The sequence below is a fragment of the Ranitomeya imitator genome, chromosome 10, assembly GCF_032444005.1.
Source record: "Ranitomeya imitator isolate aRanImi1 chromosome 10, aRanImi1.pri, whole genome shotgun sequence".
Classification (NCBI taxonomy): domain Eukaryota; kingdom Metazoa; phylum Chordata; class Amphibia; order Anura; family Dendrobatidae; genus Ranitomeya; species Ranitomeya imitator.
Window position 1 is genome coordinate 14,798,872 of NC_091291.1, and position 72,089 is coordinate 14,870,960.

Here is a 72,089-nt window from a genome sequence, read left to right on the forward strand (position 1 = left end):
GTGCCCCCATAACGGGGTCCTTCTCCCCTGCTGTGCCCCCATAACGGGGTCCTTCTCCCCTGCTGTGCCCCCATAACGGGGTCCCTTCTCCCCTGCTGTGCCCCCATAACGGGGTCCTTCTCCCCTGCTGTGCCCCCATAACGGGGTCCTTCTCCCCTGCTGTGCCCCCCATAACGGGGTCCTTCTCCCCTGCTGTGCCCCCATAACGGGGTCCTTCTCCCCTGCTGTGCCCCCATAACGGGGTCCCTTCTCCCCTGCTGTGCCCCCCATAACGGGGTCCTTCTCCCCTGCTGTGCCCCCATAACGGGGTCCTTCTCCCCTGCTGTGCCCCCATAACGGGGTCCTTCTCCCCTGCTGTGCCCCCATAACGGGGTCCTTCTCCCCTGCTGTGCCCCCCATAACGGGGTCCTTCTCCCCTGCTGTGCCCCCATAACGGGGTCCTTCTCCCCTGCTGTGCCCCCATAACGGGGTCCTTCTCCCCTGCTGTGCCCCCATAACGGGGTCCTTCTCCCCTGCTGTTGCCCCCATAACGGGGTCCTTCTCCCCTGCTGTGCCCCCATAACGGGGTCCTTCTCCCCTGCTGTGCCCCCATAACGGGGTCCTTCTCCCCTGCTGTGCCCCCATAACGGGGTCCTTCTCCCCTGCTGTGCCCCCATAACGGGGGTCCTTCTCCCCTGCTGTGCCCCCATAACGGGGTCCTTCTCCCCTGCTGTGCCCCCATAACGGGGTCCTTCTCCCCTGCTGTGCCCCACTAACGGGGTCCTTCTCCCCTGCTGTGCCCCCATAACGGGGTCCTTCTCCCCTGCTGTGCCCCCATAACGGGGTCCTTCTCCCCTGCTGTGCCCCCATAACGGGGTCCTTCTCCCCTGCTGTGCCCCCATAACGGGGTCCTTCTCCCCTGCTGTGCCCCCATAACGGGGTCCTTCTCCCCTGCTGTGCCCCCATAACGGGGTCCTTCTCCCCTGCTGTGTGCCCCCATAACGGGGTCCCTTCTCCCCTGCTGTGCCCCCATAACGGGTCCTTCTCCCCTGCTGTGCCCCCATAACGGGGTCCTTCTCCCCTGCTGTGCCCCCATAACGGGGTCCTTCTCCCCCTGCTGTGCCCCCATAACGGGGTCCTTCTCCCCTGCTGTGCCCCCATAACGGGGTCCTTCTCCCCTGCTGTGCCCCCATAACGGGGTCCTTCTCCCCTGCTGTGCCCCCATAACGGGGTCCTTCTCCCCTGCTGTGCCCCCATAACGGGGTCCTTCTCCCCTGCTGTGCCCCCATAACGGGGTCCTTCTCCCCTGCTGTGCCCCCATAACGGGGTCCTTCTCCCCTGCTGTGCCCCCATAACGGGGTCCTTCTCCCCTGCTGTGCCCCCATAACGGGGTCCTTCTCCCCTGCTGTGCCCCCATAACGGGGTCCTTCTCCCCTGCTGTGCCCCCATAACGGGGTCCTTCTCCCCTGCTGTGCCCCCATAACGGGGTCCTTCTCCCCTGCTGTGCCCCCATAACGGGGTCCTTCTCCCCTGCTGTGCCCCCATAACGGGGTCCTTCTCCCCTGCTGTGCCCCCATAACGGGGTCCTTCTCCCCCTGCTGTGCCCCCCATAACGGGGTCCTTCTCCCCTGCTGTGCCCCCATAACGGGGTCCTTCTCCCCCTGCTGTGCCCCCATAACGGGGTCCTTCTCCCCCTGCTGTGCCCCCATAACGGGGTCCTTCTCCCCTGCTGTGCCCCCATAACGGGGTCCTTCTCCCCTGCTGTGCCCCCATAACGGGGTCCTTCTCCCCTGCTGTGCCCCCATAACGGGGTCCTTCTCCCCTGCTGTGCCCCCATAACGGGGTCCTTCTCCCCTGCTGTGCCCCCATAACGGGGTCCTTCTCCCCTGCTGTGCCCCCATAACGGGGTCCTTCTCCCCTGCTGTGCCCCCATAACGGGGTCCTTCTCCCCTGCTGTGCCCCCATAACGGGGTCCTTCTCCCCCTGCTGTGCCCCCATAACGGGGTCCTTCTCCCCTGCTGTGCCCCCATAACGGGGTCCTTCTCCCCTGCTGTGCCCCCATAACGGGGTCCCTTCTCCCCTGCTGTGCCCCCATAACGGGGTCCTTCTCCCCTGCTGTGCCCCCATAACGGGGTCCTTCTCCCCTGCTGTGCCCCCATAACGGGGTCCTTCTCCCCTGCTGTGCCCCCAAACGGGGTCCTTCTCCCCTGCTGTGCCCCCATAACGGGGTCCTTCTCCCTGCTGTGCCCCCATAACGGGGTCCTTCTCCCCTGCTGTGCCCCCATAACGGGGTCCTTCTCCCCTGCTGTGCCCCCATAACGGGGTCCTTCTCCCCTGCTGTGCCCCCATAACGGGGTCCTTCTCCCCTGCTGTGCCCCCATAACGGGGTCCTTCTCCCCTGCTGTGCCCCCATAACGGGGTCCTTCTCCCCTGCTGTGCCCCCATAACGGGGTCCTTCTCCCCTGCTGTGCCCCATAACGGGGTCCTTCTCCCCTGCTGTGCCCCCATAACGGGGTCCTTCTCCCCTGCTGTGCCCCCATAACGGGGTCCTTCTCCCCTGCTGTGCCCCCATAACGGGGTCCTTCTCCCCTGCTGTGCCCCCATAACGGGGTCCTTCTCCCCTGCTGTGCCCCCATAACGGGGTCCTTCTCCCCTGCTGTGCCCCCATAACGGGGTCCCTTCTCCCCTGCTGTGCCCCCATAACGGGGTCCTTCTCCCCTGCTGTGCCCCATAACGGGGTCCTTCTCCCCTGCTGTGCCCCATAACGGGGTCCTTCTCCCCTGCTGTGCCCCCATAACGGGGTCCTTCTCCCCTGCTGTGCCCCCATAACGGGGTCCTTCTCCCCTGCTGTGCCCCCATAACGGGGTCCTTCTCCCCTGCTGTGCCCCCATAACGGGGTCCTTCTCCCCTGCTGTGCCCCCATAACGGGGTCCTTCTCCCCTGCTGTGCCCCCATAACGGGGTCCTTCTCCCCCTGCTGTGCCCCCATAACGGGGTCCTTCTCCCCTGCTGTGCCCCCATAACGGGGTCCTTCTCCCCTGCTGTGCCCCCATAACGGGGTCCTTCTCCCCTGCTGTGCCCCCATAACGGGGTCCTTCTCCCCTGCTGTGCCCCCATAACGGGGTCCTTCTCCCCTGCTGTGCCCCCATAACGGGGTCCTTCTCCCCTGCTGTGCCCCATAACGGGGTCCTTCTCCCCTGCTGTGCCCCCATAACGGGGTCCTTCTCCCCTGCTGTGCCCCCATAACGGGGTCCTTCTCCCCTGCTGTGCCCCATAACGGGGTCCTTCTCCCCTGCTGTGCCCCCATAACGGGGTCCTTCTCCCCTGCTGTGCCCCCATAACGGGGTCCTTCTCCCCTGCTGTGCCCCCATAACGGGGTCCTTCTCCCCTGCTGTGCCCCCCATAACGGGGGTCCTTCTCCCCTGCTGTGCCCCCATAACGGGGTCCTTCTCCCCTGCTGTGCCCCCATAACGGGGTCCTTCTCCCCTGCTGTGCCCCCATAACGGGGTCCTTCTCCCCTGCTGTGCCCCATAACGGGGTCCTTCTCCCCTGCTGTGCCCCCATAACGGGGTCCTTCTCCCCTGCTGTGCCCCCATAACGGGGTCCTTCTCCCCTGCTGTGCCCCCATAACGGGGTCCTTCTCCCCTGCTGTGCCCCCATAACGGGGTCCTTCTCCCCTGCTGTGCCCCCATAACGGGGTCCTTCTCCCCTGCTGTGCCCCCATAACGGGGTCCTTCTCCCCTGCTGTGCCCCCATAACGGGGTCCTTCTCCCCTGCTGTGCCCCCATAACGGGGTCCTTCTCCCCTGCTGTGCCCCCATAACGGGGTCCTTCTCCCCTGCTGTGCCCCCCATAACGGGGTCCTTCTCCCCTGCTGTGCCCCCATAACGGGGTCCTTCTCCCCTGCTGTGCCCCCATAACGGGGTCCTTCTCCCCTGCTGTGCCCCCATAACGGGGTCCTTCTCCCCTGCTGTGCCCCCATAACGGGGTCCTTCTCCCCTGCTGTGCCCCCATAACGGGGTCCTTCTCCCCTGCTGTGCCCCCATAACGGGGTCCTTCTCCCCTGCTGTGCCCCCATAACGGGGTCCTTCTCCCCTGCTGTGCCCCCATAACGGGGTCCTTCTCCCCTGCTGTGCCCCCATAACGGGGTCCTTCTCCCCTGCTGTGCCCCCATAACGGGGTCCTTCTCCCCTGCTGTGCCCCCATAACGGGGTCCTTCTCCCCTGCTGTGCCCCCATAACGGGGTCCTTCTCCCCTGCTGTGCCCCCATAACGGGGTCCTTCTCCCCTGCTGTGCCCCCATAACGGGGTCCTTCTCCCCTGCTGTGCCCCCATAACGGGGTCCTTCTCCCCTGCTGTGCCCCCATAACGGGGTCCTTCTCCCCTGCTGTGCCCCCATAACGGGGGTCCTTCTCCCCCTGCTGTGCCCCCATAACGGGGTCCTTCTCCCCTGCTGTGCCCCCATAACGGGGTCCTTCTCCCCTGCTGTGCCCCCATAACGGGGTCCTTCTCCCCTGCTGTGCCCCCATAACGGGGTCCTTCTCCCCTGCTGTGCCCCCATAACGGGGTCCTTCTCCCCTGCTGTGCCCCCATAACGGGGTCCTTCTCCCCTGCTGTGCCCCCATAACGGGGTCCTTCTCCCCTGCTGTGCCCCCATAACGGGGTCCTTCTCCCCTGCTGTGCCCCCATAACGGGGTCCTTCTCCCCTGCTGTGCCCCCATAACGGGGTCCTTCTCCCCTGCTGTGCCCCCATAACGGGGTCCCTTCTCCCCTGCTGTGCCCCCATAACGGGGTCCTTCTCCCCTGCTGTGCCCCCATAACGGGGTCCTTCTCCCCTGCTGTGCCCCCATAACGGGGTCCTTCTCCCCTGCTGTGCCCCATAACGGGGTCCTTCTCCCCTGCTGTGCCCCCATAACGGGGTCCTTCTCCCCTGCTGTGCCCCCATAACGGGGTCCTTCTCCCCTGCTGTGCCCCCATAACGGGGTCCTTCTCCCCTGCTGTGCCCCCATAACGGGGTCCTTCTCCCCTGCTGTGCCCCCATAACGGGGTCCTTCTCCCCTGCTGTGCCCCCATAACGGGGTCCTTCTCCCCTGCTGTGCCCCCATAACGGGGTCCTTCTCCCCTGCTGTGCCCCCATAACGGGGTCCTTCTCCCCTGCTGTGCCCCCCATAACGGGGTCCTTCTCCCCTGCTGTGCCCCCATAACGGGGTCCTTCTCCCCTGCTGTGCCCCCATAACGGGGTCCTTCTCCCCTGCTGTGCCCCCATAACGGGGTCCTTCTCCCCTGCTGTGCCCCCATAACGGGGTCCTTCTCCCCCTGCTGTGCCCCCATAACGGGGTCCCTTCTCCCCTGCTGTGCCCCCATAACGGGGTCCTTCTCCCCTGCTGTGCCCCCATAACGGGGTCCTTCTCCCCTGCTGTGCCCCCATAACGGGGTCCTTCTCCCCTGCTGTGCCCCCCATAACGGGGTCCTTCTCCCCTGCTGTGCCCCCATAACGGGGTCCTTCTCCCCTGCTGTGCCCCCATAACGGGGGTCCTTCTCCCCTGCTGTGCCCCCATAACGGGGTCCTTCTCCCCTGCTGTGCCCCCATAACGGGGTCCTTCTCCCCTGCTGTGCCCCCCATAACGGGGGTCCTTCTCCCCTGCTGTGCCCCCATAACGGGGTCCTTCTCCCCCTGCTGTGCCCCCATAACGGGGTCCTTCTCCCCTGCTGTGCCCCCATAACGGGGTCCTTCTTCTCCCCATGCTGTGCCCCCCCATAACGGGGTCCTTCTCCCCCTGCTGTGCCCCCATAACGGGGTCCTTCTCCCCTGCTGTGCCCCCATAACGGGGGTCCTTCTCCCCTGCTGTGCCCCCATAACGGGGTCCTTCTCCCCCTGCTGTGCCCCCATAACGGGGTCCTTCTCCCCTGCTGTGCCCCCATAACGGGGTCCTTCTCCCCTGCTGTGCCCCCATAACGGGGTCCTTCTCCCCTGCTGTGCCCCCATAACGGGGTCCTTCTCCCCTGCTGTGCCCCCATAACGGGGTCCTTCTCCCCTGCTGTGCCCCCATAACGGGGTCCTTCTCCCTGCTGTGCCCCCATAACGGGGTCCTTCTCCCCTGCTGTGCCCCCATAACGGGGTCCTTCTCCCCTGCTGTGCCCCCATAACGGGGTCCTTCTCCCCTGCTGTGCCCCCATAACGGGGTCCTTCTCCCCTGCTGTGCCCCAACGGGTCCTTCTCCCCTGCTGTGCCCCATAACGGGGGTTCCTTCTCCCCTGCTGCCCCCATACGGGCCTCCCCCCCCCCATAACGGGGTCCTTCTCCCCTGCTGTGCCCCCATAACGGGGTCCTTCTCCCCTGCTGTGCCCCCATAACGGGGTCCTTCTCCCCTGCTGTGCCCCCATAACGGGGTCCTTCTCCCCTGCTGTGCCCCCATAACGGGGTCCTTCTCCCCTGCTGTGCCCCCATAACGGGGTCCTTCTCCCCTGCTGTGCCCCCATAACGGGGTCCTTCTCCCCTGCTGTGCCCCCATAACGGGGTCCTTCTCCCCTGCTGTGCCCCCATAACGGGGTCCTTCTCCCCTGCTGTGCCCCCCATAACGGGGTCCTTCTCCCCTGCTGTGCCCCCATAACGGGGTCCTTCTCCCCTGCTGTGCCCCCATAACGGGGTCCTTCTCCCCTGCTGTGCCCCCATAACGGGGTCCTTCTCCCCTGCTGTGCCCCATAACGGGGTCCTTCTCCCCTGCTGTGCCCCCATAACGGGTCCTTCTCCCCTGCTGTGCCCCCATAACGGGGTCCTTCTCCCCTGCTGTGCCCCCATAACGGGGTCCTTCTCCCCTGCTGTGCCCCCATAACGGGGTCCTTCTCCCCTGCTGTGCCCCCATAACGGGGTCCTTCTCCCCTGCTGTGCCCCCATAACGGGGTCCTTCTCCCCTGCTGTGCCCCCATAACGGGGTCCTTCTCCCCTGCTGTGCCCCCATAACGGGGTCCTTCTCCCCTGCTGTGCCCCCATAACGGGGTCCTTCTCCCCTGCTGTGCCCCCATAACGGGGTCCTTCTCCCCTGCTGTGCCCCCATAACGGGGTCCTTCTCCCCTGCTGTGCCCCCATAACGGGGTCCTTCTCCCCTGCTGTGCCCCCATAACGGGGTCCTTCTCCCCTGCTGTGCCCCCATAACGGGGTCCCTTCTCCCTGCTGTGCCCCCATAACGGGGTCCTTCTCCCCTGCTGTGCCCCCATAACGGGGTCCTTCTCCCCTGCTGTGCCCCCATAACGGGGTCCTTCTCCCCTGCTGTGCCCCCATAACGGGGTCCTTCTCCCCTGCTGTGCCCCCATAACGGGGTCCTTCTCCCCTGCTGTGCCCCCATAACGGGGTCCTTCTCCCCTGCTGTGCCCCCATAACGGGGTCCTTCTCCCCTGCTGTGCCCCCATAACGGGGTCCTTCTCCCCTGCTGTGCCCCCATAACGGGGGTCCTTCTCCCCTGCTGTGCCCCCATAACGGGGTCCTTCTCCCCTGCTGTGCCCCCATAACGGGGTCCTTCTCCCCTGCTGTGCCCCCATAACGGGGTCCTTCTCCCCTGCTGTGCCCCCATAACGGGGTCCTTCTCCCCTGCTGTGCCCCCATAACGGGGTCCTTCTCCCCTGCTGTGCCCCCATAACGGGGTCCTTCTCCCCTGCTGTGCCCCCATAACGGGGTCCTTCTCCCCTGCTGTGCCCCCATAACGGGGTCCTTCTCCCCTGCTGTGCCCCCATAACGGGGTCCTTCTCCCCTGCTGTGCCCCCATAACGGGGTCCTTCTCCCCTGCTGTGCCCCCATAACGGGGTCCTTCTCCCCTGCTGTGCCCCCATAACGGGGTCCTTCTCCCCTGCTGTGCCCCCATAACGGGGTCCTTCTCCCCTGCTGTGCCCCCATAACGGGGTCCTTCTCCCCTGCTGTGCCCCATAACGGGGTCCTTCTCCCTGCTGTGCCCCCATAACGGGGTCCTTCTCCCTGCTGTGCCCCCATAACGGGGTCCTTCTCCCCTGCTGTGCCCCCATAACGGGGTCCTTCTCCCCTGCTGTGCCCCCATAACGGGGTCCTTCTCCCCTGCTGTGCCCCCATAACGGGGTCCTTCTCCCCTGCTGTGCCCCCATAACGGGGTCCTTCTCCCCTGCTGTGCCCCCATAACGGGGTCCTTCTCCCCTGCTGTGCCCCCATAACGGGGTCCTTCTCCCCTGCTGTGCCCCCATAACGGGGTCCTTCTCCCCTGCTGTGCCCCCATAACGGGGTCCTTCTCCCCTGCTGTGCCCCCATAACGGGGTCCTTCTCCCCTGCTGTGCCCCCATAACGGGGACTTTCTTCTCTGCTGTGCCCCCATAACGGGGACCTTCTCCTCTGCTGTGCCCCCATAACGGGGACCTTCTCCTCTGCTGTGCCCCCATAACGGGGACCTTCTCCTCTGCAGTGCTCCATAACGGGGACCTTCTCTGCTGTGCCCCCATAACGGGGACCTTCTCCTCTGCTGTGCCCCCATAACGGGGACCTTCTCCCCTGCAGCGCCCCATAACAGGGACCTTCTCCTCTGCTGTGCCCCCATAACAGGGACCTTCTCCTCTGCAGTGCTCCATAATAGGGACCTTCTCTGCTGTGCCCCCATAACAGGGACCTTCTCCTCTGCTGTGCCCCCATAACAGGGACCTTCTCCTCTGCTGTGCCCCCATAACAGGGACCTTCTCCTCTGCTGTGCCCCCATAACAGGGACCTTCTCATCTGCTGTGCCCCCATAACAGGGACCTTCTCCTCTGCTGTGCCCCCATAACAGGGACCTTCTCTGCTGTGCCCCTATAACAGGGACCTTCTCCTCTGCAGTGCTCCATAATAGGGACCTTCTCTGCTGTGCCCCCATAACAGGGACCTTCTCCTCTGCTGTGCCCCCATAACAGGGACCTTCTCCTCTGCTGTGCCCCCATAACAGGGACCTTCTCCTCTGCTGTGCCCCCATAACAGGGACCTTCTCCTCTGCTGTGCCCCCATAACAGGGACCTTCTCATCTGCTGTGCCCCCATAACAGGGACCTTCTCCTCTGCTGTGCCCCCATAACAGGGACCTTCTCTGCTGTGCCCCTATAACAGGGACCTTCTCCTCTGCAGTGCTCCATAATAGGGACCTTCTCTGCTGTGCCCCCATAACAGGGACCTTCTCCTCTGCTGTGCCCCCATAACAGGGACCTTCTCCTCTGCTGTGCCCCCATAACAGGGACCTTCTCCTCTGCAGTGCTCCATAATAGGGACCTTCTCTGCTGTGCCCCCATAACAGGGACCTTCTCCTCTGCTGTGCCCCCATAACAGGGACCTTCTCCCCTGCAGCGCCCCATAACAGGGACCTTCTCCTCTGCTGTGCCCCCATAACAGGGACCTTCTCCTCTGCAGTGCTCCATAATAGGGACCTTCTCTGCTGTGCCCCCATAACAGGGACCTTCTCCTCTGCTGTGCCCCCATAACAGGGACCTTCTCCTCTGCTGTGCCCCCATAACAGGGACCTTCTCCTCTGCTGTGCCCCCATAACAGGGACCTTCTCCTCTGCTGTGCCCCCATAACAGGGACCTTCTCATCTGCTGTGCCCCCATAACAGGGACCTTCTCCTCTGCTGTGCCCCCATAACAGGGACCTTCTCTGCTGTGCCCCTATAACAGGGACCTTCTCCCCTGCAGCGCCCCATAACAGGGACCTTCTCCTCTGCTGTGCCCCCATAACAGGGACCTTCTCCTCTGCTGTGCCCCCATAACAGGGACCTTCTCCTCTGCTGTGCCCCCATAATAGGGACCTTCTCTGCTGTGCCCCCATAACAGGGACCTTCTCCCCTGCTGTGCCCCCATAACAGGGACCTTCTCTTCTGCAGTGCTCCATAACAGGGACCTTCTCTGCTGTGCCCCCATAACACCGACCTTCTCCCCTGCTGTGCCCCCATAACAGGGACCTTGTCTGCTGTGCCCCCATAACAGGGACCTTCTCTGCTGTGCCCCCATAACAGGGACCTTCTCCCCTGCTGTGCCCCCATAACAGGGTCCTTCTCTGCTGTGCCCCCATAACAGGGACCTTCTCCCCTGCAGTGCCCCCATAACAGGAACCTTCTCCCCTGCAGTGCCCCCATAACAGGGACCTTCTCCCCTGCTGTGCCCCCATAACAGGGACCTTCTCCCCTGATGTGCCCCCATAACAGGGACCTTCTCCCCTGCTGTGCCCCCATAACAGGGACCTTCTCCCCTGCTGTGCCCCCATAACAGGGACCTTCTCCCCTGCTGTGCCCCCATAACAGGGACCTTCTCCCCTGCTGTGCCCCCATAACAGGGTCCTTCTCCTCTGCTGTGCCCCCATAACAGGGACTTTCTCCTCAGTGCCCCCATAACAGGGACCTTCTCCCCTGCAGTGCCCCCATAACAGGGTCCTTCTCCCCTGCTGTGCCCCCATAACAGGGACTTTCTCCCCTGCTGTGCCCCCATAACAGGGTCCTTCTCCTCAGTGCCCCCATAACAGGGACTTTCTCCTCAGTGCCCCCATAACAGGGACCTTCTCCCCTGCTTTGGCCCCATAACAGGGACCTTCTCTGCTGTGCCCCCATAACAGGGACTTTCTCCTCTGCAGTGCCCCATAACAGGGACCTTCTCTGCTGTGCCCCCATAACAGGGACCTTCTCCCCTGCTGTGCCCCCATAACAGGGTCCTTCTCCTCTGCTGTGCCCCCATAACAGGGACTTTCTCCTCAGTGCCCCCATAACAGGGACCTTCTCCCCTGCAGTGCCCCCATAACAGGGTCCTTCTCCTCTGCTGTGCCCCCATAACAGGGACTTTCTCCTCAGTGCCCCCATAACAGGGACCTTCTCCCCTGCTGTGCCCCCATAACAGGGACCTTCTCCCCTGCTGTGCCCCCATAACAGGGACCTTCTCCCCTGCTGTGCCCCCATAACAGGGACCTTCTCCCCTGCTGTGCCCCCATAACAGGGACCTTCTCCTCTGCTGTGCCCCCATAACAGGGACCTTCTCCCCTGCTGTGCCCCCATAACAGGGACCTTCTCCCCTGCTGTGCCCCCATAACAGGGACCTTCTCCCCTGCTGTGCCCCCATAACAGGGACCTTCTCCCCTGCTGTGCCCCCATAACAGGGACCTTCTCCCCTGCTGTGCCCCCATAACAGGGACTTTCTCCTCTGCTGTGCCCCCATAACAGGGACCTTCTCCCCTGCTGTGCCCCCATAACAGGGACCTTCTCCCCTGCTGTGCCCCCATAACAGGGACCTTCTCCCCTTCTGTGCCCCCATAACAGGGTCCTTCTCCTCTGCTGTGCCCCCATAACAGGGACCTTAGCACATGGTTCCTTTGTGTGTGACCCGCCACTGACCAGTTTATCGCTGTCGTCCGGTCGCGGTGAGTTGCTTTCATGCAGCACTTATATTGATGTTTAAAGAAAAGTTGCTCCGGGGGGTGAATACTTTTGCATCTGTCGCTGTGTGATTGTGTTCTGTCGGGTGTCTCCGCTCTCGGGCGTGAGCAGATTGGGGTCTGGGTCGACTTTGCTCGCTGATTGTGATGAGGATAAGGGTCTGCAGTACCCGGCACGGCGGGAGATCAGAGGGGCTGTGCTGTCTTCTGTCATTGTGCAAATTGTCCACTAGGTGGCGCCATGCCAGAGGGGATCAATCATTCATATTAGTATATGTTATCACCTATCCATGTTAACTACGAAACTGATGGAGATCCAACTGCTGGGACACCCGCCGATCACCGTAACGGGGTGCGACCATTGCTCCATTCATTGCCTATGAGACTTCCTCCGCAGTCCCATAGAGAACGATTGAAGGCGTGGTCGTATCTCCACTCCTAGTCCGGGGCAGCACAGGGCACCTGCGGGGGACTTAAGGTAATGACTGATGTAAAAAAGGCATATTGGCTGTTTATTAAGGGGTTAATGCTCTGGCACACACTGGGTAGCTTGGAATAGTAGGGTGCACGGCTGACATACCGCCACATAGTGCTAGGAAAGCATGGGCACCTCCAGAACAGGTGCGGACAGGACATGTATGGGAAGGTATGCGCCGCCATTCATTGGCTGAGACTCGCTCAGCCCAGATCCACGGACGAGATTACAGCAGATGAATCAGTGCGATATAGCAGAGCCGGGAATGTCGCCACCATGTGCACAGCTGCTGCAAGACTTAAGTGTCTGATCAAGGCTGAATCCCACAGTTTCACAACCGCGGAGATATCCTTCCCGGGAACGTCAGGCTTCTCCTTGGACTTTGGCCATTCTGCAGGATGTCGGGGATCAGCTTTTGTGTTAGTCAGGACATGCTGGGGGTTGTAGTTGCACAGCTGCTGATCAACAATGTGTTGATGTTACCTTGATGGCAGATTCGGGCATACTGGATTTTTACGTGTGTGTGTGTTTGGGGGGGTATGTAGGGGGTAGGAGACTTCCTACGTAGGGGGGGTATGTAGGGGGTAGGAGACTTCCTACGTAGGGGGGGTATGTAGGGGGTAGGAGACTTCCTACGTAGGGGGGGTATGTAGGGGGTAGGAGACTTCCTACGTAGGGGGGGTATGTAGGGGGTAGGAGACTTCCTACGTAGGGGGGGTATGTAGGGGGTAGGAGACTTCCTACGTAGGGGGGGTATGTAGGGGGTAGGAGACTTCCTACGTAGGGGGGGTATGTAGGGGGTAGGAGACTTCCTACGTAGGGGGGGTATGTAGGGGGTAGGAGACATCCTACGTAGGGGGGGTATGTAGGGGGTAGGAGACTTCCTACGTAGGGGGGGTATGTAGGGGGTAGGAGACTTCCTACGTAGGGGGGGTATGTAGGGGGTAGGAGACTTCCTACGTAGGGGGGGTATGTAGGGGGTAGGAGACTTCCTACGTAGGGGGGGTATGTAGGGGGTAGGAGACTTCCTACGTAGGGGGGGTATGTAGGGGGTAGGAGACTTCCTACGTAGGGGGGGTATGTAGGGGGTAGGAGACTTCCTACGTAGGGGGGGTATGTAGGGGGTAGGAGACTTCCTACGTAGGGGGGGTATGTAGGGGGTAGGAGACTTCCTACGTAGGGGGGGTATGTAGGGGGTAGGAGACTTCCTACGTAGGGGGGGGGGGCATGTAGGGGGTAGGAGACTTCCTACGTAGGGGGGGTATGTAGGGGGTAGGAGACTTCCTACGTAGGGGGGGGCATGTAGGGGGTAGGAGACTTCCTACGTAGGGGGGGGGGGCATGTAGGGGGTAGGAGACTTCCTACGTAGGGGGGGGGGCATGTAGGGGGTAGGAGACTTCCTACGTAGGGGGGGGGGCATGTAGGGGGTAGGAGACTTCCTACGTAGGGGGGGGGGGCATGTAGGGGGTAGGAGACTTCCTACGTAGGGGGGGGGGCATGTAGGGGGTAGGAGACTTCCTACGTAGGGGGGGGGGCATGTAGGGGGTAGGAGACTTCCTACGTAGGGGGGGGGGCATGTAGGGGGTAGGAGACTTCCTACGTAGGGGGGGTATGTAGGGGGTAGGAGACTTCCTACGTAGGGGGGGGCATGTAGGGGGTAGGAGACTTCCTACGTAGGGGGGGTATGTAGGGGGTAGGAGACTTCCTACGTAGGGGGGGTATGTAGGGCGTAGGTCGACTGTGTATCGCTCTGATGTCTGACAGCTGAACATTAAGCATAGGATCTGTTCTGCAGGACCCGGCAGCGGCTGCTACACCCTGAACGGAGCGGTTCATATACGTGTGTATATACGGTGGCTCATAATGGCTGATCGCTGGGGTTTCTTGGCCTCTGAGTCCCACCTATCCATATTGATGTGCATAGCATGTCAATATGCCGTGACCGGACAACCCCTTTAAGGATTAGACATCACCTTAGGGTTGACGTGAGAATTGGTTTCCCCTTTATTGCAGCATCAGACCCTTTTACGTAAAGGGGGACGTATGGCGGTATCAGCGCTGTGGCTCCTCCGTTCTCAGGACCGGGCAGGTGTAGGATGTCGGCACGCGGTCACCCGATCCGCCGTCTTCGGTTTCGCCCTTATATACAATATTCATGATCGCTCTCCCGAGAAAATGTCTGGAGCCGCGGACATGGAGCGCCAGGCGGGTAAATGATGCGGGGGGCTTCATGTGCCCCCGTTTCCTATTTGCTCTATTGATTTTATAAACGCCGATTTTGTTTTTTACCGCAAAGTCGGTGATTTCGCCCAGTACCTGCAAAGCCGATGAGGCTTTTTTTCTTGCCCCGTGTGCATGAAGCCTGAGCGAGAGCGTGACCATTGCCAGAATTGGCTGATATTTCGGGATTTGTCTTTGCATTGATCAGCGCGGCGTTATTGATCGCTCCCATCCTCTCATTGTCACTGGTCTTATGACTGCACAGAGCCTCCTGTCCCATCCCCCTCCCATGGAGCGAGCGGCCGGCCCCTCACACCACCCCTGACCCTGCACTCTCCCCGAAAGCATGGAGCCATCAGCCGGGGCCAGACCTCTCCGAGCCTGTAAGTAATCCTGTGTCACCTTCTCTTAGTTCAGCTCCTTTTTCTCTTAAATTTTTTGGTAAATTTTCTTCCTGGATGTATATTATATGCGGAGTTCTCATCAATGGACGCTTGTGACCCTCGGACCATAACGGCATTTGCCATCCTGGTTTTTATAGTATTTTTATTTATTTAATTTTTAATGCAAAAGTTGTCTCCCATTGACATCAATGGGGTAGAAAAAATATTTCGGAAAAAGCAGCATTGCTCTGAAATTATCCAGACTTCCAGGTTCTGCGCACGTCACAATCTGTCAGCCCCTACACTAATCCCCGGCGGACCCCCGTGACGTGTCTGCACATGTCCTGTACTATAGGGGCTAAAAAAAACAATAAAACTATTTTTTTTTTTTTTTTACGTTTTTTAAGCCTCTTTTCACAGTTTCACCTTCAGATTTCAATGTCCAGTTCATTGAGGAGCGCTTTATTTAAAAGAAAAGTGACATTGCTCCTTTTTTTTTTCCATACCCCTCGGTGCAATATTTAGTTTCTAGCTTTTTTTTAAAATTGCCGATTTTAAAAGTCAACATGACAAAACTGTCTGAACACGTCCGTAGCGTATCCGCCCCTGTACCCGTGGGGAGGGTTTGTCTGACGCCGTCGTATTCTTGCGGTATGTTTACACGGGGCGGCTACAAATCAACCGCATTTCTGCAAAGAAAATCACAGGTTTTTCTGCCGCTTTTTTTTTTTTTTTTCCATTTTGGAAACGTCTCAAACAAATCTTCCAGGTGTGAATGTATCCGAAATCTCCTGCAGGTTTGTTACCTGATCCCCACACATCACGGCGCAGTCACATTATAGTGTTATTTTCCCCTTTTGCAGCCTCCATTTCTCGGAGCACATCATGTTACAGGGACGGAAGGGGGAATGGAACAATCGGCAGCAGGACGCCGGGCAGCCTGATATCTGCTGCTAGCGACAGCACCAGTGATTGTGCAGGGCGAAGGCTATGGATGGCCGCCTGCTATTACTAGTACTATGTTATGGGGGCAGCTCACAGCCCCCGGACTCACACACTTGTCACTTGCACCTGCTGGGGGTGATCACATGTACGAGACTTGTCCCCATATTATATATATGTCCCCATCCAGGTCCCCATATTATATATATGTCCCCATCCAGGTCCCCATATTATATATATATATATCCCCATCCAGATCCCCATATTATATATATGTCCCCATCCAGGTCCCCATATTATATATATGTCCCCATCCAGATCCCCATATTATATATAATGTCCCCATCCAGATCCCCATATTATATATAATGTCCCCATCCAGGTCCCCATATTATATATATGTCCCCATCCAGATCCCCATATTATATATAATGTCCCCATCCAGATCCCCATATTATATATAATGTCCCCATCCAGGTCCCCATATTGTATATGTCCCCATCCAGGTCCCCATATTATATATATGTCCCCATCCAGATCCCCATATTATATATAATGTCCCCATCCAGGTCCCCATATTATATATATGTCCCCATCCAGATCCCCATATTATATATATGTCCCCATCCAGGTCCCCATATTGTATATGTCCCCATCCAGGTCCCCATATTATATATATGTCCCCATCCAGATCCCCATATTATATATAATGTCCCCATCCAGGTCCCCATATTATATATATGTCCCCATCCAGGTCCCCATATTATATATAATGTCCCCATCCAGGTCCCCATATTATATATAATGTCCCCATCCAGGTCCCCATATTATATATAATGTCCCCATCCAGGTCCCCATATTATATATATATATATCCCCATCCAGGTCCCCATATTATATATAATGTCCCCATCCAGATCCCCATATTATATATATGTCCCCATCCAGGTCCCCATATTATATATAATGTCCCCATCCAGGTCCCCATATTATATATATATATCCCCATCCAGGTCCCCATATTGTATATGTCCCCATCCAGATCCCCATATTATATATATGTCCCCATCCAGATCCCCATATTATATATAATGTCCCCATCCAGGTCCCCATATTATATATAATGTCCCCATCCAGGTCCCCATATTATATATATATATCCCCATCCAGGTCCCCATATTATATATAATGTCCCCATCCAGATCCCCATATTATATATAATGTCCCCATCCAGATCCCCATATTATATATAATGTCCCCATCCAGATCCCCATATTATATATAATGTCCCCATCCAGATCCCCATATTATATATAATGTCCCCATCCAGGTCCCCATATTATATATAATGTCCCCATCCAGATCCCCATATTATATATAATGTCCCCATCCAGATCCCCATATTATATATAATGTCCCCATCCAGATCCCCATATTATATATAATGTCCCCATCCAGATCCCCATATTATATATAATGTCCCCATCCAGATCCCCATATTATATATAATGTCCCCATCCAGATCCCCATATTATATATAATGTCCCCATCCAGATCCCCATATTATATATATGTCCCCATCCAGATCCCCATATTATATATAATGTCCCCATCCAGATCCCCATATTATATATAATGTCCCCATCCAGATCCCCATATTATATATAATGTCCCCATCCAGATCCCCATATTATATATAATGTCCCCATCCAGATCCCCATATTATATATAATGTCCCCATCCAGATCCCCATATTATATATAATGTCCCCATCCAGATCCCCATATTATATATAATGTCCCCATCCAGATCCCCATATTATATATATGTCCCCATCCAGATCCCCATATTATATATAATGTCCCCATCCAGATCCCCATATTATATATAATGTCCCCATCCAGATCCCCATATTATATATAATGTCCCCATCCAGGTCCCCATATTATATATAATGTCCCCATCCAGATCCCCATATTATATATAATGTCCCCATCCAGATCCCCATATTATATATAATGTCCCCATCCAGATCCCCATATTATATATAATGTCCCCATCCAGATCCCCATATTATATATAATGTCCCCATCCAGATCCCCATATTATATATAATGTCCCCATCCAGGTCCCCATATATCTCCAAAATCCAGGTATTCATGGCCCCCTCATCCCTATCCTGGTATTCATGGCCCCCTCATCCCCATCCTGGTATTCATGGCCCCCTCATCCCTATCCTGGTATACATGGCCCCCTCATCCCTATCCTGGTATTCATGGCCCCCTCATCCCTATCCTGGTATTCATGGCCCCCTCATCCCTATCCTGGTATTCATGGCCCCCTCATCCCTATCCTGGTATTCATGGCCCCTCATCCCTATCCTGGTATTCATGGCCCCTCATCCCCATCCTGGTATTCATGGCCCCCTCATCCCTATCCTGGTATTCATGGCCCCCTCATCCCTATCCTGGTATTCATGGCCCCTCATCCCCATCCTGGTATTCATGGCCCCCTCATCCCTATCCTGGTATTCATGGCCCCCTCATCCCTATCCTGGTATTCATGGCCCCTCATCCCCATCCTGGTATTCATGGCCCCCTCATCCCCATCCTGGTATTCATGGCCCCCTCATCCCCATCCTGGTATGCATGGCCCCCTCATCCCTATCCTGGTATTCATGGCCCCCTCAAACCTATCCTGGTATTCATGGCCCCCTCATCCCTATCCTGGTATACATGGCCCCCTCATCCCTACCCTGGTATATATGGCTCCCTCATCCCTATCCTGGTATTCATGGCCCCCTCATCCCTATCCTGGTATTCATGGCCCCCTCAAACCTATCCTGGTATTCATGGCCCCCTCATCCCTATCCTGGTATGCATGGCCCCCTCATCCCTACCCTGGTATATATGGCTCCCTCATCCCTATCCTGGTATTCATGGCCCCCTCATCCCTATCCTGGTATATATGGCTCCCTCATCCCTATCCTGGTATACATGGCCCCTCATCCCTATCCTGAGATTCATGGCCCCCTCATCCCTATCCTGGTATACATGGCCCTTTTCATCCCTATCCTGGTATATATGGCTCCCTCATCCCTATCCTGGTATGCATGGCCCCCTCATCCCTATCCTGGTATGCATGGCCCCCTCATCCCTATCCTGGTATGCATGGCTCCTCATCCCTATCCTGGTATGCATGGCTCCTCATCCCTATCCTGGTATGCATGGCTCCTCATCCCTATCCTGGTATACATGGCTCCTCATCCCTATCCTGGTATACATGGCTCCTCATCCCTATCCTGGTATTCATGGCCCCCTCATCCCTATCCTGGTAGGTATGGCCCCCTCATCCCTATCCTGGTATTCATGACCCCCTCATCCCTATCCTGGTATGCATGGCCCCCTCATCCCTATCCTGGTATTCATGGCCTCCTCATCCCTATCCTGGTATTCATGGCCTCCTCATCCCTATCCTGGTATGCATGGCTTCTCATCCCTATCCTGGTATTCATGGCCCCCTCATCCCTATCCTGGTATTCATGGCCTCCTCATCCCTATCCTGGTATGCATGGCCCCCTCATCCCTATCCTGGTATTCATGGCCTCCTCATCCCTATCCTGGTATGCATGGCCCCCTCATCCCTATCCTGAGATTCATGGCTCCCTCATCCCTATCCTGGTATTCATGGCCTCCTCATCCCTATCCTGGTATTCATGGCCTCCTCATCCCTATCCTGGTATTCATGGCCTCCTCATCCCTATCCTGGTATGCATGGCTTCTCATCCCTATCCTGGTATTCATGGCCCCCTCATCCCTATCCTGGTAGGTATGGCCCTTTTCATCCCTATCCTGGTATTCATGGTCCCCTCATCTCCATCCTGGTATATGGCCTCCATCAGAAAAACATTAAAAAAAACCATAAACTATTATACTTAAAGGGAACCTGTCACCAGGTTTGGCCGATATAAGATATGGCCATCACCATTCAGGGCTTATATACATCATTCTATAATACTGTATATCTGCCCCCAACCCGACCTGGAAGAACTGAATAATAACTTTTATTATACTCACCTGCGGGGCAATCCTGTCCGATGGGTGTCGCTGGTCTTGGTCCGACGCCTCCCATCTTCTTATGATCGCCGCCCTCCTGCTTGCTTCTTGCGGATGACGCGACCCTGCATCATCCACACAGAAACCCCAGCATCGCGCTCCTGCGCAGGCGTACTTCTCTGCCCTGTTGAGACCAAGCAACATACTGCAGGGCGCAAGTGCCGGAAAAAGGTCAAAAAGCCATGGTGCATGCACACTGCAATATGTTGCTTGGCCTCAACAGGGCAGAGAAGTACGCCTGCGCAGGAGCGCTATGCTGGGGAGCCTGGGTGGATGATGCAGGGTCGCGTCATCCACAAGAAGAAAGCAGGAGGGCGGCGATCATAAGAAGATGAGAGGCGTCGGACCAAGACCAGCGACGCCTATCGGACCGCCCCGCAGGTGAGTATAATAAAACTTATTTTTCATTTCTTCCAGGTTGGGTTGGGGGCAGATATACAGCATTATAGAATGATGTATATCAGCCCTGAATGGTGATGGCCATATCTTATATCGGCCAAACTTGGTGACAGGTTCCCTTTCATTTCCTGCGCTCCCTCGCATCGTCTTGTTCTGATGCCGGCAGCTGATTTGTTTGTCTACAAGCAGAGGACAGCTGCCGGAATACTAGGAATAGTGGAGAGCAGTGAATATTCATTGCTCTTTAATAGCTGGCACAGTTGCTGGATTCCTGTGGCCGGACAATCACGTGTGCCTGCTACTTAAGGGAGTGAATACTCACTGCTCTCCACTCCCATAGGCACGGAGAATAGTGAATGTTAATTCTTTTTAGTAGCAGGCACACGTGATCGCCTGGCCGCTGCAGGAAGCCGGCGACTCCACTTACTGTGACCGCTGCTAAAGAGAAATGAGTATTCACTTCTCTCCACTCCCATGGGCGTGGACAGTCGTGAATATTCATTTCTCTTTAGTAGAGGGCACAGTTAGCCGCGGCAGCCGGCTCCTGCCTCCTGTGATCCGCAGCTAAAATAAAACGCTACTGTCGGCGAATCCCTTGAACCGGGCCTGAAGGTCGCATGAAGCAGCCTCAGGGGCCACGTGTTTGAGACCCCTGGTCTAACGTGTTCCTCAACTCCAGTCCTCAAGAGCCACCAACAGGTCATGCTTTCAGGATTTCCCTCATATTGCCTAGGTAAAAATTCTATTATGCAATGCGAAGAAAATCCGGAAAACGTGACCTGTTGGTAACTGAAGTTGGGGGAACTCTGGTCCAACACGAATAGGTGGCTTTGGTCTCGGTGGTTAGTCTATTGTGACCCTATGTATTCATTAGTCATCTTGTCTTGCGTTCCGTTATCCTAGATCCATCACGAGAACTGTTGTTGTTCTTGTCTTTATGCAGTTCATGTCCATCTTGCCAAGCGATCCCGTGCTGTTATTCCATCTACCGATTCATGGGCTCGGGTTATTCTCTAAGCTCGCACGTGTTTCGCCCATATGGTCTGTCTGTATAGAGGGCACCCCTGTTGTCCTGCTCATTTCGTGGGACAGCTGGAAATAGGAATGTAATGATCGTTCCGGGAGCAGGAGAAGTTCTGTTCAGTCTCGAGGCTTCCTAGTAATAAGGTTTAGTGTCCTGCCAGGGAATGTGTGGTGGAGAACATTACTCTGGAGATCTGTGCGAAACGTTCAACGGCTCTAAGCTAGATATGGCCGGTGAAGGGTAAGGCCATTATTCAGCTGGGAACCGGGCAAAATGATACAGCCTTAAAACACGACTAGAGCTAGATTTTAGTAGGTGGTCATCCACAACCTGGTATAAGACTGTGCGGTCTACAGCTTCAGCCCAAAGGGAAAGCCTCCTTAGATGCACCAAACGTTCTCCTGCCTTGGACTTGTAACTGGTTTCAGAAAGCTCAGCCAGAGAGCGGTCATTTAGTGGTGGCATCACCCGGGCTCCAAAAATATGGTTTATTCTCCCCTCTCTTTGGTTTAGTTCAATACCTGATCTAGACCTGGGAGTAAATGGACTCTCATGACCAACCGAGACTCCAACCTCTGGCAGTCTTCTGGCCATGTTTTAAGTAGGGTGTTTGTGCCCAGCTCACCTACTAACGACCCACACGTCAACACCACGTCTTGTCTAAACAGGTGGTGCCTTTCTCATATTTATCTAAGGAGGCTCCTGGGACGTCCGCCGAGTCTCGCCTTCAAGATCCAGGTCTCTAAGCTGAGTTTTAGGTAAAAACAGAGTCTTCGATTGATCCTTTTTTTTTTTTTACACAATTCTGACGTAAAACTACATGAAATTTTACAAAAATTTTTGTAGTCGTGGACATCTCTTTTCGACAAGTGAACAAGAGCTTGAGTCGGAGAGGACACGGCGAAACGCAACTGGTAAATTCATCCTAATTTTCCGTTCGAAAAGTGGTGGCAATTATGACAGTCCCTGTCTAAAAGACGCGCTAAATTTCAGGGCAATTTTCATCAAAAATTTGTGTAAGAAACATCCGATGAATCGGGGACTGTTATTGGGTTCTCCTTTTGGCCTCCTTGAGTGTCTTTTTTCCGGATTTCGTGGTCCTGAAGAGGGACAATCCCTTGTTATAAAAGGGGACAGGGGGAATGACATACTAGAGGAGCATTACTGGTTGATCCACCACTGCTAAGGCCAGTAATTGGCTGCAGAGATTATTTGTGTCAAAGAGGAGGTAATTTATACTTTTGAGCTCCAGATGAAGCATAATTAGAGGCGAAACCAGCTGTAACTGTAGTAGCATGACCATCGACTGAAAAAGCACAACATAATGCGCCAGTGATGAGTGCCACTTATTCTTCTTTATTATATTTTAATAATTAATACTTCTGTTATGTTATCCCTTCCCTTTTTTTTTTCTGCTCGGCAACCCCTTTAAGGCATATAGATGTTAGAGTGGGCTTCTGCAAGTTGAGATCTCCTTAGCAAAATGTGAATGTAGTTGCGTTGGATTGTGTATAGTCAGAAAAGCTACAAAAAAAACATGCTACGAAAGTATGTGCCCCCCCCCCACATTGTGGTGTTTTGGATGGAAGACAATGCTCCGCTTTTCTCGATAAAAGGGCAGAAATGTCCTGGCCCGAGGCCCGGCCGGGCTGCTGTCGTATTCTGTGCAGAGGGCACTGTGAGCGGAGAGCAGCACCAGCCGGGGACGCTTTCACTTCCAACCATGTGATGGTTCTGTGTCAGGCAGGACCGAGCCAACTAGGGAACGCCGGTGCCGGACACGGGGGTCCCATTGTTCCTAAAGGGGCCAATTTGGGAAAAACTGGTTATCGATCGATTGTTGCACCTTGCCCACGAGCGACATTTAGTTCCAGCTCTCCTCCAGAAGGAAGAGAATAGTCTTTCCTGCGCCACCTATAGGTAGCCACCCTGAAAGCCAATGTCCGACCGATTTAAAGGGATTGTCCAGCTGACACGTGTTTTAAATAGCAAGATATAGCGCGTATATGCTAAAAAAGAGCCCCAATATCTGTCTGGTTCAAAGCATCCCCCCCCCCAGCCTGTGTTCAGGAAACTCTCTGCTGTGTCGTCTCGTCATTGGTGTTTTGCGTGAAGGGGGCTGTCTGGCTGCTCATTTTATTAACTAAGTCTGTCCCCTTCTCGTTCACGGCTGAGACATAGAGAAATTGGGACTGGTCATTTTAATAGCTAAGCCAGCCCCCTTCTCTGCCACAGCTAATTTATAGTGAGAGAAGGAGGTTGGTGGATGATTATTTTAATAGCTTAGCCAGCCCTCATCTCTCGATGTCACAGTCAATGTATATAGAGAGAATGGGGCGGGCTGACTGGTCATTGTAAAAGCTAAGCCAGTCCCCTTTTTTCATCACTGTCAATTTATACCAAGAGAAAGGGGCTGGCTGACTGCTCATTTAAATAGCTAAGTGAGCTCCCTTTTCTGTTATATTTAAGCCAACCCCCTTCAGTGTCCTAACCAACATGTTGAAAAGGGGACTGGCTAACTACTCATTTTAATAAGCCACACCCCCTCTCAATCACAGGCAATATATATATAGGATAGTGGTGGCTTACTGTTCATTTTAGTAGGTAAGCCAGCTCCCTTCTAACAGCCAGATAGGGGGTTGACTAACTATTCATTTCAGTAGCTAAGCCAGCCCCCTTCTCTGTTGAAGACCATGTATATATAGACAAGAGAGCAGGCTGCCTGCTCATTTTAATGTCTAAGCCAGCCCCCATCGCTGTCATGTCCAACGTATAGAATAGGGGGCTGGCTAACTACACATTTTAATAGCTAAGCTCAGCCCCCTTCTGTCACAGCCCATGTATATAGAGAGTAGGGAGCAGGCTTACTTCTCTTTTTTAATAAGTAAGCCATCCCCCTTTTCAATCACAGCCAATATATAGAGAGGGATAGTGGTGACTGACTGCTCAGTTTAGTAGCTAAGCCACCTCCCTTCTCTCTAACAGCCAATGTATAGCAAGATAGGGGTTAACTACACATTTTAATAGCTAAGTCAGCCCCCTTCTCTGTCACAGCCGATGTATAGAGAGAGAAGGCATCAGTCTTACTGCTCATTTTTATAGCTAAACCAGCCCCATTCACTTTTGTTAATGACATACAGAAAAGGGGGCTGGCTAACCACTCTTTTTAGTAGCTAAGCTATCCCCTTTCTCAGCCAATTTATAGAGAGAAGGGGGGTGGCTGACTGTTCATTGTCAAAGCTAAACCAGCCCCCTTTTCCATCACAACCAGTTGAGACACAGAAGGGGGGGCTGGCTTGCTGCTCATTTAAATAGGTAAGCCAGCCCCCTTCACTGTCATAGCCAATATATAGAGAATGATAGGGGTGGCTGACTGTTCATTTTAATATGCAAGCCAGTTCCCTTCTCTCTAACAACCAATGTATAGAAAAATAAGTGGTTGACTTACTATACATTTCAATACCTAAGCCAGCCCCCTTCTCTGTTGAAGCCCATGTGTATATATAGACAAGGGAGCAGACTGTCTTCTAATTTTAATGTCTACGCCAACCTCCTCCGCTTTCATGTCCATCGTATAATATAGGGGGCTTCCTAACTACACATTTTAATAGCTAAGCCTAGCCCCCTTCTCTGTCACATCCCATATATAGGGAGAAGCCCCTTCTCAATCAGGGAAAGGGGTGGCTGACTGCTCATTTTAGTAGCTAAGCCACCTCCCTTCTCTCTAACAGCCAATGTATACAAAGATAAGGGGGTTATCTGCACATTTTAATAGCTAAGCCAGCCCCCTTCTCTGTCACAGCCCATGTATATAGAGAGAAGGGAGCAAGCTGAGCGATCATTTTACTTTCTAAGCCAGCCTCCTTCGCTGTGATGTTCAACGTATATAAAAGGTGGCTGGCTAGCTACTCATTTTAATGTCAGCCAGCCCCCTTCTCAATTACAGCCAATATTTAGAGAGGGCTAGGGTGGCTGACTATTCATTTTATTAGCTAAGCCAGCCCCCTTCTCTCTTAACAGCCATTGTATAGAAGGATAGGGAGTTGACTACTCATTTTAATAGCTAAGACAGCCCCCTTATGTCACAGACCATGTATATAGAGAGAAGGGAGCTGGCTGGCTGCTCATTTTAATATATAAGCCAGCCTCCTTCACTGTCATGTCCAACATATAGAAAAGCGGCCTGGATAACTATTCATTTTAATAGCTAAGCCAGCCCCCTTCTCAATCATAGCTAAATATATAGAGCTAAGCTAGACCCCTCCTCTTCATATCCAACAGCCACTGTAAAGACTGGTAGGGGTTTAACTACACATTTTAATAGCTAAGCCAGTCCCCCTCTCTGTCACTGCTGCTGTATATAGAGAGAAGGGATCAGTCTTACTGCTCATTAGAATAGCTAAACCGCCCCATTCGCTTTCATAAACGACATACAGAAAATTGGGTTGGCTAACTACTCCTTTTAATAGGTAAGCTATAGCCTATCACAGCCAATTCATAGAGAGAAGGGGGTGGGTGACTGCTCCTTTTAATAGCTAAGCCAGCCCCCTTCTCTGCCATAGCTAATTTATAGTAAGCGAAGGGGTTGGTAGATGATTATTCTAATAGCTTAGCCAGCCCTCTCTTCTCTGTCACAGTCAATGTATATAGCGAAAAGGGGGCTGGCTGACTCCTTGTAAAAGCTAAACCAGTCCCCTTTTCCATCACAGACAATTTATACCAAGAGAAGGGGACTGGCTGACTGCTCATTTTGATAGCTAACCAAGCCTCTTTTTCTGTCGTGGTCAACTGATGAGAGAGAAGGGGGCTGGCTTGGCTATTACATTAAGCAGTCAGCCAGTCTTCCTCATGCACCGCAGCGGACACGTAATGCTCTGCTGTGTGGATGACAAGTCAGAAGTGGAGGGAAAATCTGTTCCTATTGGGGGCCCAAAGCCGAGCAGAGCCAAACTCTGCACTAATGGGGAGCAGAAGCCCTGGAACAGTCCTGTCCGCAGATTACAGCCAGTGGCAAATAAGCAGATCTCATTTGCATACTTTTTCCCATGAGCCATTGCCTCTACGGACACAGATAACCTAGTAGATGAAGGTGATACAGATATAAGGTGGATTAAGTGGTGACTATTATAGGGGCCTGGTGCCCCCTCGTAGCCCCCCGTGATGGCAGACACAGGCGGTGGTATATTTAGCCAGGCTTGGACGTGTTATGTCAGCGCTGCGGGATTAAGCCAAGGGCAGACCGTGCTGGGGCAGTGCCAGGCGAGGTGCCCATATGTCATGCCGGCACGAGACTCCTTGACTTTCCAAGTGGGCAGCTCCAGCTGCGGCTCCCTCCTCCCCCTCTGGGTTTATAGCTGTGCGAGGAGGCGCTCATGGACATTGAGATGTCACTTTCCGAGCAAGCAAAGTCCAGACGAGGCGCCCGGGAGTAGTCTGAGCACAGGTATGATGATGGGGGCAGTGGTCCTCCTCGTCCCCCCTCTCCGCTGACACTTCTCAGATTATTGGGCTGTGGGTAGGGGGTTTAGATGGCGCAGCTGCTCCCCAGATGTGGGGGCCTCTGGGGCGATGGGAGCGGGCGCAGCAATAATCCGTGTATGGGAACGCTTCTCTCCGGATGCTTTCTGGACCTCCTTGAAATGGCTGATAACAGAGAACAATAGATTCATCTTCCCAACGACGACCTACCACAACCCCCACTTTCCGTTACTTAATTTGGGCAATAACCTAAAACATGGCTTCTATTCACGCTCCTCCAGATGCTCGGGGGGCCGACGTCCGCAGCTTTGGGAATCCAGGAAAGATGGGTGACAACCGACTCGGGCGCAGAATTGGCGGCTGTACTGGTTGTCACCCGACTCTTCCAGATCCCCGGGTGCTGGGGCAAAAATGGCGAAACTTCTTGTTCTTTAATTCACCCGCTGTACATCCATTAATTGATTCTTAATTTTTGATGCTTAAGTCATTTTAGATATTTATATTCTGATTTATTTATTTATTTTAATTTATTTTTTTCTAATTATTATTCTAATTCTAATATTATTCTAACTATTACTATTACTATTATTCTAATATTTATTATTCTAATTTATTTTTTATTTTTTTATTTATTTTTGGAATGAGGGAAAAAAAAGTTGATTTGAATGTTTTAGATTTTTTTTGCATTTTTTCCATATTTTTTTTTCCGCCCCCATATTTTTTGCATTTTTTTTTTTCATCTAGCGTCATGTACTATAATGCAGCGGTCTCCAGCCTGTGGCAGCACAACTCCCAGCATGTCATCCATTCTGGGAGACATCTTTCTGCACCCTTAGTGAATGCATTGTGTTCTTCCATAGGGATCCACGATCCCAAGTGATCGGTTCTGGCTCCCTCCCGTTGTTTCTCTCTAAGCTTTTTCACCCTTTGGTCTTTCTAGGTCTGGTGGTTGTGCCCCCCGAGCAGATGGACCCCCGGCCCCTGTTCCAGGCCGTGGACGCCCTGTGCCAGGACAACATCCTTCACTTCGGGGAGTCCGGCTCTGAGGTTTCCTCCCGGCTGGTGCAGGCGTTTTCCCGCATCCAAGAACAAGCCCGGGGACTGGAGCCTTCCCTGCGTGCCCTGGCTGCCGTGTGCCCGCTGTTTGACCTGGACCCCGACACCCCGGCCAATGGCTACCGCAGCCTGATGAAGGTGGTATTAGCCTGCGCCCAGCACATCCTACACAAGTGCCGCTACGTCACCACCAGCCGCCGCAGCCTCTTCTTCAGGGCCGCGCACAACTGCTCCGAGCTGGAGGCCTACGGCGCCGCTCTCACCCAACTCCGTGCCTTGCTCTGTTTCGCGCAACGCCTTCTCACCGCCAACCGTCACGGCGACCTGTTCTTCCGCCAGGAGCGAGGCTTGTCCGAAGAGTTCCTGAAGGAGTACAGCACCATGCACAAAGGCTGCTTCTATGGCCGCTGCCTCGGCTTCCAGGTGAGCGCAACAACATGGTCAACTCCCGAGGTCACTCGTGGCTTCTGATGATGCGCGAACATGCTCGTATGCTGACGCGAGTGTCTTCGCCGTGCTCGAAAAATACATTCGAGTCCCTGCAGCTCCATGTCTTGCGGCTTTTTGACAGCAGAGATTTCCTGTTTGTTAGGTAATCGCTGCACATACTCGACCATCTTTTTCGACCACGCTTTATCCGAGCATGTTCACTCATCACTATTGCCTTAGCGTAGGTCATCAATATCAGTTTCATGGGGGTCCGACACACATCATTCCTGGGTCACCCCATTTTCCATAGACTGTTACATATCAGCTGGTCGGCCGTTCCCTCTGGACCGCCAGTTCAGTTACTTTCCTCTGTGTATGGACACCTTTCCTTTAGGTGGTAGCACCCGTATATTATCATATTACATTACTCTCTGTATTCTGTCTTCTCGCTTTGTCCTTTCGCCCTCTCTCCACACTTCCCATAGACTGTTACATATCGGATGGTTGGCCGTTCCCTCTGGACCGCCAGTTCGGTTACTTTCCTCGGTGTATGGACACCTTTTCATTAGGTGGTAGCACCCGTATATTATTACATTACTCTCTGTATTCTGTCTTCTCGCTTTGTCCTATCGCCCTCTCTCCACACTTCCCATAGACTGTTACATATCAGATGGTCGGCCGTTCCCTCTTGACCACCAGTTCGGTTACTTTCCTCGGTGTATCGACACCTTTCCTTTAGGTGGTAGCACCCGTATATTATCATATTATTACATTACTCTCTGTATTCTGTCTTCTCGCTTTGTCCTTTCGCCCTCTCTCCACACTTCCCATAGACTGTTGCATATCAGATGGTCGGCCGTTCCCTCTGGACCGCCAGTTCGGTTACTTTCCTCTGTGTATGGACACCTTTCCTTTAGGTGGTAGCACTCGTATATTATATTATTACGTTACTCTCTATATTCTGTCTTCTCGCTTCGTCCTTTCGCCCTCTCTCCGCACTTTCCCCGGCTCTGTGCGTCGCCCGGCCTCGACCTTCACAGCAGCCTTGATCTTCTCTTGGCACGTGTGCCGCTGACATCACGGAGCGTTATCTGTGCCAGTGATAAGGCAGGACGGAGGTTGCACGGGTTTTCCCGATGCCGGGGACAGAACACATGAGTCAGCGGCAGAACGTCACATCAAGACACGTGCTTTTATGTTTGGATATTTCAAAAGGGAAAGGGACGCTTGAGTAATGCCGGGTGATCAAAAGGCCACGGCGTCAACTGGCCAAAACGTAGCCGGTTACTGGTGCCCTCATCCATACACAGTAGATGGCTATCGACCGAACGAGGGTTCAGACGGTTTTTCCCGTTTGTTCGGGACTCCTATAAACATTCGATTGTCGGCGAAACGCGTTATCGGTTGACATAAGTCTAATGTGTACGGGGGCTTGAGGTGCCGTAACTCGAGCAGATTTCCTACGATGGTTGAACAAGCCGACCGGTGAGCAGACGTTTGCCACACAGGCAGACGCAAGTGATCGGTAAGACGATGGTTGAAAATGATCGATTACTTATCACTTTGTGTAAAAGGAGCTTTTAGGCCAGGATTCACACCGGTGTTTCGCCGTCCTAGAAGGGTCACGTTTCCTCACCAAAAAATCTCTAGCCTTTGTCTAGTTTGGGTCAGGAGACCTGAGACCAAGTCCACGGACCGAGTTTGGTACTTGATCGGCGAAACACGGATGTGCGAAACCGGACTTAGGCTGGGGGGCATATGGCTAGCTAGTCTACAAAATATGGTGGGAGCTTTTCCAAACAACCTCGGGCCCCTTTTCCGTGTTGTGATCCCTTCGCACACTTCCTATACGTCTGACCCTTGACCCGTCCTCACCTGACTTTAATCCCTCATCCCGACCTTTGTCCCGACTTCTTCTAATCAGTTGATTTCTTCCTCTTCCCTCCCCCATTACCACACGTTCTTATTGCCAGTGTCTATCCTCTCTCCCCAGTTCACCCCGTCCATCCGCCCCTTCCTGCAGACCATCTCCATCGGCCTCGTGTCATTCGGAGAGAATTACAAGCGGCACGGATCCGGAATAAGTAAGTGTCCATATTGGATGGGGAGGGACCGTCCTAGCATGGCTTGCAGATTACTGACCTCGCATGCTGTGTATCCCCTGCATGGCGTATTGTGGCAAAGTGGTGACAAAGTTGTCTGCAGATTTGTTTTTCTCTTTATAGCAAGGAGAAATTAAAGGGAAAGTAGGGAATGATGGATAGATGTGTCATCTGACCCTCCAGCACGTTAGGTGTCGGGACACCCCACCTATACATTCAATCTGCGTCCGTCGTAGTGTTGTGATATCTCGCTGTATTCAAATCTTGGGTAAAATCTGCATTTACTGAAGACACGTTCTCCCATTACCGAGATAGGAGATGACAGTTGGTGCTCATCAGATTCTATGGATGAGGGAGGAGCTAGAGGAGTGGGAGGAGCTAGAGTCAGATAGACATTGTCCTGCAAGCTCCATAGAACTTCATGAGCACCAACTGTCACCTCCTGTCTCTATAACAGGAACTCTATTCACTGAAGAAGCTTTTTTAACCATCAATTGAGACTTTTGAGAGGGAAAGATCAGTCCCAGAGGAGAAAGAAGCAGATTTATCTGATAAAATATATTACAAAGTTTCTTATTTTCACATGTACTATTGATTTATAGAATAAAAATAGATAAAATAATAGTCTTGCAGATCCGAGTGTTGCTTAAGCGATAACATGATAATTCCCCTTTAAAGGCTTGCTGGCGGGTGACCTCAATGCTGTGGGCGCCCTCTTGTGGACTGTTCCTGAGCTGCAGTCTTTACCTTACTGCGTGGTCATTTCAGATTGTAGCTTTACATGGTCTCATACGTTGCAATAAAAAGGGGCTCCAGGGTTATCTTCCCCCTATATAAAAGATAGGAGTTAATTGTTCATTGCTTGGGGTCTTACTGCTGCAACCCGCAGAACATGTCTTCCACTCCATTCATTGTCTATGGGACTTCCGGAAATGGCTGAGCGCTGTACTCGCCTGTCCCATAAACGATGGGCCCTGATCTTGGGGTATATGGAGGACCCCCAGTAATCATTAAGTTATCCTCTATTCTATATAGAATAGTAATAAATGTCAGGTCCCTGCGGCTGCATGCTGTGCCCTCCTCCTCCATGCCCGTCGCTCTGTATAGCTGCATGTCTTGTGTACGGAGACCCTCGGTCTTTATTACAATGTGACCGTTTCCCCTCTTCCTCCTAATCACGCTCTCGCTGACAGCGGAGGGAGCACTCTCCACCTACTACGGTAAGCGTGGCGTGCCGCCGTACTGTGCCCGTGCTTCGGTAGTGTTAACACACGGGCAGAGTCTTTCATGTTCTGTCTGCCAGCTGGCTCACGCGCCTCTCATCCCTTCCGGAAGGTGTCGCCGCCAGCTCTTTCTTCATAAGCGGGAGGTACGCCATCGACCCCGAGCTTCGAGGAGCCGAGTTTGAGAGGATCACGCAGAATCTGGACGTAAACTTTTGGAAAACTTTCTGGAACATCACCGAGATGGAAGTGCTGACGGTGAGTAATCAAAATAAAATTCTTGGTCCGTATCGGACACTTAGTGTCTATGCACTGACTTTTCACGGACGTCCGTGTTATTGTTGGGGTTCGACAGCCCGAACAAAGCACAATCACAGCCATGCCCAGCATGTGGGAAAAAAATGTGGGGTTCGCTCAATTTTTGATAAGATAAAGCAGCTGTCAGCTTTATATTGGCTGGTTATCAAAAATAGAGGGGCCCCACACCATTTTTTTTTAAAGCTAGGCTAAGGGGACCCCACATATTATTTTTTTAGGGTCCATCCATTTTTCATAACCAGCAAAACCAAAGCAGACAGCTACGGGCTGATGATAATTTCCTGGGAAGCTTCATGGATATTGGCCCCTTCCAAGCATAGTAAGACCAATTCAAAGCTGTCTGCTTTCCCTTGGCTGGTTATTAAAAAAAAAAAGGGGGGGGATCCGTCATTTTTTTTTCATTCAGTTATTATTTTTTGTTCATTTATTCATTTATTAGTAATGAATTAAAAAAAAACAATGTGGGGTCCTTTCTATTTTTAATAACCTGCTAAGGCAAAGCAGACAGCTGTGGGCTGATGTTAAAAGGCGGGGAAGGTCCATGGATATTGGGCCATTCCCAACCTACAAATATCAGCCTGCTGCCGCCCCAGAAGTGGCGCATCATATTTGACGCGCCAATTCTGGCACTTAGCCTCACCACTTTCCGACTGCCCTGGTGCGGTGTCAATCGGGGTAATTGTTTTTGGGGTCAGTGATGGAGAGGTGTCAGTCAGACACCCCCATTACTAACTCAGTAGTAAAAAATAAACACGCACAGAAAAAATATGTTTGAAATAAAGACCCCCCACATTAACTCTCATTCACCAACGTATTAATAAAATGATCCCATGAAGTAATCAGCATTCATCTTCTTCTTTATCTCCAGCATCTGTGAATAGCAGTAAAGCTACCGCTATGCACTGGCGCCGGCTGATGACTACTCTCATCAGCATCGCTGGTCTGGCTGGTTTCAGCAAGAGCAGGCGACGCTGATGACAGTAGTAGTCATCAGCCGACCAGAAATAACCTTGTCACAGCCACTGGTTCACACGCTCTCCTCTTTGTGACAACCCCCAGCGGCGGTCACCGGTGGCGACTTCGGTAAGGTTGCCACCGGTTAGAGCTGCTGTTTACCTTGCTGTTAAACGTAGGACAGGATGGGAACCGCCGGATGTTCGGACCCCCCCATTCACTTGAAAGGGGTTTGGTATCTAGTTCGGGTACCACTCTGGTACCTGAACTTTTTTTCTCAAGTTCGGCTGAACCCGACAGATCCAAACATCTGCGCGCCTGCAATGGTAACAAAGTCTTATTCACTGACAGCAAGCGGGGGTCTTGATAAGAGTGAAGCCGATAAATCGTTATTCATGTAAAAGCAAAAAAAAATCTATATTGTTTTCCTAATTGGATCCGTATTTTTCTCGTCTTTCCTTGCAGTCTATAGTTGGGATAGCATCCACAACCGTACGCATCAACAAGACCCTCTCTGTGCCCCCCGAGCCGCTGGAGATGCCTCTGTCTTCGGATCCACAGCGCACGGTCACCATTAATCCACCCGTCGCTCATTCAGGACCCGGCCCGGTTCACATGCGGCTCATATCCTACCAGCTGCGGGAGGGACAGGTAGGCGACCCGGAAACGACAGACCCATAGGTACAACTGCGAGATCTTCTGGAGCCGGTGTAAGGGCGCGTTCACACTCCAGTACTTCTCATGTATTCGATCGGCCACAAAGCACGTGGACCCCCAATCATTTAACACGTCGGCTTTTTCTAAAAGGGTCTGTTCAGTGCAGATCTCGTCATCATGCAAGATTGATGGCCGCGGGGTCCGGCAGGGAAGGTGGCTTGTGAACGTCTGCTGAGAGCGGGCGCTGGCATGCCGCCTTCCCTGCCGATCTGATATAATACAGTAATGTCCCATCCTGGGACTATGGGAAAAAGTTTTACAAAATTTTTTCACAAAGTGTAAATATATTAAAAATATATGTAAATATATTAAAAATATATGTATATCCTTAAATAAAGAAAAATAAATATTTTTCCAATAAATATATATATATATATATATATATATATTTATTTATGTAAATAAAAAAACAAAACTATAAAAATACACATTTGGCATCGCCGCGTCCGTAACGACCCCGCTCTATAAAACTGTCCCACTGGTTAACCCCTTCAGTAAAAACCATTAAAAAAGTCAAAAAACAACGCTTTATCATCATACCGCCGAACAAAAAGTACAATAAACGCGATCAAAAAGACGGATGTAAATAAACATGGTACCGCTGAAAGCGTCATCTTGTCCCGCAAAAAAACAAGCTGCCGTACAGCATCATCAGCAGAAAAATTAAAAAGTTGTAGCCCTCAGAATAAAGGGATGCAAAAATAATTTTTTTCCATAAAATAGTTTTTATCGTGTAAAAAGCGCCAAAACCTAAAAAAAAAGATATAAATGAGGCATCGCTGTAACTACTGACGCGAAGAATAAAGCTATCGTACCAATTTTACCACGCGCGGAATATATATATAAAAAAAGGAATTCCCGAATTGCTGGTTTTTATTCATTCTGTCTCCCAAAAAATCAGATCAAAGCGATCAAAAAATGTCATGTGCCTGAAAATGATACCAATAAAAAAAAAAAAAGTCAGCTCGTCCCGCACAAAACAAGCCTTCCCATGACTCTGGGTCAAAATATGGATAAATTATAGCTCTCAAAATGTGGTGATGCAAAAACTAGTTTTTGCAATAAAAAGCGTCTTTTAGTGTGTGACGGCTGCCAAACAAAAACCCGCTATAAATCTGGTACCGCTGCAATCGCACCGACCCGAAGAATAAAGTCACCTAATCACTTATACTGCATGAGGAACGGCGTAAAAAAAATAAAAAACAATTCTTCACCTGCTGTTGATTTTTTTTCATTCTGCCTCCCAAAGATCACAGTAAGGCTCGGCGCACATTTATCCTGCACTCTGCGCTGAGCACTTACATTGGGGTTTCCGTGTAAATCTCTGAAATACGTGATTCAGACGGGAAGATTCCCTATAATGAGGCAGATGGAGGCACTGTGGGCGCCATAGGACCTGTGATCTGGCGGTGTCCGTCTTTTTAGGATTGCGTAAAATCGCAGTCCACCACAGTTTTGTGCACTTCTCAAAAGGACACAGCTGAACAGAGGCCAGACGGAGTGTAGGATAACTCTGCTGCCTCATTATAGTGAATGGATCCATCGGGGTCTTCATTTGTCACGTCACACGTCCGATTTAGATGGAAACTCCAAAGTGCTCAGCGTAGAGCGCTGGATAAATGTTATGTAAAATCTTCAAATGCGACATGGCGTCTGTCAATTATTCCAGCATATTTTACAATTAAAAAATCAAATCACACTCCTTCCCTTCCGAGCCCTGCCGTGCGCCCAAACAGTAATTTTCCCCCACATACGGCGTATTCAGGAGAAATCGCACAACAAATTGTATGGTCCCATTTTCTCTTGTTAGTTACCCTTGCAAAAGTCAAAAAAGTTACGTCTAAAGGAAAAATTTAGTGAACGAAAAGTAAATGTTTATTTTTTTTGTCTTCCACATTCCGGAAATTTCCTGTGAAGCACCTGAAGGGTTAATGAACTTCTTGAACTTGGTTTTAAGCACCTTGAGGGGCGCGGTTTTTAGAATGGTGTCATTTTGGGTTATTTTCTGTCATATAGACCCCTCAAACTGACTTCAAATGTGTAGGTGGTGCCTAAAACACAAGTCATATCAAATAAATGTTACCACTAACATAGTACAATATGTCACGAAAAAACAATCTCAGAATCATCAGGATCCGTTGAAGCGTTCCAGAGTTATGACCTCAAAGGGACACTGGTCAGAATTGTAAAAAGAGTTTTCCAAAAGTTTTTTTTAAAACATTCACACATAGATTCAGTTTTTAAATCCATCCAAAATGGACCATGTGGCGCCATTTATTTATTTTTTTGATGGACATTTAGCGATGAATCATTTGATAACTGATGGAAGCGTCTTCCGTTTTTCATTAACCTCTATGGCCGAGTCCGATTTGCAGAAATAGAGGAGATTCGGGCACATGCTGGGTCTGTTGGAGCAGAAACATGGAGCCTTCGAAAATAAGAAAAAAATTAAAAAAATGGTTAGTTAGGGGCGTTGCCGTACACCAGACCTCTCGTAGTCCATTTCTAAAACCCCTTTAAGAGATGTCAGACATAAGTATATCGTGATTTCTTAAAATGTTTCCTCTTTGTTGCAGGAGAGTGAAGAACTTGGCGCTTTCACTAAACCCGAGGGTCCGCTGAGCCTGGACCTTCGCCTCAGATCCCGTCCTGCTGCGCTCTCTCCTGACCTGATTATTCACTTCCATGGTGGGGGCTTTGTAGCCCAGACTTCCAAATCCCATGAACCCTACCTGAGGACATGGGCTCAGGAACTGGAAGCTCCGATCTTGTCCGTAGATTACTCCCTGGCCCCTGAGGCTCCTTTCCCGAGAGCCCTGGAGGAATGCTTCTACGCTTACTGCTGGGCACTGAAACACTGCCGCCTCCTCGGTGAGTGCAAACCTATACATATAAATGCGATTATGTGTTCACAACTACTGTAATAATACTGCCCTCTATGTATGAGAATATAACTACTATAATACTGCCCTCTATGTATGAGAATATAACTACTATAATACTGCCCACTATGTACAGGAATATAACTACTATAATACTGCCCCCTATGTACAAGAATATAACTACTATAATACTGCTCCTATGTACAAGACTATAACTACTATAATACTGCTCCTATGTACAAGAATATATCTACTATAATACTGCCCCTATGTACAAGACTATAACTACTATAATACTGCTCCTATGTACAAGAATATAACTACTATAATACTGCCCCATATGTACAAGAATATAACTACTATAATACTGCTCCTATGTACAAGAATATAACTACTATAATACTGCCCCTATGTACAAGAATATAACTACTATAATACTGCCCCTATGTACTAATATATAACTACTATAATACTGCCTCTATGTGCAAGAATATAACTACTATAATACTGCCCCTATGTACTAATATATAACCAGCACTGCAGGTTTTTGATGTGTTCATCTCTTGCAGGCTCCACGGGGGAGAGGATATGTCTGGCCGGTGACAGCGCCGGCGGTAACCTTTGCATCACAGTGTCGCTCCGTGCCGCCTCTGTTGGGGTCAGATTACCTGACGGTATTATGGTTGCCTACCCCGCCACCTTACTGCAGGCTACGGCATCGCCTTCCCGCCTTCTTACCTTGATGGACCCGTTACTGCCCCTCAGTGTTCTATCAAAATGTCTGAGCGCCTATGCCGGTAAGTGAACTGTCAGTACAGTACGCGCACCCCCGGCCATACCTGCGCTGATTACCTTGTCTCCTCCAGGCACCGAGCGCGTCCCAGTAGAAGAGCGAGTGTTTGAGAGGCAGAGCGCGGTCAGTCAGGTGACGCGAGGGACGGCGCTGTTCCTCCGAGACATCCGGCAAGGTGCTGCCTCCTGGCTGAGCACTCTAATGGAGGGCAACAAGGAGAAGGGTCCCGGTAAGTGACTGGAGCTGTGAAGATGATGGGTTGAGTTGTACGTGGCCGCATAGGTAAATATAGGGAAATATCCTTATTTCAGAAATGGTCAGGAAAAGCGTATCGGAGGCGGCACTGGACATGGCGGACGGGATTAACAGACACGTGTCGCTGAAGAGCAGGACCACCCAGGATCTCAGCCTGAGCCTGCAGAACGGACTAATAGGATCACAGTGCAGCGCAGGAAGGACCCCGCTGTCCGCACCCTCCGCCCCGTCCAGCCCTAGCGAACTGCCTTCTCCAGCCAGCCCCCAGGAACAGGTCAATTTCTTTCTGCCGGAGAACGAACCCACGACGCACTCCAAGGAGAACATTCCCCCTGTGCTCTTACCCGAGGACCGAACATCTCTGCCCCCCAACTCTCCATCCATAGGGTTCCCCGAAGGATTCGAGCCGCTGCGCTCCCAGAGCGGAGTCGCCAACATGACCCTACAGACGTCTGCCATTGTGCACAACCCCTACATGTCGCCTCTCCTGGCCCCTGACAGCATGCTGCAAGGGCTCCCGCCGGTGCACATCGTGGTGAGTAAGACCACCCAAACCCTTATGGTACCTGCTAGTTCTCGTGTCTCTAGTGCCCCCTGTCGAAAGGGTTCATTATGTTAAAGGGTCAAACGTTGACTTCTAAAGGCGGCTTCCTTCCTTCTAGAGGAGCAATAGTTCGCATTCGCTGGCCGATAAGGCGCCTTTCGTCTTCTCCATAGACTTATGCATTGAACATAAAAATATGTTTCCCCTTCTCAGCCGTCCTTATAGCGGCCCACAATGCCCCGTCTCATGCCCGCCGAATCTCTCTCCTCACAGGCTTGCGCCCTGGACCCGATGCTGGACGACTCTGTGATGTTCGCCAAGAGGCTGCGCTCCCTTAACCGCCCGGTGACCCTAAAGGTGGTTGAAGATCTCCCTCACGGCTTCCTGACCCTCTCCCAGCTTTCACAAGAGACCCGAAACGCCACCAACGTGTGCATAGAGCGCATCCGGCAAATTCTCAGAGAGGAGCCAACCGCCGCTGCGCCCAGAAAACACCGTAAGCTGGAGCGGACCCTGGGGAAGAGCCCGGTGACCGAGCGAGAGATCGGTGCTTGAAACCATAAAGTGCAATAATGAACTCGTCGTTCTCATCCGGGTAACCAATTACCAGCAGACGCAGAAGGGGGCCCGATGGGTTATACTGGGTGTGTGCAGTGGGATAGGGGAGGAAAGTGCCCTGTCCACCTCATATGTCCTCATGGCCAGGCCCGGGCCTAAGGGGGCAGTGTACCAAGAGCGGGAATATTACTGTGCAATTTTCTGGTGCAGACAATGGTGGAAATGGATTTAGATGTGGCCCATGAGCCCCGGGGGGCATTCACAACATTGCAGTGAGATCAGATCTGTTTACCTCTGTTACTCGGTGTTATAGATGTTCTGGATGCACTTGGCGTGACCAGAAGTCCGGTCCGTGCCATCACGTCTTCTCGTCATTGCTCGCGTTGTGTCCTAAGACCTTTACGACCCGAGTCGTTACCTAAAATGAAGACATAAAGTGGGGGGGGGAGGATAGCTTTACTTTGTCCGACCAGAGATCCCGAGAACCAAGCTCTTTCGAGTCTCCTCTCGAATCATGCTTCAATCATTGTCTATGGGCCGGCCCGACAGCTGAGACTCCAAGGACCTGTTCCTGCGCAGCTACCACCGACACCGCAGCGAATAGTCAGAAACGGCACAGTGGTGACTAAAGGGGTCCTTGGTGTTACCCTACATGACATCTATTACCAAACCAGAGCATACGGACGCTTGTGAATTAAAGGGGTGACCTCTTTATTTTAAGTTTACCTTCGTTTTTTATACTTTTGATCAGTATTATATACAGGAGCACATCCAATATGGCCGGTGGGGTGACGTTTAACGTTTTTGTTTTGTTATTGGCACTTCTCACAATTAATCTCTGGGACAAAAAAAGTGCAAGCGAACAAATGACATGGTGGATATATATATATATATTTTTGAGGGGATTTTTTTTTGACGGTTGTAATGATTGTTGAAACGCGTAAAAAAAAGACGTTTTTATTTCTTGTTTTACACACGGAACTTATGTTTACGTAGATCTCGACCAGAGAGATTTGACCGTCACCTTCGTCTTTAACCTCAGCCTGAACCTGGTGTCGACAGGTTCTCTGCCTTTTGGGTCGGTTCTAGAGTTGAACAAAAAGATCATTCGCCCGGACCCTGATCCAGTAGATCTTTGGATTTGGGATGGTGGGCCGCATCTGATTCCTGCGAACCCCCTCTTTCCCGCCAGCAGTCTAATCGGAAGAGGCACCAGGGATGTCGACGGGTACGAGGAACGTCGGCACGGTTCAGGTCTACCGACATGGCCACTTGAATCGGGGTCCTGGCAATCTGGGTTTTGCTCAACTCTAGGTCCCGGAATGGCCATTACAACAATCTCAATTTTCAGCAGCTGCAAAACTACAACTCCCAGCATGCCCCGTTAGTTTGGGGGGGATCTTTTGAGACTATTTTATAGGGCACTTAAAGGGAAAATCTTGCACCGTAAGGTCAGATTAACAATACAGTAACCAGTGAGCATTAATATTCTATTTATTCTGTATCTAACTCACCAGCTGTATCCTATGAACAAATATTGTATATACCACACCTGTAATTCTGTATATACACCTCTAGACTCCCTTGTATATACCTGTAAACACATAAGTGTATATATCCAGGCCTATACCGAAGTGTAAATACCGATATATATTTTTATGTACATTTTCTTCTCGTCGCTCAGACGCGCGCCGTCTGAGCTGATCGTCTCGTCTGAGCTCTTTTATATACCGCACTCCCAGCTCTTATACAGCGGGGAAAATCTTATTTTTCTGTGGTTGGTTTTTACCTGTGAATAAAAAAAAATTCTATACCCAACGTCTCGACTCCTCTCTTATTATATAAAGGGAAGCGGCAGGTTAAGAGTTTGAGGGATTCGTTCGTAAAGCGAACCTGTAATCTGATGCTAAAGAGACGTAGGAGCCGAGCAGATTAATATATACCCTTTCTGGCAAAAGATTCAGTATAACCTGTATTTTTATTGGATTAAAATCCCCTGCTCTTTCTTTGCTTCGGAGTCCAGTGGGCGGTCTTATATGTATAGGAGGTGTCAACCACTGATTGGGGACCGCCCACTGGACTCCAAAGCAGAGAAAGAATAGTGGTTTGCACAAGCTATATTAAATCTGTTCCCACAAAACTATATAAATCAATCTGCTCAGCTCCTCCTGCTCTGTATCATGGGGCCTGCAGATCCGGCACCATGAATAATGTGACAGGTTCAAAGGGCGATTTGCATTACCGCACTGTCTGAATCCGAGGTTTAGCGTGTGGAGGGGGCGCAGGAGTCGAATTCACACACTGTAAATCCCGGTTGTGTTACAGAGCCGACATCTGTTTCCAACAGCAGCAAGAGGAACTTCAGCTTCAGTTCCTGCTGTTACCCACTTAGGTGCTGCTGTTACCCACTTAGGTGCTGCTGTTACCCACTTAGGTGCTGCTGTTACCCACTTAGGTGCTGCTGTTACCCACTTAGGTGCTGCTGTTACCCACTTAGGTGCTGCTGTTACCCACTTAGGTGCTGCTGTTACCCACTTAGGTGCTGCTGTTACCCACTTAGGTGCTGCTGTTACCCACTTAGGTGCTGCTGTTACCCACTTAGGTGCTGCTGTTAGCCATTTAGGTGCTGCTGTTAGCCATTTAGGTGCTGCTGTTAGCCATTTAGGTGCTGCTGTTACCCACTTAGGTGCTGCTGTTACCCACTTAGGTGCTGCTGTTAACCATTTAGGTGCTGCTGTTACCCACTTAGGTGCTGCTGTTACCCACTTAGGTGCTGCTGTTAACCATTTAGGTGCTGCTGTTACCCACTTAGGTGCTGCTGTTACCCACTTAGGTGCTGCTGTTAGCCATTTAGGTGCTGCTGTTAGCCATTTAGGTGCTGCTGTTACCCACTTAGGTGCTGCTGTTAACCATTTAGGTGCTGCTGTCAGATTTTGACAGTGCCATTTAAATGTTGCATTCGCCGGGATACACATGGTACTTTTTGGAAAAAGTCAACATTTTTGGCATAAATGTACTCCAGTCGTTCCTCCCCGTCCCCAGACTTTTATATTTTTGTGACCCTTTTGGACGTGCAACTTCTTGTGCTCGAAAGTTGAAAAACAGGTTAAAGACAAAAACAAAGCGTATTTTTGATTGTGTACCGTCTGCACCGTTTTGAAGAATTTGGTGCAAAAAAAAACCCATAAAGAATTGTAGCACGAATAATATGCTGTAAAAACATCCACAGCCCCCAAACACTCAGAAAAAAAGAGTATTATGGAATTGCATTTTTTTTTTTTCTTCATCCCACTCGAAATTTTTCTCGTTTTTTTGATTGCATTCGTTATGTGATAAAAGTAATGGGGTCATTCAAAACTAAAAGGGTATGTGCACACGGTAAGAATTTGGTGCAGATATTTCAGCACTATTTCTGTATCACTTGGCAGAAAAAAAAACGCAGGAAAATAAACGCTGTGACTGTCCAGAAACCTTAATACCCGGGTGCGGCGTACAGTGTCATCAGACGCTGCAAAAACCTCAGCAGATCTCCTGTTCCTGCAGGACCTGACCCTGATCCCCAGCGCTGCCTCCTGGATTTTATTGCTAATCTGTTCAGCTGCTTTCCAGGAAAAGATTTCCGACAGCGAGATACTAATAATATGCAGAAAATAGCAATACACGTCCGCCACATAGCGTCCAGATGTGCCCGAATACCGCGTGCACTCAGCAAAACTGGGATGAAAACGTGCAGCTTCTAAGGGGTTAATAAGATGCAGTTTAACTGTGCCTTTTTTTAAAAAAAAAATTTTATTGGGCTTCTATGATCAGCCATAAATACCATTTTTTTTTTAAGCAGAAAATCTAAAAAAAATTGTAAATCCTGCTCCAAAAAAAGCATTAAAAAAGGAAAAGTCAACAATCGGAGCAGATTTCTATTGCGTATTTTGGTGCAGAAAAAAAGCAGAATTTTTGCCCTTGGGATTATGATCTAATACGGAGGATGAACTGCAATACCAGACACGACCCATGAGTGGCGCTATTATTGGGACGTGCTGACTGCCATAACATCCGCTGAATCTGGGTCAGGGTCTTCATACCTCCAGAAAGACTGCAAATGTTAATGAACACTTTTGTTTATAGCTCGTTGCCTTAGAGAACGACCACCGCTGCTAGACATCATAACATGTGCAGCGCTTACAAGCTCTTTTCTATTAAAGGGGGTTTCTGTATAAGGCCAGTGCCCATGATCCGGAACTAGCAGCGCTTTGGACGCAGCACATGCGGATTCACCGCGTCCAATACATCCACTATGCGGTCGCACCAGGCCGCAGCGGGTATGAAGCTGCATAAATACGCAGCGCCAAACCCCCTGCAGTTCCTGATCAACCCTAACTTGTGTGTGTGCCTAGGATGCCGATTGCTGACAGTGTAATATGCTCCCTGACTGCACGGTGCCCTAGATATCACGTAGTCCTGGGAGCAGCTGTCTCCTGATTCTGAGGAAGCTGCTCACTCCCAGACCATAGTGTTCCTGTGTGGCGGAGTCTGGTTATAACAGCCCCCAGTCTCTGCCGGACCCTCCTGCTCCAGCCTCCCATGCAGCACACGGTGTGAGGCAGCAAGGGAATAACTCAGCTGATTGGATGAACCAGGAGAGAGAAGGCTTCTACCTAGGCGAGTATAATGTGCTGCGCATCCATCCATTCACACATCACTATATACCGAGGTTCTGCGGCAGCTGAGGCACGGTATATATGTAGACCTACACAAACACACCACTATAGATTCTTCACATAACAGTACTCGTATGTCTGGGGTAAGGCCTCTTTCACACGTCAGTGTCTCCGGTACGTGTACTGATAGTTTTCTCACGTACCGGAGACACTGACACACGTAGAACCATTCAAATGAATAGGTCTATGCACATGTCAGCGTGTTTTCACGGACCGTGTGTCCGTGTGCAAAACACGGAGACATGTCCGCTTTTCTCCGGCAGCACGTACCGCAATACGTCCCGCACACGGAGAACAGTGTGCACTCTCCTCAGTGTGCACGTACCGCCCGCAGGAGAGACAGCGCTACAGTAAGCGCTGTCCCCACTGCGTGTGGTGCTTAAGCTGGCATTCATTCCTTCTCTCCAGCGAACGCTGCTGGGGAGAAGGAATGAAAAAAAGGTTGTTTTTTTTGTTTTTTTTCCCTTTAAAATAAAGTTTGGGGTCACCTCCCGCCTCCCATCCCCCGTGCGCCCGCCCGCTTGCTGGGAAATACTCACCCAGCTCCTGCGATGTATGCTCTCAGCGCCGGCAGCAGGTCCTGTGTGAGCGGTCACGTGGTGCCGCTCCTTACAGTGATGAATATGCGCATATAGTCAGCAGCGGTGGTCGGTCTCCTAGGTGACAATCTGTAAACCAATGGAAGTGTGTGAATATCTCAAGAACGGCTGCAAATATTAATAAGCAGTAAAGTGCAGAAGTGCTTGTTGTTACAAGCTCGATCCGACAATATCCATCTATGAGAATGGGAATAAACAATTTTACTTTCAAGAATGAATAAAAATTAATTTAGACCTTAATTATCACAGTAAGTAGACCAGCCTCATCGGGTCTAAGATCTCTATATTGTAAGCAATTTGTTTTAAGGTATTAAACTAAAAAATAACTGTATGAACGTATGGACATGTGAATACAGGCTTATGCAATAGACTCCGCATATAGATCATGGCTCCTGTTATATTAAAAGTCAAGACGCCAGCGTGACATATAATTACCGCACATCATTATGAGTAATGTCCTCGTCCTGTGGCCTCGGCAATACACATCTGCTAATCTTCATATCAGCCTTGGCCATGTCTATATATACTGCGGCCACATTCCCATTTACATGCCTCTTTCCATTAGAAATCCATCATCTCGGCAGATCAGATTCTATATACAGTACAGACCAAAAGTTTGGACACACCTCATTTAAAGATTTTTCTGTATTTTCATGACTATGAAAATTGTACATTCACACTGAAGGCATCAAAACTATGAATTAACATATGTGGAATTATATACTTAACACAAAAGTGTGAAACAACTGAAATTATGTCTTATATTCTAGGTTCTTCAAAGTAGCCACCTTTTGCTTTGATGACTGCTTTGCACACTCTTGGCATTCTCTTGATGAGATTCAAGAGGTAGTCACCGGGAATGGTTTTCACTTCACAGGTGTGCCCTGTCAGGTTTAATAAGTGGGATTTCTTGGCTTATAAATGGGGTTGGGACCATCAGTTGTGTTGAGCAGAAGTCTGGTGGATACACAGCTGATAGTCCTACTGAATAGACTGTTAGAATTTGTATTATGGCAAGAAAAAAGCAGCTAAGTAAAGAAAAACGAGTGGCCATCATTACTTTAAGAAATGAAGGTCAGTCAGTCCGAAAAATTGGAAAAACTTTGAAAGTGTCCCCCAGTGCAGTTGCAAAAACCATCAAGCGCTACAAAGAAACTGGCTCACATGAGAACCGCCCCAGGAAAGGAAGACCAAGAGTCACCTCTGCTTCTGAGGATAACTTTATCCGAGTCACCAGCCTCAGAAATCGCAGGTTAACAGCAGCTCAGATTAGAGACCAGGTCAATGCCACACAGAGTTCTAGCAGCAGACACATCTCTACAACAACTGTTAAAGGGAACCTGTCACCTGAATTTGGCGGGACTGGTTTTGGGTCATATGGGCGGAGTTTTCGGGTGTTTGATTCACCCTTTCCTTACCCGCTGGCTGCATGCTGGCTGCAATATTGGATTGAAGTTCATTCTCTGTCCTCCATAGTACACGCCTGCACAAGGCAAGATTGCTTTGCGCAGGCGTGTACTATGGAGGACAGAGAATGAACTTCAATCCAATATTGCAGCCAGCATGCAGCCAGCGGGTAAGGAAAGGGTGAATCAAACACCCGAAAACTCCGCCCATATGACCCAAAACCAGTCCTGCCAAATTCAGGTGACAGAGTCCCTTTAAGAGGAGACTTTGTGCAGCAGGCCTTCATGGTAAAATAGCTGAGAGGAAACCACTGCTAAGGACAGGCAACAAGCAGAAGAGACTTGTTTAGGCTAAAGAACACAAGGAATGGACATTAGACCAGTGGAAATCTGTGCTTTGGTCTGATGAGTCCAAATTTGAGATCTTTGGTTCCAACCACCGTGTCTTTGTGCAACGCAGAAAAGGTGAACGGATGGACTCTACATGCCTGGTTCCCACCGTGAAGCATGGAGGAGGAGGTGTGATGGTGTGGGGGGCTTTGCTGGTGACACTGTTGGGGATTTATTCAAAATTGAAGGCATACTGAACCAGCATGGCTACCACAGCATCTTGCAGCGGCATGCTATTCCATCAGGACAATGACCCCAAACCCACCTCCAGGCTGTGTAAGGGCTATTTGACCAAGAAGCAGAGTGATGGGGTGCTACGCCAGATGACCTGATGGTTTGGGGTGAGCAGGACCGCAGAGTGAAGGCAAAAGGGCCAACAAGTGCTAAGCATCTCTGGGAACTCCTTCAATATTGTTGGAAGACCATTCCCGGTGACTACCTCTTGAAGCTCATCAAGAGAATGCCAAGAGTGCAAAGCAGTCATCAAAGCAAAAGGTGGCTACTTTGAAGAACCTAGAATATAAGACATTTCAGTTGTTTTTTCACACTTTTTTGTTAAGTATATAATTCCACATGTGTTAGTTCATAGTTTTGATGCCTTCAGTGTGAATGTACAATTTTCATAGTCATGAAAATACAGAAAAATCTTTAAATGAGAAGGTGTGTCCAAACTTTTGGTCTGTACTGTATAGTCACAGAAGAGAAGAGAATTACACACATTGAAGCCTATAAGCCCAGACAAATTTTATTTCATTGTAGTTATATAAAATAATATATTTTCACTGAAACATTTTTGGAACAATTTTCTGCTATACTCAAGATGTCCACCAGACGGTGCCATTGACCAAAAGAGAAAGGGCAACCAAGAAAGTAGTTTAGACTTTGGCAAAATAAATTTATTTTTAGTAAATTAGTTTTTTTCTCTAATATTATTTTAAACTATATAAGAAGAAAAAAAATATATATATATAAAATACACTGCTCAAAAAAATAAAGGGAACACAAACAACAGAATATAACTCCAATTAAATCAAACTTCTGTGAAATCAAACTGTCCACTTAGGAAGCAACACTGACAATCAATGTCACATGATGTTGTGCCAATGGAATAGACAACAGATGGAAATTATTGGCAATTATCAAGACCCCCTCAATAAAGGAGCGGTTCTGCAGGTGAGGACCACAGACCACATCTCAGTGCCAATGCTTTCTGGCTGATGTTTTGGTCACTTTTGAATGTTGTTTGTGCTTTCACACTCGTGGTAGCATGAGACAGACTCTACAACCCACACAAGTGGCTCAGGTAGTGCAGCTCATCCAGGATGGCACATCAATGCAAGCTGTGGCAAGAAGGTTTACTGTGTCTGTCAGCGTAGTGTCCAGAGGCTGGAGGCGCTACCAGGAGACAGGCTAGTACACCAGGATAGATATATATATATATATATATATATATATATATATATATATATATATATATATATATATATATATATATATATATTTATTAGATGGTGGCCCGATTATAACGCATCGGGTATTCTAGAATATGTATGTCCACGTAGTATATTGCCCAGTCACGTAGTATATTGCCCAGCCACATAGTATATTGTCCAGCCACGTAGTATATTGCCCAGCCACGTAGTATATTGTCCAGCCACGTAGTATATTGTCCAGCCACGTAGTATATTGCCCAGCCACGTAGTATATTGCCCAGCCACGTAGTATATTGTCCAGCCACGTAGTATATTGTCCAGCCACGTAGTATATTGTCCAGCCACGTAGTATATTGTCCAGCCACGTAGTATATTGCCCAGCCACGTAGTATATTGCCCAGCCACGTAGTATATTGTCCAGCCACGTAGTATATTGCCCAGCCACGTAGTATATTGCCCAGCCACGTAGTCTACAGCACAGAGCCACGTAGTATATTGCCCAGCCACGTAGTCTACAGCACAGAGCCACGTAGTATATTGCCCAGTCACGTATGTCACAGGTTAAAAATAAACATACTCACCTTCAGATCCGAGGGCCCATTGTAATTCTAACATACTCACCTTCGGATCTGGCGCAGGCGATGAGTGCGCGGCTGCCGCCATCTTCCGTTCCCAGGATGCATTGCGAAATTACCCAGATGACTTAGTGGTCTTGCGAGGCCGCTAAGTCTTCTGGGTAATTTCGCAATGCATCGCCGGGAACGGAAGATTGCGGCAGGCGCGAGCGGCTTGGAGGAGTACGGAGGGTGAGTATAGCAGGATTTTTGTTTTAATTATTTTTAACATTAGATTTTTTACTATTGACGCCGCATAGGCAGCATCAATAGTAAAAAGTTGGGGACACACAGGGTTAATAGCGGCGGTAACGGAGTGCAGTACCTGTGGCATAACGTGGTCCGTTACGCCGGCATTAACCCTGTGTGAGCGGTGACTGGAGGGGAGTATGCGGGCGCCAGGCACTGACTGCGGGGAGTAAGGAGCGGCCATTTTCTTCTGGACTGTGCTCGTCGCTGATTGGTCGTGGCTTTTTTTCCACGACCAATCAGCGACTTGGATTTCCTTGACAGACAGAGGCCGCGACCAATGAATATCCGTGACAGAAAGACAGACAGAATTATTATATAGTAGACTAGATGGTGGCCCGATTCTAACGCATTGGGTATTCTAGAATATGCATGTCCACGTGGTATATTGCCCAGCCACGTAGTATATTGCCCAGCCACGTAGTATATTGCCCAGCCACGTAGTATATTGCCCAGTCACGTAGTATATTGCCCAGCCACGTAGTATATTGCCCAGCCACGTAGTATATTGCCCAGCCACGTAGTATATTGCACAGCCCACGTAGTATATTGCCCAGCCACGTAGTATATTGCACAGCCCACGTAGTATATTGCCCAGCCACGTAGTATATTGCACAGCCCACGTAGTATATTGCCCAGTCACGTAGTATATTGCCCAGCCACGTAGTATATTGCCCAGCCACGTAGTATATTGCCCAGCCACGTAGTATATTGCACAGCCCACGTAGTATATTGCCCAGCCACGTAGTATATTGCCCAGTCACGTAGTATATTGCCCAGTCACGTAGTATATTGCCCAGCGATGTAGTATATTGGCCAGACACGTAGTATATTGCCCAGTCACGTAGTATATTGCCCAGCCACGTAGTATATTGCCCAGCCACGTATGACACAGGTTAGACAATTAGACCCTTAGACAACACAATGGCGGCACTTGACAGCAGTGGAGGACAATGATGATTCCAGAATTCGCGGCAGACTGTGCCCATCGCTGATTGGTCAAGGCCGGCTGGCCTCGACCAATCAGAGACTGTGCCCGTCGCTGGCCTCAACCAATCAGCGACATGGGATTTCCAGGACAGACAATTAAACCCTTAGATAATATAAATATATATATATATATATATATATATATATTATCTATATATATATATATATATATATATATATATTATCTATCTACTATATAAAGCTGAATGTGTGTGTGTGTGTGTGTGTGTGTGTGTGTGTGTGTGTGTGTGTGTGTGTGTGTGTGTGTGTGTGTGTGTGTGTGTGTGTGTGTGTGTGTGTATGTCCGGGATTGGCATCTGCACCGTCGCAGCTACAGCCACAAAATTTTGCACAGTCACACGTCTGGACCCTGAGAGCGTCATAGGCTACGTTGTGAGGTGAAATTTTAACCCCGCGCTTTCCAATTCACCAAACAATTTTGCCCCTATCTACATAATGGGGAAAAGTGAAAGGAAAAGTGTTGGAGGCAAATTGACAGCTGCCAGATGTGAACAAGGGGGACTTAAAGAATGAGAGCGATGGCGCAAAAGAGTATATACCGTACAGTTGCTAAGGTGGGGCCCCAACATGGGATACTCACCACACACGAGGATATGACCACACACACAAAATGCGCCACACACTACCACGTGCTTGAACACATATACCACCCTCAGCACACATTTCACCACACATACACCAACCTCGCCACATAAAAGTCGAAACACAAAAGTCGCCGCTCAAAACTCGCCACGCGCAAAACTCGCCACATGCAAAAACTAGGCTCACGCAAAACTCGCCACAAGTGCACAACTCACCTCATGGAAAACTCGCCACACGCAAAACTTGCACACGCGGAAAAATTGCCACATGCACAAAATTTGCAACACATGCAAAAGTTGCCTCACACAAAACTTGCACATACTCAAAAGGCACCAGATATAAAACTCACCACACGCAAAACTCGCCATGCGCAAAACTTGCTGCACACAACTTGCTACACTAACCTGTCACATGCAACTCGAAACACAAAAAGTTGCTACACGCATGTCGCCACACACAACTCAACACACACAACTTGACAAACGAAACTCGCCCTAAAACACACACAAGTCTGGTATTATCCTTCAAAAATAAAAATCTGATTAATAAGCAGACAAACTACAAGAGCAACAAATGTACCATATAGGAAATACGGCAGCTGTCAGTCACATGACCTGTCTATTATGTGTATGTGTGAGCTAATATATACTGCCAGGGGGAGGGCTTCCTGTTGGCTGGGGATTTATCAGGCTGCCAATTTATCTTACAAATACTAAGGTAAAAATACTGAGCAAATAACGTGTTAACGAGGTCTAATACAAGAGATCACACAGGTATATACTATATACAGGGGAGATGACACACAGATATATACTATATACAGGAGAGATGACACACAGGTATATACTATATACAGGAGCAGATTACCTACAGGTATATACTATATACAGGAGGAGATGACATACAGGTACATACTACATACAGGAGGAGATGACACACAGGTATATACTATATACAGGAGCAGATTACCTACAGGTATATACTATATACAGGAGGAGATGACATACAGGTATATGCTATATATAGAAGATGACATACAGGTATATACTATATACAGGAGGAGATGACACAGAGATATATACTATATACAGGGGAGATGACACACAGGTATATACTATATACAGGAGGAGATGACATACAGGTATATACTATATATAGGAGGAGATGACATACAGGTATATACTATATATAGGAGGAGATGACATACAGGTATATACTATATATAGGAGGAGATGACATACAGGTATATACTATATATAGGAGGAGATGACATACAGGTATATACTATATACAGGGGAGATGACACACAGCAGGTATATACTATATACAGGGGAGATGACACAGGTATATACTATATACAGGAGATGACATACAGGTGTATACTATATATAAGGGAGATGACAAACATGTATATACTGAGGTGACAATGAGAGGTGTGAGGTGAAAATGAAAAGGTGTGAGTGCAAAATGAGAGGAGTGAGGGAAAATAGTGTAGTGATCGGAAAATGACAGATGTGAGGTTGAAATGACAAGTGTTAGGGGGGAATGAGAGGAGTGAGGGAGAAAATGAGAGGTGTGAGGGAGAAAATGAGAGATGTGAGGGGGAAAATTAAAGATGTGATTGGGAAAATGAGAGGCGTGATGGGAAAATAAGAGAAGTGACGTGCTATAACTAACCACAGATATTTACTATGCCCAGGCAACGCCGGGCTCTTCAGCTAGTATATATATATATATATATATATATATATATATATATATATATATATATATATATATATACTAGATGGTGGACCGATTCTAACGCATCAGGTATTCTAGAATATGTATGTCCACGTAGTATATTGCCCAGCCACGTAGTATATTGCCCAGCCGCCTAGTATATTGCCCAGCCGCCTAGTATATTGCCCAGCCGCCTAGTATATTGCCCAGCCGCCTAGTATATTGCCCAGCCGCCTAGTATATTGCCCACCCGCCTAGTATATTGCCCACCCGCGTAGTAAATTGCCCAGCCGCGTAGTATATTGCCCAGCCGCGTAGTATATTGCCCAGCCGCATAGTATATTGCCCAGCCGCATAGTATATTGCCCAGCCGCATAGTATATTGCCCAGTCGCGTAGTATATTGCCCAGCCGCGTAGTATATTGCCCAGTCACGTATTGGCCAGCCACGTAGTATATTGCCCAGTCACGTATTGGCCAGCCACATAGTATATTGCCCAGTCATGTAGTATATTGCCCAGCACAGAGCCACGTAGTATAGAGACTTAAAAAAAAATATAAACATATACTCACCTATAGCCCGTTGTAAGTCCTGCTATACTCACCATCCTCCGCCTTTCCCGCTCCTCGCCACGCTCCCGGGACCGCTCCATTGCAAGCGGCAGCTTCCGCTCCCAGGGCTGGTGTGAGCAGGACCGATGATGACGTCACGGCAAGTCCTTGTGCACACCAGCCCTGGGACCGGAACCTGCCGCTTGCAATGGAGCGGTCCCGAGAGCGTGGCGAGGAGCGGGAAAGGCGGCGGATGGTGAGTATAGCAGGTTTTTTATTTTTTTTTATTATTTTTAACATGACATATTTTTACTATTGATGCCACATTGGCAGCATTAATAGTAAATAGTTGGGAACACACAGGGTTAATAGCAGCGGTAACGGACTGCGTTACACCGCGGGCCGTTACCGCTACTATTAACCCTGTGTGAGCGGTGAGCGGAGGGGATTACGGAGCGGGCGCCGGGCAGTGAGTGCAGGGGAGTAGGGGAGGGACTAATCGGACTGTGCCCGTCGCTGATTGGTCGCGGCAGCCATGACAGGCAGCTGCCGAGACCAATCAGCGAACGAATAACCGTGACAGAAGGACAGACAGACAGACAGACAGACGGAAGTGACCCTTAGACAATTATGTATCTAGATACTGTCACTGGTGGGGTCCGGTCATGGTACTCAATCATATTCACATGGACAGTCTTTTGTCTTAAACCCTGATCATTTAAAAGGAAGGAGGTAATTGGTGTCATTAAGTTTTCTGAGGACCCAGAAGGGACCTTCTCATGTTGTCTGCGTTTTATTTTGCCGATGGGAAACAACCATTAAGACCTGTTGTCCTTCTGCAAACTCCTGATACCGTGCTTTGCGGTCATATCATGTCTTCTGTCTGGTTTGAGCCATCTGCACATGATCCTTAGCAAAACTAGCAAGTTGAGCCAGGGTTTCCCGAAGCTTTAGGACATATGGAACCAAGTAGCAGTTGTTCTTGACCGGATTCTTGCAGCAGGCCTAACCATTCCACCTGATAAATGCCAATTGGGGATGGGGGAAGTCGAGTACCTGGGGCATAGAGTAGGAAGCTACGTCTCGAAACTGCCAAAATCCAGGCTATTAGAGATTGGCCTGTAACCCAAACCAAGAAACAAGTTATGGCTTTTTTGGGCACGGTCAACTATAACTGAAAGCTTGTTTCCCATTTCTGCACTGTGGCCAAACCTCTTACAGGCCTCACTAAGAAAACCATGCCCCGAGTGGTGACTTGGACTCCAGCCTATGATGAGGCTTTTAATCTGCTGAAGGACGCCCTGGTATGTGTAACACCCCAGGGAACAGGTTGTTACAGTGATGTTGCCTTCCTTTCGGGGAGGGCAATGTCATGCTTGGAGGCAATGGGAATTTCCTTTTTTACCAGGTAAGGCACTCATATGCAACACATTTCAAATCTAGGCCGGGGGGAGCTCAGGACCCGGATTCAGGGGAGCTTCCCTGAGCTTTAAGTGTCCTGGTCTGGAGGAGGAGTTAGGGTCAGTTGGAGAGAGACACTGAGACGGAAGGACGTCTGGAACAGACGGAGAGGCCTGGCAGCCACGTGGGGGCTGCAGCCTCTGGAAAGAGTGATAACCTGAAGGGTTGAATGTGGTGGAGCTACAGAGGAAAAGAGCAGGGGAGAAATAAAGGGCTCAGAGGGGAACAGCGGGGAGGACACCCTCGGAGCCATAATGCGGAAGCCGGGTACCGGGAGCCCAAGGCCTTAGTGGAACTGTAGGACACTTGGTAGAACCAGAGGGCTAAGAACTATAGTGATCAGCCCGCACCACACCTGAGACGCAGCAGCACCTGAGGAGCCTGGGGCATGATAGAGTCCCTGTAAAACAGCTGAAGCTGCCAGTCATGCAGGTACCTGTTCCAGGACAGGGGAAAAGAGGACTTTGCTAGTAAGCTTCAAGCAGCAGGGACCTCACATACAACAGTACTGGTAGGAAAGGCTTACGGACCTCAACTGGGGAGAGGAGTTCCCTATTGCCTCCAAGCAGGCTGGACCCTATCTACACCTGTACCTGGTACCTTGGACTGAGGCCTGTTACATCTATAGTAAACCAGGTACTGGCTTATCATACCGTGTCCTCCACTTATTCGTCGGCATACAACACCCTGTTCTTCAACTATATCAATAGTAAAAGAATAAAAACTGAAAATGTAGGCCCCTTAAAAAATAGTGAGGAAAGAATGGTTGTAGATGACGAGGAAAAAGCTAACATATTAAACACCTTCTTCTCCACGGTATTCACGGTGGAAAATGAAATGCTAGGTGAAATCCCAAGAAACAATGAAAACCCTATATTAAGGGTCACCAATCTAACCCAAGAAGAGGTGCGAAACCGGCTAAATAAGATTAAAATAGATAAATCTCCGGGTCCGGATGGCATACACCCACGAGTACTAAGAGAACTAAGTAATGTAATAGATAAACCATTATTTCTTATTTTTAGTGACTCTATAGCGACAGGGTCTGTTCCGCAGGACTGGCGCATAGCAAATGTGGTGCCAATATTCAAAAAGGGCTCTAAAAGTGAACCTGGAAATTATAGGCCAGTATGTCTAACCTCTATTGTTGGTAAAATATTTGAAGGGTTTCTGAGGGATGTTATTCTGGATTATCTCAATGAGAATAACTGTTTAACTCCATATCAGCATGGGTTTATGAGAAATCGCTCCTGTCAAACCAATCTAATCAGTTTTTATGAAGAGGTAAGCTATAGGCTGGACCACGGTGAGTCATTGGACGTGGTATATCTCGATTTTTCCAAAGCGTTTGATACCGTGCCGCACAAGAGGTTGGTACACAAAATGAGAATGCTTGGTCTGGGGGAACATGTGTGTAAATGGGTTAGTAACTGGCTTAGTGATAGAAAGCAGAGGGTGGTTATAAATGGTATAGTCTCTAACTGGGTCGCTGTGACCAGTGGGGTACCGCAGGGGTCAGTATTGGGACCTGTTCTCTTCAACATATTCATTAATGATCTGGTAAAAGGTTTACACAGTAAAATATCGATATTTGCAGATGATACAAAACTATGTAAAGCAGTTAATACAAGAGAAGATGGTATTCTGCTACAGATGGATCTGGATAAGTTGGAAACTTGGGCTGAAAGGTGGCAGATGAGGTTTAACAATGATAAATGTAAGGTTATACACATGGGAAGAAGGAATCAATGTCACCATTACACACTGAACGGGAAACCACTGGGTAAATCTGACAGGGAGAAGGACTTGGGGATCCTAGTTAATGATAAACTTACCTGGAGCAGCCAGTGCCAGGCAGCAGCTGCCAAGGCAAACAGGATCATGGGGTGCATTAAAAGAGGTCTGGATACACATGATGAGAGCATTATACTGCCTCTGTACAAATCCCTAGTTAGACCGCACATGGAGTACTGTGTCCAGTTTTGGGCACCGGTGCTCAGGAAGGATATAATGGAACTAGAGAGAGTACAAAGGAGGGCAACAAAATTAATAAAGGGGATGGGAGAACTACAATACCCAGATAGATTAGCGAAATTAGGATTATTTAGTCTAGAAAAAAGACGACTGAGGGGCGATCTAATAACCATGTATAAGTATATAAGGGGACAATACAAATATCTCGCTGAGGATCTGTTTATACCAAGGAAGGTGACGGGCACAAGGGGGCATTCTTTGCGTCTGGAGGAGAGAAGGTTTTTCCACCAACATAGAAGAGGATTCTTTACTGTTAGGGCAGTGAGAATCTGGAATTGCTTGCCTGAGGAGGTGGTGATGGCGAACTCAGTCGAGGGGTTCAAGAGAGGCCTGGATGTCTTCCTGGAGCAGAACAATATTGTATCATACAATTATTAGGTTCTGTAGAAGGACGTAGATCTGGGTATTTATTATGATGGAATATAGGCTGAACTGGATGGACAAATGTCTTTTTTCGGCCTTACTAACTATGTTACTATGTTACCCTTGCCACACACATTTGGAGCCCTGGGGACCCCACTGTAACGGGGTCTACCAAGCTGGGGTACCTCTTTCAGTACCACCCCGTGTTTCAGGAGGTCCACTCTGCTTTGGCTGGAGTCTGAATGAAGGACGCTGGCTGGAATTGCTTGGTTACATGGGCGCATATAAAAGATCACTGCTTCTCCATGTATTTCCAGTCTGACAACACTTTACTCCCAGGACACATAATATATCACACAGATACAGAGGGCAGGCCAATAGAAAAGCGGCAGGCCAGACATACATTACAATAGCCACAGGTGGCCGGAGCCTGCCAATATTTACTGTGGGAATTACAAAGGTGGGGGGCGGACAAAAGGGGAATATCGTGTCCCCTCTGCCCAGGGGCGCAGCCTGTGGGCTGATGTATTAGGGACATGCATCTTACATGGAACCTATTATACATACATATAACTGCACAACATATTCTGGGTGCTGAGTGGTTCCTTAACATGTAACACCCACTTCACCTGTGGGAAGCGTCACCATCATTGCTGCAACAACATCCCCAAGAGGACCCCTTTAAAGCAGCCTCGGTCCCCCTATTGACCGAACACCACAGGTGGCATCGCGACAGACTTTACCACAATTCCCCTTTAAATTGGCCGCCCAGGGCCACAGACCGGGTCGCAGCCACCACGACATCCCTTTAAGAGCGACCGGACCCAGTACTGAGTACCCCGCTGCCCTGGTAGGGTGCTCCATATGCGACCCTGTTCTGGCTGCTCCAGACTACAAGAGGTTTATTGTGCAGACGGATGCCTCTTCTTATGGACTGGGGGCTGTGCTTAGCCAGGTGAGCACCCCTTTGCCTACCTCAGCGGGAAACTGCTGGATCGAGAAGTGGCCTATACAACCGTTGAAAAGGAATGCCTGGCTGTAGTGTGGACCCTCAGGAAACTAAGGCCATATCTGTATGGACGAGAATTCACTGTGATCACAATCCACTCACCTGGCTGAACAGAGTCTCCGGGGACAATGGACGCTTACTACGATGGAGCCTGACTCTTCAACCCTATAACTTTACAATACAATATAGAAGAGGCAGACGGATTATCCAGGCAGAAGGAGCCCTGAGTCCTGTCAGCCATGACCATGTGTACTTGACCAGCAACCTGTAGAAGTCACTAGTCCTGTACACAAATTGAGGGGGGAAGGGGTTGTAACAGCATGTCCCTTCCCTGGACTGTAATGTAATCAGGCCTAGGTCCACCTCCCTGTACTGCATCTAATGGGGGATTCTATCTTCGTTCTTCTCAGCATGGGACTCGCCCAGTACGCAAATCTGTAATACAGAGTCGGTAACTTCTGGAAGCTTCTCAATGTAGCCACATGTTAAAAGTTGATGTGAATCTCACCCATGGATGGGCTGATCCCCAGACACAGGACAATAGACTCATGTTTTTGGCTGGGACAGTTGGTGGTGACCTGCGAAGGGCTGGGATCTTATGCTGAGGCGAGATCCCGGTGAACGTGGGTATTATTAATAGCGGCCACGTGGGACTGCGTTGTAATCCCTCATCTGCTGGATACATTGAACTCATCCAAGGACTATTTCTATATTTCCCTGGCGTCGGATTACCGGGTGGCGCCCCTGGGTTGGCTCCCTTTGTGTGGACTCATTACGGACGCTGTAGCATTACCCTCATTTGTGCTGCCCAGCTCCCTGTTAAATCTCATTGGATTGTTTATCGGCCTGGTGTCTCTTCCTGCTCTGTCGCACCATCACACCCGCCCACTCCGCATAGCCGCACTCACTCCACACGGCCCACGTTGTTAGCGCACATGGGTGGAGACACATTCACCTCGAAAGCCACCTTGCAAAACTCACTGGCTGCGACATCCCAGCCGCTGCTAGCTACAATCAGGGCCGCCACCTTCAGAGTATCAGTGCGCGGCAGGCACAGGCCACATCTATCTCTACTGTGTCTAGAAAGGAGTTGCTCCTTTGCTCCTATGAGGCATGACGTCAAGGGAAAAGGAGGAGTCTCATGGATTAGACCGTTGTGCTCATAACAGGAAGTTGCTGTGCACGTGTGAGGTGAAAATGAGAGGAGTGAGGGGAAAATGAGAGGAGTGAGGGGAAAATGAGAGGAGTGAGGGGAAAATGAGAGGGGTGAGGGGAAAATGAGAGAGGTGAGGGGAAAATGAGAGAGGTGAGGGGAAAATGAGAGAGGTGAGGGGAAAACAGTGAAGTGATCGGAAAATGACAGATGTGAGGTCAAAATGACAAGTGTGAGGGGGAAAAAGAGGAGTGGGGTAAAAATGAGAGGAGTGAGGGGAAAATGAGAGGAGTGAGGGGAAAATGAGAAGAGTGAGGGGAAAATGAGAGGAGTGAGGGGAAAATGAGAGGAGTGAGGGGAAAATGAGAGGAGTGAGGGGAAAATGAGAGGAGTGAGGGGAAAATGAGAGGAGTGAGGGAAAAATGAGAGGAGTGAGGGGAAAATGAGAGGGGTGAGGGGAAAATGAGAGAGGTGAGGGCAAAACAGTGAAGTGATCGGAAAATGACAGATGTGAGGTCAAAATGACAAGTGTGAGGGGGAAAAAGAGGAGTGGGGTAAAAATGAGAGGAGTGAGGGGAAAATGAGAGGAGTGAGGGGAAAATGAGAGGAGTGAGGGGAAAATGAGAGGAGTGAGGGGAAAATGAGAGGAGTGAGGGGAAAATGAGAGGAGTGAGGGGAAATGAGAGAGGTGAGGGGAAAACAGTGAAGTGATCGGAAAATGACAGATGTGAGGTCAAAATGACAAGTGTGAGGGGGAAAAAGAGGAGTGGGGTAAAAATGAGAAGAGAGGTGAAAATGAGAGGAGTGAAGTGAAAATGAGAGGAGTGAGGGGAAAATGAAAGGAGAGGGGAAAATGAGAGGAGCGATCGGAAAATAACAGGTGTGAGGTCAAAATGACAAGTGTGAGGGGAAAATGAGAGGAGTGAGGGGGAAAATGAGAGGCATGATGGGAAAATGAAAGAAGTGAGGTGCTGTTGCAGTATGAGGCTGTGTATAGAGAAGGTGTGAGGTGCTGCAGGTGGAGGCTGTGTATAAGGCCGCATTCACACATGCAGTATTTGGTCAGTATTTTACCTCAGTATTTATAAGCCAAAACCACGAGTGGGAGGAAAATACGCAAGTGGTGACGTGTTTCTAGTAAACTTTTCCTCTGATTCTTTTACTCCAAGTTTTAGCTTACAAATACTGAGGTAGAAATCCTGACCAAATAACGTGTGAACAAGGTCTAAAGGAGAATGTGTGGTGCTGCAGAAGAAGTAGGTTGTGTATACGATACGCTTTATTGCAATTAGTGCAATTTCTCTCGGGATCAAGTGTCTCCAATGGTATATGGAAGAGGAGTGTGAGGAGCTGCCGGAGGAGGAGACTATAATGGAGAAAAGCTGTGCTTTATGTGCAATATAATCATTATAATTTGTTATAACTAACCCCAGTCAGCTACTATGCCCGGCTCTTCAGCTAATCTGTTATATAAACCTCAAAATGATGATGTAAAAAATTACAACTCAAACTACAAATTAAATAAAAAGGGCTTTATATTGTTCTTTTGATAGAAATTTTTTTTTAAAAAAGTAAAGAAAAAGTTTGATCCTTTGGGGGGCTTAACTCTGTATAAAGCAAACTGTCATTAAAACAGCAACCACTAGATGGCGCTGCATCTCCCATGACTTCTTGCATGTGCTGTACATTGCTCGCTAAAGAGTTTTGTGCTCCTTTTGTGGCAGAGCAAGGAATGATGATAGTGGATTAATAGGCCTTACATGTTTATGGGCTGAAATCCTGTCACAGCTGCCGATATGAATAGTAAAGGAAACAAAGCGAAGCAAGGCTGATGAGATTGCAATGTCTCGGGATGTGCCAGGGATTGCGGGCATACATGATGCCATCCCACTACGACAGTCAATGACAGGACAAATCTCTCTTCCAAGTTTTTCCCTAAAAAAATCAAGTTATCCTCTGTTCTTTGAATAAGCAACAACTTGCTGTTTGCTGGATTTCTGACTGCTGGGAACCTCAACTATCCCAAGATCGGAGTTCTGCAGCCTTGTCCTGGTTGCTGCTTCTTTTTCTTATATGTTTTAATTCATTTTCCCAGTGTTTGATTAAATGTGATGTTTTAGACCCATATATATATTTTTTTTTTTCTACCGTTCCCTACGGATGCTGTATCCCCCTTTTTCCTCCATGTACACAAAAGCACCGTGGATGGAGCTTGGGATCTTTCGAAGTCCCAGCGTTTGGAGATAACTTCATTTTGGGGGGGAATACCCCATTTAATGTCATTTGAACCCACCGACTGCAAGAAAACTAGGCATCCCTCTAATATACATGGAGCCATGTTGAATTTCCCTTTTCGCCATGCTTCAAATGAGTGGTGCAATACCAGACCGAGCCTATGGTGATGGCTAGCGCCATTTTTTCTTTCTAATCTCAGATGTCTCCCTTTAAAAGGAGACGGCTTCCGGTACTCTTATTGATACAGCTTATATGTAGAAATATCTGGCTTCCAGTCTTTATGGCTCGGTTTACTTTCTTTTTTGTTTATGGTCCGATACGTCGTGAACTTTCGCCGTCACATATTTTTACCGTCGGGGTTGGGTTTTATTGACCGCCCATAAGGAAGTGATAATCCCCACAGTTCTCCCTCCGTTGCCCTTCCCCATGAAATTACTGCAGGGGAAAAAAAAAAGTAGCTCTCCACATTGATAAGTCTTCAGTCCTCGGATTCCGAATTTTTCTCGAGAATTATTACGTTTCCACCTGCAGAATGTTATAAATAATTTATTGTCTGTTCGGAGCCAAGAAGCAAGAAAATGAGGCTTTATAGATGAGAGGATAAACTTCTCGGAGGAGAGAATTTTACCATCTCCGCCACCTGACGATACTGTGACCCGTGTATGTAAAAGACGTGTCGCACATTAATAAGTTACATGTTTATATACAATGTCCATTGACGTCTATGTAAATCAGCTCTTTATAATAATTGGCGGAGGGCTGCGTACTTCCTCGTTAAGCTCCGCCTACTTCCTCACTTCTGTTTAGCTCCGCCTACTTCTGCATGCGTCCTGCGTACCTATCTTTAACATTGGGCGTGCAGGACATGCAGATGTATGCGGATGCGTCATTTTGACGTGCCCACCAAATGCACAGAAATGCAACATGTTGCGTTCTCATGCGGTCGGCCGGCCGGCGCGTCAAAACGCTGCATGCAGACGCATCCGCATACATCCGCATGTCCTGCGTACCTAATGTTAAAGATAGGTACGCAGGACGCATGCAGAAGTAGGCGGAGCTAAACGGAAGTAGTGAGGAAGTAGGCGGAGCTTAACGAGGAAGTACGCAGCACTCCACTGCTCAGCCGAACGCAAATGTGAAACCAGCCTTAGTTTAAGATAAGTTCATGCACAATTTTATTTATTTTATTTTTTTATTTATTTTTTTATTTTTTTGGGGGGGGGATACAGTAGCTTGTGAAAGTATTCACCCCTTGACTTTTTACCAATTGTGCTACCTTACAGCCAGTGTTTAAATATTTTTGTAATGTGCTTTGTGTGCGATGCATCAGCACTAAATAGTCTAAGTTGGTGAAGTGAGAAACATATAGGCATACTTTACATTTATCAAAACTTAAAATTGCATATGTATTCCTCCCACTAGCTGTGAAGCCACTAAAAATTTATGGTGCAAGCAATTATTTTTCTTAAGTCCCATGCTTAGTGACAGGATGTCCACCTGTGTGCAATCTAAGTGTTACTAGTCTGTCAGTATACACACTTTACTTTTTCTGAAAAGCCACAGAGGCTGCAACACCATTAACAACAGGCACCATTAACCAAACACCACCACAAAAACACAAGATATCTCCAAACACCACCATGAAGTCCAAGGAGATCTCCAAATACCAAAATGAAGACCAAGGAGATCTCCAAACACCACCATGAAGTCCAAGGAGATCTCCAAACAACACCATGAAGACCAAAGGGACCTCCAAACAACACCATGAAGACCAAAGAGACCTCCAAATACCAAAATGAAGACCAAGGAGATCTCCAAACACCACCATGAAGTCCAAGGAGATCTCCAAACAACACCATGAAGACCAAAGGGACCTCCAAACAACACCATGAAGACCAAAGAGACCTCCAAACAACACCATGAAGACCAAGGGAACCTCCAAACACCACTATGAAGACCAAGGAGATCTCCAAACACCACCATGAAGACAGAGGAGATCTCCAAACAACACCATGAAGACCAAGGGGACCTCCAAACACCACTATGAAGACCAAGGAGAAGTCTAAACAAAAACATGAAGACCAATGATATCTCCAAACAACACCATGAAGACCAAGGAGACCTCCAAACAACAACATTGACAAGAGGCACCAATAACCAAGCAACAGCATGAAGACCAAATAGATCTAAAAACAACACCATGAACACCAAGATCTCCAAACAAGTCCGGGACAAAATTGTTGAGAAGTACAAGACAGGGTTGGGTTATAAAAAAAAAATATCCCAATCTCTGATGATCAAATCCATTAACATCAAATGGAAAGAACATGGTACCACAACGAACCTGCCAGAAGAGGGCCGTCCACAAAAAACGCTCAGCTCGGACAAGAAGGGCATTAGTCAGAGAGTCTGCACAAAGACCAAAGAAAGCTCTGGCGGAGCTGCAGAGTTCCCACGCAGAGACTGAAGTATCTGTCCATACGCCCACAATAAACTATGTACTCTATAGAAGTGACCTTTATGGAAGAGTTGCCAGAAAAAAAGCCTTTGCTTACACACAAATAATTCTAAGGCTTTGTGGTTTGTTTGTTTTTTTACTTAGGAGGATTTTTCAAAGCTGAAAAATCCGCGTTAAGAAAAAAAGCTCCAGGCGAACAATTTCTTTCAATAGGCTTCTTGTTTTATGATGCTGAATCTTAGCCACGGTAAAATTAAAAAAAAACAACTTTCCAACTTTTTGATATTCTTTGTGGCAGCGTGAAAAAAGCACAACTTTTTTTATTTTTTTTTTATTTTTTTAAGGTCTCATTCACATGTTCAGTATTTGTAAGCCAAAATCAAGAGTGGAAGAATTAGAGGAAAAGTATCATAGAAACACGTCACCTCTTCTTCATTTTTCACCCACTCCACGTGTGGACGTGGCCATAAAGTGAACTCTACAGGGTGTCATCACTGCGGCGTGGTGCAAACATTCGGGCACAGGAGAGAAATCCCCAGTCAAAATCTGTATCAGAAATTGACGGGTTGGATGTCACGGGTGGATCCAGCCTATAGCCCCATTCCCACATCCCGAAATTACTGGAAAAAACTGTACTCAGGGGTGGATTAAGGGTAGCCAGGGCCCCGGGCTGTTCACACACTGTGGGCCCCCCCGGTCATGTGACGGGGGTCATGTGACGGGGGTCATGTGACGGGGGTCATGATATACCCGAACCAGATTATTCCAGAAAAAGGGCCGGGCCCTACTCTACTGTAACCTAGGAAATATTTGTTAAAATCTGAAATACAATTTAGGTATATCTTGACCAATAATATCACATACAAGGAACAAATACCACCGCACCATGACCAGACCACAAATTACAACCACAGTGATCGAATAATAGCACATACAAGGGACAAATACCACCACACCATTTCCAGACCACATATTACCATACCTCCCAACTTTTGAAGTTGGGAAAGAGGGACAAAGTTTGCGGCGCGCGTTGCGCGCCGCAGCAAATTTTAGGACACACCTCTGACCACACCCATTCACTAGTCACACCCATATCCATGTCTCAACCACACCCATTTAGCACTGCTGATCACTGTTCATAAAGAATAATTATAAAAAAAAAATATGGCCACACAGTGCTCGATACTGTATAATGGCCACACAGTGCTCCATACTGTATAACGACCCCACATGACCACATGATGCTGCATACTGTATAATGGCCACACATGATGTTCAATACTGTATAATGACCCCACATGATGCTCAATACTGTATAATGACCCCACATGATGCTCCATACTGTATAATGGCCACACATGATGCTCCATACTGTATAATGGCCCCACATGACCACATGATGCTGCATACTGTATAATGGGCACACATGATGTTCAATACTGTATAATGACCCCACATGATGCTCAATACTGTATAATGACCCCACATGATGCTCCATACTGTATAATGGCCACACATGATGCTCCATACTGTATAATGGCCCCACATGATGCTCAATACTGTATAATGACCCCACGTGATGCTCAATACTGTATAATGACCCCACATGATGCTCAATACTGTATAATGGCCCCACATGATGCTCAATACTGTATAATGACCCCACATGATGCTCAATACTGTATAATGGCCGCACATGATGCTCAATACTGTATAATGACCCCACATGATGCTCAATACTGTATAATGGCCACACATGATGCTCCATACTGTATAATGGCCACACATGATGCTCCATACTGTATAATGACCACACATGATGCTCCATACTGTATAATGACCGCACATGATGCTCCATACTGTATAATGACCACACATGATGCTCCATAATGGCCACACATGATGCTCCATACTGTATAATGACCGCACATGATGCTCAATACTGTATAATGGCCACACATGATGCTCCATACTGTATAATGGCCACACATGATGCTCCATACTGTATAATGACCACACATGATGCTCCATACTGTATAATGACCGCACATGATGCTCTATACTGTATAATGACCACACATGATGCTCCATAATGGCCACACATGATGCTCCATACTGTATAATGACCGCACATGATGCTCCATACTGTATAATGACTGCACATGATGCTCCATACTGTATAATGACTGCACATGATGCTCCATACTGTATAATGACAGCACATGATGCTCCATACTGTATAATGGCCACACATGATGCTCCATACTGTATAATGACCGCACATGATGCTCTATACTGTATAATGGCCACACATGATGCCCCATACTTTAAAATGACCGCACATGAGGCTCCATACTGTATAATGGCCACACATGATGCTCCATACTGTATAATAGCCGCACATGATGCTCCATACTGTATAATGACCGCACATGATGCTCCATACTGTATAATGGCCACACATGATGCTCCATACTGTATAATGACCGCACATGAGGCTCCATACTTTATAATGACCGCACATGAGGCTCCATACTGTATAATGACCGCACATGACGCTCCATACTGTATAATGGCCGCACATGATGCTCCATACTGTATAATGGCCACACAGTGCTCCATACTGTATAATGCGTTGCGCGCCGCAGCAAATTTTAGGACACACCTCTGACCACACCCATTCACTAGTCACACCCATATCAATGTCTCGACCACACACATTTAGCACTGCTGATCACACTGTTCATAAAGAATAATTATAAAAAAAAAATATGGCCACACAGTGCTCGATACTGTATAATGGCCACACAGTGCTCCATACTGTATAACGACCCCACATGACCACATGATGCTCAATACTGTATAATGGCCACACATGATGTTCAATACTGTATAATGACCCCACATGATGCTCAATACTGTATAATGGCCACACATGATGCTCCATACTGTATAATGGCCACACATGATGCTCCATACTGTATAATGGCCCCACATGATGCTCAATACTGTATAATGACCCCACGTGATGCTCAATACTGTATAAGTGCTCCACATGATGCTCAATACTGTATAATGGCCCCACATGATGCTCAATATTGTATAATGACCCCACATGATGCTCAATACTGTATAATGGCCGCACATGATGCTCAATACTGTATAATGACCCCACATGATGCTCAATACTGTATAATGGCCACACATGATGCTCCATACTGTATAGTGACTGCACATGATGCTCCATACTGTATAATGACCGCACATAATGCTCAATACTGTATAATGGCCACACATGATGCTCCATACTGTATAATGGCCACACATGATGCTCCATACTGTATAATGACCACACATGATGCTCCATACTGTATAATGACCGCACATGATGCTCTATACTGTATAATGACCGCACATGATGCTCCATAATGGCCACACATGATGCTCCATACTGTATAATGACCGCACATGATGCTCCATACTGTATAATGACTGCACATGATGCTCCATACTGTATGACAGCACATGATGCTCCATACTGTATAATGACTGCACATGATGCTCCATACTGTATAATGACAGCACATGATGCTCCATACTGTATAATGACAGCACATGATGCTCCATACTGTATAATGGCCACACATGACGCTCCATACTGTATAATGACCGCACATGATGCTCTATACTGTATAATGGCCACACATGATGCCCCATACTTTAAAATGACCGCACATGAGGCTCCATACTGTATAATGGCCACACATGATGCTCCATACTGTATAATAGCCGCACATGATGCTCCATACTGTATAATGACCGCACATGATGCTCCATACTGTATAATGGCCACACATGATGCTCCATACTGTATAATGACCGCACATGAGGCTCCATACTTTATAATGACCGCACATGAGGCTCCATACTGTATAATGACCGCACATGACGCTCCATACTGTATAATGGCCGCACATGATGCTCCATACTGTATAATGGCCACACAGTGCTCCATACTGTATAATGCTGAAGACACAAAAGAGAATAGTAAAACCAAAAACACTCAGTTTGAAAAAATGTTGCAGTAATCCGCAAGTGCTAGTAAAAGATGTAAAAAACAGGGTATTTGGTTGATACGTTTTTTGCAAAAAATGTATACTAAGCTGCTCTACCAATCTTCACGGTATACCCTTATCAGAGCAGTCCTAACTAATGTATGCAATCCCTATCTGATGTATTTAAAAACCTGATCATCTGTATATAACCTGTGTGAACAGGGTTCAGAGAGGAAAAAATCCATGTGTGCATACAGGGTAGAACAGCTTTTGTGCAGATAGCCCAAGAGGAGTGGTGGAACTCCCCAGTCTTGTAGACACAAGAGAACAATTATGGAAACAGGAACACATGGGCTACTTGCACAGTGAACAAGTCTGTATGATCATGTTCACACACCACCAAGAAACCTGAAGACACAAAAGAGAATGGTAAAACCAAAAACACTCAGTTTGAAAAAATGTTGCAGTAATCCGCAAGTGCTAGTAAAAGATGTAAAAAACAGGGTATTTGGTTGATACGTTTTTTGCAAAAAATGTATACTAAGCTGCTCTACCAATCTTCACGGTATACCCTTATCAGAGCAGTCCTAACTGCACACCTGTACACCTCGTACACACGCGGCTGTGCTCCGTACACCTTGTACACATGGCTCCGTACACCTCTTACACACGACTCCGCTCCGTACACCTCGTACACACGCGGCTGAGCTCCGTACACCTCGTACACACGCGTCTCTGCTCCGTACACCTCGTACACACACGGCTGTGCTCCGTACACCTCGTACACACGCGGCTCTGCTCCGTACACCTCATACACACGCGGCTGCGCTCCGTACACCTCGTACACACGCGGCTGTGCTCCGTACACCTCGTACACACGCGGCTGTGCTCCGTACACCTCTTACACACGACTCCGCTCCGTACACCTCATACACACGCGGCTGCGCTCCGTACACCTCATACACACGCGGCTGCGCTCCGTACACCTCGTACACACGCGGCTGTGCTCCGTACACATCGTACACACACGGCTGTGCTCCGTACACCTCGTACACACGCTGCTCTGCTCCGTACACCTCGTACACACGCGGCTGCGCTCCGTACACCTCGTACACACGCGGCTGCGCTCCGTACACCTCATACACACGCGGCTGTGCTCCGTACACATCGTACACACACGGCTGTGCTCCGTACACCTCGTACACACGCTGCTCTGCTCCGTACACCTCGTACACATGGCTCCGTACACCTCGTACACACGCGGCTGTGCTCTGTACACCTCGTACACACGCGGCTGCGCTCCGTACACCTCGTACACACGCGGCTGCGCTCCGTACACCTCATACACACGCGGCTGCGCTCCGTACACCTCTTACACACGCGGCTGTGCTCCGTACACCTCATACACACGCGGCTCTGCTCCGTACACCTCATACACACGCGGCTGCGCTCCGTACACCTCATACACACGCGGCTGTGCTCCGTACACCTCGTACACACGCGGCTCTGCTCCGTACACCTCATACACACGCGGCTGCGCTCCGTACACCTCGTACACACGGCTCCGCTCCGTACACCTCGTACACACACACGGCTGTGCTCCGTACACCTCGTACACACGCGGCTCCGCTCCGTACACCTCATGCACACGGCTCCGTACACATCGTACACACACGACTCCGCTCCATAGACCTTTCACACGCTGCTCTGATCCATACACCTCGTACACACACGGCTCTGCTACATCCACCCTGTAAACACCTCCTGACCTCACACATACGCTGCCTTACCCTCCTCCGGCGCCATGGCAACCAACAAAGTCCTGTACACGGAGGTCCTCCTCCCGATCATGTGACCCCTGACTCCTCCCATCATGTGACCTCATCACAGGTCCTGTGCACAGAGCAGCCATTATGTGGTGTGCTGCTGTGCAGGCCTGGTGCAGGGACTCCGAGCTCTCAGCTGACCGGCTGATACACGCACCTCCCAACCAATGCGGCCCCCTCTCTCTGCCCACCGGGTCCGGGGGCACACAAATGCCGGCGGGCATTCAGACAATTAGTGGAGGGTCAATCTGTGCGGTAGCCCAGGGCCCCCCCAGACCACTGGGCCCTGGGCTACCGCCCATATTGACCCTCTGATAATCCGCCCCTGACTGTACTGGTGCTATGTACAGTACAGAACAAAAGTTTGGACACACCTTCTCATTTAAAGATTTTACTGTATATTCATGACTATGAAAATTGTACATTCACACTGAAGGCATCAAAGCTATGAATGAACACATGTGGAAGTATATACTTAACAAAAAAGTGTGAAACAACTGAAATTACGTCTTATATTCTAGGTTCTTCAAAGTAGCCACCTTTTGCTTTGATGACTGCTTTGCACACTCTTGGCATTCTCTTGATGAGCTTCAAGAGGTAGTCACCGGGAATGGTTTTCCCTTCACAGGTGTGCCCTGTCAGGTTTACTCAGTTGTGTTGTGCAGAAGTCTGGTGGATACACAGCTGATAGTCCTACTGAAAAGACTGTTAGAATTTGTATTCTGACAAGAAAAAAGCAGCTAAGTAAAGAAAAACGAGTGACCATCATTACTTTAAGAAATGAAGGTCAGTCAGTACGAAAAATTGGGAAAACTTTGAAAGTGTCCCCAAGTGCAGTTGCAAAAACCATCAAGCGCTACAAAGAAACTGGCACACATGAGGACTGCCCCAGGAAAGGAAGACCAAGAGTCACCTCTGCTTCTGAGGATAAGTTTATCCGAGTCACCAGCCTCAGAAATCGCAGGGTAACAGCAGCTCAGATTAGAGACCAGGTCAATGCCACACAGAGTTCTAGCAGCAGACACATCTCTACAACAACTGTTAAAAGGAGACTTTGTGCAGCAGGCCTTCATGGTAAAATAGCTGCTAGGAAGCCACTGCTAAGGACAGGCAACAAGCAGAAGAGACTTGTTTAGGCTAAAGAACACAAGGAAGGGACATTAGAGATCTTTGGTTCCAACCACCGTGTCTTTGTGCGACGCAGAAAAGGTGAACGGATGGACTCTACATGCCTGGTTCCCACCGTGAAGCATGGAGGAGGAGGTGTGATGGTGTGGGGGGGCTTTGCTGGTGACACTGTTGGGGATTTATTAAAAATTGAAGGCATACTGAACCAGCATGGCCACCACAGCATCTTGCAGCGGCATGCTATTCCATCCGGTTTGGGTTTAGTTGGACCATCATTTATTTTTCAACAGGACAATGACCCCAAACACACCTCCAGGCTGTGTAAGGGCTATTTGACCAAGAAGGAGAGTGATGGGGTGCTACGCCAGATGACATGGCCTCCACAGTCACCAGACCTGAACCCAATCGAGATGGTTTGGGGTGAGCTGGACCGCAGAGTGAAGGCAAAAAGGCCAACAAGTGCTAAGCATCTCTGGGAACTCCTTCAAGATTGTTGGAAGACAATTCCCAGTGACTACCTCTTGAAGCTCATCAAGAGAATGCCAAGAGTGTGCAAAGCAGTCATCAAAGCAGAAGGTGGCCACTTTGAAGAACCTAGAATATAAGACATTTTCAGTTGTTTCACACTTTTGTGTTAAGTATATAATTCCACATGTGTTAATTCATAGTTTTGATGCCTTCAGTGTGAATGTACAATTTTCATAGTCATGAAAATACAGAAAAATCTTTAAATGAGAAGGTGTGTCCAAACTTTTGGTCTGTACTGTATGTCACCCGGGTGCCGACTGTGTGCACCATTCGTGTGATACTGGAATAGAATGCAGAATAGAAATGACAGATGTTTAGCTGTAAAATGTGCAATCAGATAGATAATATATAGATATCCATGAGATATATAATTACTGTTGTGCGTGTACTTGTGTTAAGCTAATAAATAAATTTTAAAAATGACGCGTGTTCCCCCATATTTTTGTTAACCAGCAAAGGTAAAGCAGACAGCTGTGAGCTGATATTATCAGGCTGGTATAGCCCCTGGTTATTGGGCCCTTCCCAGCCTGCAGCTGCCCCATAATTGACATATCACATTAGATGCGCCAATTCTAGCGCTCTGCCTGGATCTTCCCGATTGCCCTGGTGTGGGGACAATCGGGATAATGGTAGTTGGGGTTGATGACAGCTGTGATATGTCAAAAATCACAGCTGGCAACAATCCCTGTGGTTAGTAATGGAGCGCTGTCTATCATACACCCCCATAAACCAGTAATCAAAAAATAAACACACAGAAAAAAAAACACTTTATTAAATAATAAAGACCCCCCACCACCACCACCTCTTTATTGGAAAAAAAAAGTTCACACTGCCCTACTCGAAACCCAGCGGCTCTGATGAGCGTTGATGTCCGTAGCCAGCGCCTGTGAATAGCGGTAACTTCACTGCAATTCACAGACGCTGGAGCCGGATTACAATGGAACTTGGAAGTTAGAACATTTTTACCAATAAATTGGTAAACGAGGGACTGTCTGGTGTTTGTTTCTGTCTTTTCCTGTTGTCCAGGTATCCATTTCTGGACTACTTTGGATCTGGTGGATTACTGTGGACCTGCATGGGTTGTTTTAGTTTTGTTTTTTGTTTTTTTTAATAAAGTGGTGAACGAGGTGTGAGGGAAGTCTTCTTTCAATTAAAGTGTTTTTTCCCTGTGTGTTGGTTTTTTTTCCTTTATTACAGGGTAAGTAATGGGGGTGTATGATAGACACCTCTCCATTACTAGCCCGAGGATTGATTGATCAACCCCAACATCCATTACCCTGATTGCCACCGCTTCAGGGTAAAGTGACAGAATTTGCGCATCTAATGTGATGTGCGACTTCTGGGGCGGCTGAGGGCTGCTATTTTTACTCTGGGAAGGGGCCAATATCAATGGACCTTCCCAGCCTGATATCTGCTCACAGCTGTTTGCTTTACCTTGGCTGGTTACCAAAAAAATAGTGGGACCCCCCCATGTCATTTTATTTATTAGCTAAATCAATGTACAGTAAAATACACACAAATTATATATCTCACAGATATCTTTCTATCTATCTTTGCACATCTAACACCTAAACATCTGTCATTTATATTCTGCATAGTATTCCGGTATGTGTCACACAGATGTCACACTTTATGTCATCCGTGTGCAGGACGAATGGACATCCATGTGGGTCATTCAGACACGCCGTCCGTGTGACTACAAGAACATGTGAGCTCCACCATAGATTTTGATGGGCCTACGTGTGTTAAGGTACCGTCACACTGAACGATATCGCTAGTGATCCGTGATGTTGCAGCGTCCTGAATAGCGATATCGTTGAGTTTGACATGCAGCAGCGATCAGGATCCTGCTGTGCCATCGTTGGTCAGCGCAGAAAGTCCAGAACTTTATTTTGTCACTGGATCTCCCGCAGACATCGCTGAATCGGCGTGTGTGACGCCGATTCAGCGATGTCTTCACTGGTAACCAGGGTAAACATCGGGTTACTAAGCGCAGGGACGCGCTTAGTAACCCGATGTTTATCCTGGTTACCAGCGTAAACGTAAAAAAAAAAAAAAACACTACATACTTACATTCCGCTGTCTGTCCCCCGGCGCTGTGCTTCTCTGCACTGGCTGTGATCGCCGGCCAGCCGGAAAGCACAGCGGTGACGTCACCGCTCTGCTTTCCGGCTGGCCGGCGCTGACAGTGCAGAGGAAAGCAGAGCGCCGGAGGACAGACACCGGAATGTAAGTATGTAGTGTTTGTTTGTTTTTTACGTTTACGCTGGTAACCAGGGTAAACATCGGGTTACTAAGCGCGGCCCTGCGCTTAGTAACCCGATGTTTACCCTGGT

At 49.2% G+C, this 72,089-nt stretch overlaps 1 protein-coding gene across 1 annotated transcript; it reads left to right on the forward strand.

The window, feature by feature from the left end:
* The first annotated feature begins 26,285 nt into the window (after positions 1 to 26,285).
* On the forward strand, positions 26,286 to 40,049 carry LIPE (lipase E, hormone sensitive type). Its single transcript, XM_069742196.1, has 10 exons — positions 26,286 to 26,365; positions 27,341 to 27,879; positions 29,879 to 29,969; positions 31,323 to 31,468; positions 32,948 to 33,133; positions 35,776 to 36,070; positions 36,651 to 36,878; positions 36,948 to 37,103; positions 37,186 to 37,664; positions 37,947 to 40,049. The coding sequence occupies exons 2-10, from the start codon at positions 27,367 to 27,369 to the stop codon at positions 38,226 to 38,228; spliced, it is 2,376 nt and encodes a 791-aa protein (XP_069598297.1). The 5' UTR covers positions 26,286 to 26,365; positions 27,341 to 27,366; the 3' UTR covers positions 38,229 to 40,049.
* The last annotated feature ends 32,040 nt before the right edge of the window (positions 40,050 to 72,089 follow it).

Coding starts and splice junctions, on each gene's coding strand:
- LIPE (XM_069742196.1), top strand. CDS start 27,367: ATGGACCCCCGGCCCCTGTTCCAGGCCGTGGACGCCCTGTGCCAGGAC. Junction 27,880..29,878: donor GCCGCTGCCTCGGCTTCCAG/GTGAGCGCAACA, acceptor CTCTCTCCCCAG/TTCACCCCGTCCATCCGCCC. Junction 37,665..37,946: donor TCCCGCCGGTGCACATCGTG/GTGAGTAAGACC, acceptor CTCTCCTCACAG/GCTTGCGCCCTGGACCCGAT.